The sequence below is a fragment of the Lachnellula hyalina genome (genome assembly GCF_007821495.1).
Source record: "Lachnellula hyalina strain CBS 185.66 chromosome Unknown contig00165, whole genome shotgun sequence".
Lineage (NCBI taxonomy): Eukaryota > Fungi > Ascomycota > Leotiomycetes > Helotiales > Lachnaceae > Lachnellula > Lachnellula hyalina.
The window spans coordinates 1-68,885 of record NW_022157279.1 but is presented as its reverse complement, the minus strand read 5'-3'; the positions used below and the strand labels follow the sequence as shown (position 1 = coordinate 68,885).

The following is a 68,885-nucleotide window of genomic DNA, read 5'->3' as shown; positions in this document are numbered from 1 at the left end:
GATGGAAGGGAGGGGATTGATAGTAAGAATAGGATGTTTGGTATGTTTTGTGATGATTTGGGAGGGAAGGAGAAGGAGTTAAGGAGGAGGGGATGGGAGGGGAGTGATGATTTTAGGGGTGTGGAGATATAGGAATGGATGGATATGTAGTTATGTAGTTAGTTTTATTATAGACTGACTGAATAAACAAATAAATCAACGCGCGAACCTCCATCATTGAGTCTTGGCGCATACCAGCATCATCTGGGATCTGGATATCCTGTGCAGAGGGAATAGGGAGGTGCTTTGTTTTATAGAGGGATTCTGAGAGTGAGGGTGGATGGATGGGTCTTGAGAATGGGTAGAAAGGAAGTGGGTTGATTAAGGTCTGGTAGTGCGGCTGAAGGATGTAGGTGGCCACTGTATTATACGAGTACTGAGGTGCGGATGAGGTGGTAGAGTTGGGGGTCTATGAGTTCGGGTTGTGGGTAGGTATGTATGTCTAGACCTGGATGAATGAAATACCTCTCGATCGCGTGTGTATAACGTGAGATGTTATCTTTTAACATGCCAGTGCGTACGTACACGAAACTGTATTTCTCGTCAAGCTGTAAGGTTGTTACCTAGTACTTGCAACCTTGCGAAGTGTAAGGAAGAGCTCAAGGGTCAAAATCCTGGTTCTAAGATCATATCCATGTCGAAATCGAAATCGTTGAATCCGAAAAGTGGATCCAACGCGAAAGACATATCGGGATGTGTTTCGTCGAAGCTGTAATTGACTGGGTGTGATGAGGGATTGAGAGGACTGAAGCAGTGGTTGTTGATTGCCGCTGATGGTATGTCGTCTGATTCGGTCGTTGGGTTTGGAGGTTGGATCGGGTGCTGGGCTGTTAAGTTGGAGGTGTCCATGGCGCCTACTGTCTCAGGTGCATGTGGTTTCCTCGAGAGATTATAACTCGAAGGACTCTCGAGGAAAGACGATCTTGTATTGTCGCAAGAAGCCGAAGTCTCCTCGCATTCCGCGGTTCGAGAAACGGAAGCAGTAAACGCACCCCCAACATCGACTTTAAGCCGACGGACCAAGCCAAGTAGAATACTCATAGCTCGGCGCGGCGCATGACACACAACCTGATGCTCAGAAAGTATCTCGAGACAATTCCTCAGGCGCAGATGTGCTTTCGAGCCCGGAGGTTTTTGTGCCGCGGTACGAACGTGGATCGTTGCGCTTACGTATGTGGAGTAGGATATAAAGTATGGAGGCGATTTGATGCACCATTGTGATTTGTACCATTTTAGTAGTACGTCGATGTCTGAAGCTGCGGTTTCACAGATGGAGAAGGCAGCGCTGGTGGCGGACGTAGGGGTTGATTTGAGGTGACCTTCTGAGACGAAGGGGCGGTGGAGGAGGATGAGGAGGGCGTGGAACATTGATCTGTGAGTAGCGTTAACGATGCAATTGTAATTTGCGGGGTAATGGAGGTTAGCTTGCATTAGGGATAGGGTATGAGGAAGAACTACGCATCCGCTTGAGGTATTAGGACGACCAGAAGTATCGAAATGGATTGAGAGATGTACTGGCAAAGATTCATGCCATGTTGTAAGCTCACGGTGTAAGATCTGCGATGTTCGAAAGAGTTCCTCGGCATCTATTTGTGAACTTTTCTCCGCGTATAGGCTGTATAGTATGCGATCTGCAATGACACTAAGCTTGCAGAGGTGCTCAAAGGTTGAAACGCTATGAGTAGGCAGGCCTGCATCGCCAGGGGTTGCTGAGTAGCCCAATTTGTCGAAAGGTTCAAGTTCTTCGTAGTCGTCTAGGAATACCATGGGTACACTATTGTCCATGTCTCGTAAACGAGCTGGACGCCCTTGGTAGATGGCTTGTACCTTGTCCAGAACTGTTTGGTGTTGTTAATGTATAACCATATATGAATGATTGATATAATCTTACCAAATGCAGCCCAAAATAGTCGCCGATGTGTCTCCATCTCCTCCGGCGAATGAGATTTGGCAAGCATAAGTGTGGATTTCTCGGAATGAATCCCGAGGTCGATGATCATGTTAATAGCAATGCCTAGGTAATGCCACGAGAGACTTCTTTCATCACACCAAGAAAAGAGCGCGTCTGACATAATAAGTAGAGCTTGAACAGTCGTGATGCTACTCTTGCATAGGACCTGGGTCTCGGGATAGTGGAGGATATTGTCAACCTTTCGTCGAAATAGTAGGCCCGAGTTGCAATTGTCGATGCTATTACACGATCCTTCCAGTCTTGGCTCGTCTTTCGAAGCAACGTGTTTCGAGGCAACGAAGAAGATGGTATTCAAAAGTAGCGGGGAGAAGTGGGGGCCTTTACTTGCCATGTCCCTCATAAAACATGGCCGATATACGATCGACCCAGTAGCATGCTGGCGATTCCAAAATACCGATAAAAGGACCATACCGAGTTCGGGGTCGAGTCCGTCGAAGTTGAGCTTCCCTGAACGAAGATTGATGAGCTCCAGTTGGCCTAATCATGGTATGTTAACCAGCTGCCCCCGACTATCAAGAATGGGTTTAAGGGAGTAAGCGGAAAATTCAACATACGTTGCCTTGTAGATTCGGCCAATAGTTGAGCTCTTTGTGATGTATCCACAACAGCAATAGAATCGACATTCTGTTTTTCGAGTGGACGCTTCCCATCAAACATGGCACTCGTCGGTCCGTGAAATTGGGTGCCGTGAGAACCTGGAGACGACTTTATATCTGTAGACGCGTTCGTATTGTGGCCTCGATCTGATGGTTGAGATACATTGGTGAATTGCTTTTCATTTGATAAGGTTCCTCCCAGGCTCCTAGAAGCCAATGGCCCAAACGTGCTAGATGCAACGACCTGCCGTGCTTCATCCCGGATTCGTGGCTCTTGAAAACTTGGTACGGATTGCAGTCTCTCTAGCTCCTTGCGTAGGCGGACGTTTTCTTCCTTTAGAGTAATAATGCGAGAATTGGAAGGTCTGGAGCTGGCATGAGCATATTATTTCATATCCAAAGCAATGAGGAGCAGGAAACAGACCTTTCTTTCCGGATCCGCACACTATAAGAACATTCCTTCTGGTTCTCATAGCAGTTCTCGCACTTAGGCTTCGCGTTGTTACATCCCAGCTGATTGTGTAAGCCATTTGGCACAGCTGTGGAGAGGGTCGTTGGGTACCTTTCTCTGGCGACAAAAGTCACAGGCGACATCAACCCGCTGCTTCCGCCTTTGGGCTGCGGGAGGACTGTCACTGGACATGCCGCTGAATAATGCAAATACCGGTGACTTGAGCTCGCACGTTAACTCCACTTATGCTAAGAAGGCGTAGGCTTGAAAGCTTCAGCCTAATTCACCGAACAGGACCCCAATGGGTGCAATGATGCACGACGGACGGAAGATACACCACCACTTTTCTTCACTCACTGGGAAGATCACAAGATAAAGGAAGTTTGCATTAATCAGACTGGTGGTAGAAAGATTTCTCAGAAGACACTCGCGGAAGGTTTAGATCCGCTTAATAAGCGGAGTTGACTAGCAAATCCGACCCCCACTTTCCGACTAGGTTGCTAAGCGACAAATAAAGGGGGCATAGCATAGTATGGTGTCTCCGCTCCCTTGGGTTTTGAGATTCCACACCACATCTAGTATCGATCTCAACCGTTTCAACTATATCATAAAGTGAACGCGAATGAAGTAAATATGTTATTCTCCGTCGGTAAAGGTAGACTAATCACAGCTTTCAGGACTGTCAATTTACAAACTTCTTTTATCTGAATGCTATGTAAATACTGCAATGATATGGGTCGATGCTTTACCTTAACGACACAGCCTCCAATGTGCTCTAATCACAAGATTTAACCTTCAGTTCAAGAAAGGCCGTATTGTTTCCGCCGATTGTCGTAACAATTCAGTATAATATGCATCCGAAAGCACCCCAGAACCGTGATCAATAATAAACTGAAGCTGCTCCGGAAGAACATCCAAGGCCTCTGTTTCCAATTGCTCAGCACCAAACTTCCCCACTGGTGTACGATCAATCGGAGGCATACATTCGACGGCCAAGCCACCGTCGTAGCCAACTTCAGCCAACACAGACATAATCCTACTCCAATCGAAAGATCCATGTCCAGCAGCGAGGCGGTTGTTGTCCGCAACATGGAAGTCGATAATCCGAGACCCGCATGACCGAATAGCCGCGAAAAGATCCTTCTCCTCGAGCGCTATGTGGAAGGGATCAAATGCTATTCCACAGCCGTATCCGACTTCGTCGGCAAGTGCCAGCGCCTGGTCCGTTCGATTGAGAAAATGAGTTTCGAATCGATTAAGGGGTTCAAGCCCGATTCTAGAGTTCTTCTCTTTGGCAAGGGCTGCAACCTCGCGAAGACCCTCGACAGCCCATTTCCACTCATTCTCAGGCGTTGAGGTGGGAACGATCTTCCCTACTCTGCCTGGAACGATTGTCACGATCTTGCCTCCTAGCTCGGCGCACATCAGGACAACCTCTTTCATGTATTGAATTGTCTCTCTGCGTTGCTGCGGATTTGCCGCCGTTAAGTCTCGAGTTCCATGTTGGATTGTGACAGTTCCCCAGCATTTGATGTTGTATTGTTCCAGCAGCTGTCGAGTTTCTCGGGTCGGATAGATGGTCGGTTCGCCGGCTAGTTCAATGCTGGAATATCCTAGGCGGTTGAGACGCTTCAGGGTGTGCTCTAGCGGTTCTGGTCGCATCCAAGTGTGTGAAGAAAGGTGCATTGTGCGAAGGGTTTGGAGCGTTTGGTTCGCAGTCGTTGCCTGAATCCGTATGTTGAGAATGGTTTATAATGGAAAGACCGGGAGTCAAGAGCACGAACATGTACTCTCTTATTATACTGCGCAAAAGGAAGCACTCAGGCTGTGGGGGATGTTTCGCTCGAGTATGCGGAAAGTAGGTCCTTCCGTTTATTGCTAAGCGGAAAGTGGTGATTACAAATCGGCACCTTAATGTCAATACCCAAAAGGAAGGTCAACTTCCGCCAGGAATTTATATCTATAGCTGAAGTATCCATTCAGGGATTTTGAAAGCATCAATCCTATTTTCAGACTCCCGGAAGCAAAAGCAGATTTTACTTGGCATTACGAAGTCTTGTCACTTAGGAATAACAAAATGGCGGGTATTTGGCCAGACGACTCTATATTTGCACGCTTCACTGTCTTTGAAGAAACGTGAGTCCTTTTTATAGATTTCTTGCATTCAAGCTAATAATCATGCAGTTTCAAGACTGTTGACTCCCACGAGATCAAAACTGCGGTCTTGATACCGAAGGACCTCAAACCGGGTTCGCACCCCGTCATCTTCAATATCCACGGAGGTTTCCTCGTGTACGGACACTGTCTCTTCGCCCCCTTTTTCGCACCATGGACCATCAAGCTTGCACTTGAGAACTCTGCTATTATTGTATCCCCAGATTATCGCCTCCTCCCCTCAGCAAACGGCGTGGCAGATCAGCTGGAAGACCTCGAAGACTCCTGGCAATGGACACGCTCGCATCTGCCTGAAGTGCTTGAGCGTCATGCTCCTGGCCATTCGGTCGACCTTTCTCACCTGCTTCTTACTGGTGGCTCAGCGGGTGGCTATTGTGTGATGCAGCTGGCATTGTCACATCCGAATGATATCTCTGCGGTTGCAGCCGCGTATCCCTTTTTGGACCCCAAGGACGACTTGATTGTCAAGGGTCCTACCGCTGAAGAACCTACTATCCTACGTTTTCCGCGGGAAGACATCCCTTCCAAAGAGGCTGTTGTTGCTTGGATCAAAGAGACCAGAAAAGGTGTTGCAAGCAGGGCTGAGCTGGAAAGACTGCCATTTGCCGTCGGCGCTGCTCAGTATGGGATATTCTATTCGGAAATCTTTGACAATAGGTATCTGAATCAACCTGAGTTTCTACCTATGGAGAGGATAAAGGCCGGTGCAAACTTACCTAAGAAAATGTACGTTGGAAGTGATTCGAACCAACAAAGGCCAAGGTATGCTGACATATATAGATGGATCTTGCATGGTGACGATGATACCGTTGTCCATATTCGGGCTTCGCACAAATTTGTTGACTTGGTTCGGGAGAAATTGCCGGAGACTACAATCAGATTTGACATGGCGTCTGGGGAAGATCACGCTTTTGACCTTGTGAAGGCATCATGGGAATTGCATGCAATCGGCGCCATGGAATTTGTGAAACAATCTTGGTTGGGAGACTAATCGATGGACCATTCAACGAGAGAATACACAGTGTTGTTATTTTGCATTCTCAAGACGAGGCATTGGTACTAAAGTGAATAATGTGCAATACACCTCAAAAAAGATCAAACTATGTAACTTGCAGGTCAAGTTGTCAACTCCCTATTAAGTCCTGTAGTATACGGCTTTCTCCATAAAAACTTGAGGAAGGCTTAGGGTAGATAGGGAAAAGTGGCACCACTTTATCATATGCTAGGTGGTGTGAGACATTGAAGTTTTTAGAAACAATTGCTCTTTCCATGTCCAGCGGTTTCCAAGATTCTATTTTCTGTAAAGGAGGAAGGTTAGGGGAGGTTGAAACGGTTCGACGCTAAACAGCTAGCGCCAACTAAGTTTCTCATGGTCTGTGCTGCTGCTCGACCTCGACCCTCACAAAAACAACATCTTCCTGCATCATTCCCTCATATTCCTCTTTATCTTTTCCTCCTCTTCTGGCCCGATATCGCATCATCGTCCGAAATGGTGAAGTATGTCAGTGCTGGCTATGGCAGTGCGGGTTGCATGTTGCCCCCATTGAGAAGTCTTTCGTCTTCCTTCTCCTTGCTATCATTCATTTCCCCGGCAGCCCGGCTATATCTCCCATGGCCACTTCTCCAAGCGGGCGGGTGGACATCCTCCAGTGATTGAATCGGGCAGCGGTCGGTATATTTCTCTTCAAGTTCTAGGGTAAATTTTTCCCAACAATCAGGACAGATATTTGCTCCTGCTTCGATGAGGAGCGAGACAACCTCAGTGTTGGTCGATCCAGACATGGGATGCTTGTGTAATGGTGACATTTTCGACCAATCTTCGATTTCAAGGTTGGGCTTTGCCTTGAGAACAAGCTTCGTAATCCCGGGCCCAGCTCTTGTTGCAGCATGTAAAGGCGGGTCGCACTCAAGTGATGCTATATGATTTATGTCTGCTGCATTTTCGAGCAGGAAAGCCACCATCGTCACGTCCTTACGTCTAATGGCACATACCAACGCGTATGGCCTATCATCTATCTGCTCTGAAATGCTTCCATACTCAATTAGTACCTTCACTACCTCGAGGTGCCCACACAGGACAGCTGTAGACAATTGCGGCACCGCGCCATATAAGGCCCCGTTCTCAAGCAATAGCCGAACCACTGCTGCGTGCCCTGCTTTGACAGCCATGAAGATTGCAGTATTTCCACTGTTTGACCGGCAGTGAACATCCCCACCAGTTTCTAGAAACACCCTTGCAAGCATTTCAAGTCCTTCTCGAGCAGCTAAATGTAACGCAGTGAGGCCCTGGAACTTGGTTTTGGCTTGAGGTGAGTCCGCCGCATGGGAAATTAGTACCCTAACCTTGCTTTCATCGCCGCTTTTCGCTGCTTCACGAACTTGTTCAAGAGCTTGAAGACGCCTTTCATTGTCATTCATCGCCGGCATCACTTCTTTGATAGCCTCTGAGTAGCGTTTGCGAATTGGATTCTCCACATCCAAGGGTTTGTTTTCGTGTGGGTGTTTTTTCGTCATGTGTTTCCAGAGATAATCTTTTCGATTCGTTCCCCGGAATCCACATCAGTCAAAATTACATTTGAATTTCGTTTCGAAACCTCCATGTATCAGCTTGTGACGCTCACGGTCTGCTCTGAGACCGAATGCTTTTTTGCAAAAGGAACATGGATACGGTCGATCATGAGACTTTCGATGACGGCTTTCACGTTGTCAGTTTTTGCTTGAGCAACGGTTGGAATGAACCCACTACTTACTTGTAATCCATACGTCTTGAAAATATTTTGAAGCAGTCATCACATCTAAATCGAGTGCTGGTCTCAAGTTCCATCATATAGTAGAATGTTCGAATCACGTGGGCAGTTGTCTTGCTGTCAAACATTTGTTTTAAGCGATCTGCAGCGGACAGATTGAATTGATCGTAACAGTACTGAACTGAAGTGGAGGCTTCAAACAATATATGGAGTCCGGATTGGGTGGTCCAAATGGGGCGTTGGGGCGCTGCGCTAGAGGCGTGCTGCAGATTGAGGCGAGCGCCCTCTTCGAACCACCTTGCTTGCGATATCTATTTCAGCGCCAACATATCTGTTATAGCCCAGAAGTGGATACACACTATCATTAACGCTGTAGCCTGGGAGGCTACAGTGGTTGCCTACAGGCTTATTAAGCTTGTATGCCCTATATATATAGCGAGCGTACTTCCAAATGTAGAACAGCAGTTAATTCAAGATCCATACCCCGAAAACCAACAATATCCCCAAGTCATTCAGAGCACTACGATCTTCTACGATGTCCAACGGGTCGAACGTGTTCAATCTACCCGCAATGCCTTCTCAGCACTGCAATACGATGGCCCACGACGAGCACCGACCCCACAGAAGCTTTCACGATTGTCCCCCTTCCTCTTCCTTCAAAGCTGGTCTTGCGATCGACGATAAAGAGACTGAGTGAGTTCAAAAAAAACTTAAGCCAACGATATGCCAACAGGAAATTCGACCAGCATTCCCTGCCTGGCTTCGCATGCGCAGAGCTTAGCGCCCTCAGCGCCCGATTCTCCAACCAATCCGAACCCACTCACCATAGCCTTGACGCCTTATTGGCCGAGCTAGACACCTTCAAGGTCCGGTTTACGACCTTGTCTGCCTTGGCAAAGCCTCAATATCAGCAACAGGCATTGGAGGCTTTTTCAACGAACAACAATCACGAACCCTTGCCAGCCCAGCATGACGAGGTTGACACCAGCTGTGCTTCCACTGCACATGAGAACCTTGGCCAAGGACCACTGGTCTTTGATCACTTGATTCCCGCTGAGGAGAATGCTGTCGTGAGCTCTCCTAGTAACGGATATGTGCCGACAGTTGGCAACACTTCGCAAGGCTTCCTCAGCAGTAGCGCGACTTCCTTCCAGAATTTCGGCAACGATGTAGGGATGAACGATCTGTCTTTTGGACAATCAATGGACTTCACCGCTCATGATGAAGTCTTCGATGATTTTCTTACATCGGCTCAGGACAATAACGCCAAAGCCTCAATTAATAATTTTACAGACATGGATGTTTCCTGGAACACCCCAAATGACTTAATCAACTTCGATCCAGCAACCAGCATGCAAGATATCCAAGACTTCGGAATGCCACCACTCGGTCAAGTCATGGGACTCAACTCAACCTCTACCACCTTGGCGCCAATTGCAATCCCCGCACCTGTCACTACTGCCAGTCAGAACATCACCAGGTACAACTGCACAGGCTGCATGAAGAGCTACTCTCGCAGGGCTGACCGAGACCGCCATGCCCGATCGCACAATCCAAATGCCGCCCGCTATACGTGTCCTGACCAGAACTGTGCCCGTCAGTTTCCGAGGAAGGATAAGTTGCTGGATCACCAGCGTCGTAGAGGACATTAGGCATTCATGTCTTCGTGTCTTGAATGATGGCTTTGTTGGTAAGGCGCGGGCACGGACATGAGTAATAACTGATCGATTATTATTTCTATTCTCTTTCTAAAGGTTCATCATCGGGAGAAATGTTTTCGGTGTTGGGAAGGAGGGATTTGGAAGTTTTGTGGCAGGGAGGATTTGAGCGTTGACGTGGGGTGGTTTATGGCCTTTATCTCCTTCTATATTTCACAAGTGTGCTTCTCAATTCTTCTGCTTTGGATGACTAGGAAGCCATGGATATTGAAAAAGAAAAATTGTTTTCTTTTTTCTTCTTTTCTTTTAGGATTTCTTTGAATTTCTCGTTAGCTTTCCTAGCTAGGTACCTTAAAACTCTTTTCCCATGCAAATGTGTCCTGTGAAAGACAATATTCTTCAACAAGTACCTAAAAGTTGAGCAAGATTTTCCTTTCCAAGCTCTATCCTGCTCCCACAGATTGCGTGGTCGTAAGCTATGACAGGAAGATATAAGCGACGAGACACAGTTCTATCACCTTTTCACACGCTCACGCTAGCGCAATAGCCCGGGTTATCCTTTTCCACGCAAACTAACAACTCCTGTGCTGTATACGTCAAGTCATTATGGCTACAAGTCGACTCCTGCGCTCCTGTATTATCAGTACAAGTCCCCGACTTATTATCGGTATCCAACCAAGCTGCAAAAACACCATACGTTAGCAATGACTTCCAATTCCTGCCCAAGACGAGATGAATCACTTACTCCACTGTTTATCCGTACTCTGCGTAAAGGTAAAGTTTAGCTTCGGCGTCCCGCAGAGATCCGCGGAAAAGTCATCGCCGAATACATACAGGACGTCAAAGTCCTGACTGTCTTTGAGGAGCGTGAACGGCTCGATCTCGTTGGCGTTGGACTCGGTCTGCTGCTCGGCCGGGTGCGGGAATGCGGCGCCCCACCAGGCTTCTTGGTTCGCGGCGATGGTGTCGCAGGAGTCTTGGGCCGAGGGCACGATTTCGAGGGCGTCTTGGCAACTTTTGTCGCTGCATTTCAGCGCGACGACGTGGAAGCCTGTGGGGCCGGATGGGGCGCTTGTTGTGGTTGTTGTTGGGGGCGGGGGCGAGGTTGAGGTTGTGGGTGGTGGCGCTGATGATGTGGTTCGGGGTGGGCTTGATGAGGTTGTTGGTGGGGCTTTCGATACACTGGTTGATGTGGGTACAGTCGACGAGGAAGAATTTCTAGATGTCGAGGTCGTCAATGTCGAGCCGCCAGTGCCGATACCAGTACCGCCACCGTATCCGTTAGTTCCCCAGGCTGTGGCTGTAACCGCTGCAGACTGGCTTGCATCTAGTACAGACGGAGCTTGGGCGATGAGATCGTCGAGTAAACTTTCTTGGGCAGTATACCAGGCATCCGTCAAGGGTGTATCGTCGTTTAGGGAAAGTGGAACGACTGATCCTGTGATGGTAGAGGCGGTAGATCCTGTTGTAGCAGTTCCTGAACATGTAGTGATTGTAGTGCAGACTTGCGAACAACTAGAAGTTGCAGTTTTGCCCCCACCAACTGACACGGCACATGAGTTTGTGCAATGAGCTACACCTGAAGCGCTGCAGGATGACGACGAAGTAGACGAGGCCAAAGTAGATGTTTGACTTCCAGATGCTTTACTCCCGGTACTGGTGTTGTCATCGTCGTTCTCATCTCCATCATCGCCTCCGTCTGGAGCTGGGGGGAAGTCTGCAGCCGGAGGAAAGACATCCAAAGCGACGAAAGGCGGAAGGGTGCCCCCGATCACAATAGCACCATCGACAATAACGACGGGGAAGACGAGATGGCAAGCAGAATCCAACACTCCATTGACAACATCGCTTGCGAAATTGAAGGCAAGACCTAAAAGTCCACCTCCGCTGGCTTTGGGTATAGGAGCACATTTATCTTTCGGAAGTGTGATCTTTACAAAAGGAACGACGGCAACGTGGTTTGCTGCTTCATGTTAGCGGTACGTCAAGCGCCATAGAGGATGGTAAATGTAGTCGACATGGTACTTACTATCGGTAGGTTTTGGATCCTTGACCGTGACAGTCGGATATGCTGCAATATTGGTGATACTGGGTATATAGAGGCCAGTTGCAGAATAAACACTGATAGAAGAGCTGGACTCAGTATTCCCTGAAGCCCAGACAGGAACAACCTGAGTTGTGCTTGGCGCAGCCGTAACTGTAGGGGACCAGATATAGTCATCGTCAACGCTCGAACCAGAGGCCGTCGTCTTGACAGACACGCTTGTTGAAACCAGCGTGACACTTCCGGAAATCGATTCTGTTATCACGGTAGGGGTGAGGATACCGCCGCCGCCGCTACTGGAACTGCTTGGAGTAGACGAATTGCTGGAACTGGAAGATGAGCCAGAAGAACCGGTATTCTTGGACGAAGCAGATGCCGATTTTGAAGTATTGGATCCACTTGCAGATGATGAGCCACTACTTGAACCCGTTGAAATAGCCGAACTTTTTGAAATACTGGTAGTGTTGGCTGAACCTGATGCCGATTGTAAACTCTTAGATCCACTTGATGATTGCGAAACAGTGCTTGATCTTGTTGCAATAGTCGAACTATTTCCCTTGCCAGTCCCACTAGCTGAAGTAGATACCAATTGTGAAACCTGAGTTCCGAATGACGATCGCGAAGCACTGCTGGAAGTCGTCGAGAGGGTTGAAGAGTTCCACTTTCCAGTACTACTACTTGAAGCAGATATCGAGCGTGAGACTTGCGTTCCGCTCGATGATCGCGAAACGCTGCTGCTAGCAGCTCGGGCATTGATGCGATGGTATTCTTCCTCATGTGAATGTTCTCCACGTATGCGCATCCGAGTTGGTGCCCAAGTGCCATCGACGATAACGTTGTTGTTCTGGGAAATATCAATGGTGGTCTGTATGTCTGACATGGAGCCATCTGAATTTATGCGATTTCCCTTGCCCAGTTGTTCAGCGCCCATAGCAAAGTATGCTAGGGAATCTAATGTTTTCGTTAGCTTAGGACTCCAATATCATCGAGCTAATCCAATAATCACACACCTGCATTGAAAGCTAGGTCTTGGCGCAGATTGTATATGTTATACCAGCCATAAGCTTGACTTGGACCTCCGTGATCTGTTGTGGAAACCAATCTGGTTGAAGAGTCGGCACCTTCTGAATTGGAGACAACAGCATGGGTAAGCTACAGAAACGTTAGCTAATAGTGAGGGATCCACAAAGGAAGAACAAACCTCATGAACCATGGTGACGTCCCATAGATTTATAAGATCAACAGGTCTCGGGTGCATAGATAGAAGTGCCTGACCCCAGTAGGACACTTTGCCCAAAAGTGAATACCACCAGTACCTTGGCAACGAAGAGACTGTGTGATGGGCGCGAGTCTCTTCCTAAAAGTGGTGTTATCGTCAGCTTCGTACTCCAAAGTCTCGTACGGCATGTACTTGAACAACTAATACGAGATATCTATAACTCAACTTACCTGTTTCAGAAACCAAGGGCATATCTGTATGATAGCGTAGGGAGTTTGCTCTGTGACCGTAGCGGCTAGAGTACTACCAAAGACTGCAAGCGTAACTTTCGTTGAGCTACAGCTGCTGTAATCGTCAGAGCTCCACACCTCGCGGTCATCAGTCGTCGATTGATAAACTGTTGTTCCATCGGATTCCGTAACCTTATTTAGCCTTTTCATGTCGCAATAATATAGTACATCGCCTGCCGTCAAAGTCGTATCAGAAGTTGCGGTCACTGAGATTCCGGTGGTTGCGGGTTGATAGTGGTCGGCTATGTATTGAAAGTTATCTGATTTCGAGGGTTAGCAATAATCTCTAGAAACAGGTCAAGGGGAATCTACTTTTCGTGGGGTTATATTTGAAAGTTTCCAGTTTCCCAAAAATTCGACCAGCAAGGTCCCGGGCTTCAGTATGCGGGAATGACCAGGCATTGCTACCACTAGAACTTCCGAGAGCTTGTATAGCACCGTTAACGAGTTGAATAGCTGGCGTCATGCCATTGTCGATGAGAAGTGAAGTGTGTGCTAGTAGTCTTATTAGAGTACTGTTGTAAAAGCGGGGAAGATTGAAACTTACAGGCACACGAGGCTTGATCATAGTACATTGCTGCTTGCGCTTGAAGTAAAAGGGCAGGTAAGGAGAATAATGAGAGTTTCATCTTGATAGGCATGTTTGAGTTGTATGAGAAACCCATTTTGGGGTAAATGAACGTGGGGAAGTAAATGAATGAATGAATGAATGAATGAAAGACCTCCTGTCAACTTTAGAGGGAAGACTGGATACGTGAAGAAACTACATAGGAGAGCTCAACTTAATTATATAGAAGTATATTAGGCTACGAGCACAAGCTTCGAGAAGCACAGCAATAGGTATCTCCACTTTTCGGGTTATTCTAGTATAAATCCTTTGACAGCGAGATGAAAGGCATATACCGACAGTGAGGATGAGTGAAGAAGAAATAAAGCTTAATGTAAAAGTGTTACATCCCGAATCCCGAATCCTGCAAGGAAGCATTGCGGTATTGTTTTGTTCAGGCGGGCCGCAGGTTTGGTGAGCTTAACGTGGGGATCCGCGTTCAAGCCACTTAGAATAAACGCTATTTAAAGTTGAAACAGGGAGGAAGCTTATTATGTGAGAACTAGTTCATAACTAAGCAATGAGAGTGACACAAGCTTAAAATTGCGAGCAGAAAAGACTGACCTAACAATTACATAGCCCTTGCCAGGGGTACGTACCCTTCATAAGCATATAGTAGTAAGGCCCTTGAAGCTCACACGTCACCGAAGCTCCATATGGCCTAACAAGATACAAATCTCATGATGCCTGTCCAGGTCAATTCGAGAGAAATCCTGAATAAGCCCTTATGCAGGGGATTGGAATCAAGCTGACGGCCGCGATCAATACTTGATTAAGCCAACCCCCCCGAGGGGATTTTAAGAATGGTCATTCTAATAGGAGCTGGCATCAAAGGTAGGCCCTGACATCTCGATTTGTGAATATGGTTTGTTCGGCCTGGAGCGAAGTATATAATACGCCGGAGTTCTTTCGGGAGGAGGTGGATTTAAATATCTTATCAACTAAAAGAAATCCTGACCACACAACAATTTATCATTGAAGATCTCAAGTCAAAAATATACATAGATTAACCCAATAAGGTATATTTTCATTTAAGAATAGTTCCGCCATACCCGAGTATATGGATCTCTGAGGGATGGTTTCTAAGTGTCATAAATGCATGGATATAAGTGGAATAAGCGGGGCCACACGGGAAGAACCCACGAATGTACAACCTTGTATGCTGTGCGTGTCGTGTCGTATACTTTCGCAGGATCGCAGGTGTGGATGCCTATATAGAGTCAGCCTGAAGCGAGTTTCAGCCGAACTACCTTACGGAGTATATCTGGCTTAGAGCACCCGAATGATCAGCCACCAGCCTTCTTCAGGATGATCAGGTGGAATCATCACAGCACGCGCCACACCTTATCCAGGGCCTTTACAGTACTTAGCTTGGATCGGTATAATCCTGCATATACGATTGGTTCTTGGCCCGAGCATACTGCAAGGGCCAAGCCAATCATAAACTAAAATTACTCGCTTAGAAAAGGCCCCCATATTTTACGGGGCCGCGGCTTTAATTACGGAGTAAATATTGTGGAGAGTGTCAGCCTTAAGACAAGCAAGTACTCCGTACCTATACGAAGTACCTCGTACCACTCGTCTACCCGGGTATGCTCCCATGCCGCCTACCCCACAGCCACATGTAGGTACATACCACCTTCTAAATCTAGGCACAATCCTGCGTATCAAATGTGCATTAGAGATGAGGCGAGGCTTTCAGATCCATTCATCACCAATTAGGAATCTTGGAAATCCTGACATTGTCGCGATATCTCACCTCATCCTATCCTAGATTCCAAATCCACGCTTCAAGCCGTGAATCGTTTCTTTGAAACGGTCTACTAGCATTGACATCCTGCAACCAGTACCGCACCGGTCCTGAATTGGAATAGAGATTCACCAGCCCCGCGCTCACAAGGCAGTTACATTTCCGGGTGTCAGCATCACCCCTCCATACCAGTACAGCTTTGTACCAAAAGAGCCACCGTTACCCCTCTATACGCATCTCTGTACCAGCTCTCTACGAACCACCTCTCACCCCTCACCCAGACCAACTCCATTCATCACGGTCCCCAGAATGAACCCCAAAGGCAAAAGAAACCGGAATCCCTTTGCCTGGCCCAGCAAACGAACCTTTGATGAAAACGGCATCCCCAAAACCCTCGGCGGCTTTGCCCTTGCCTGGACCATCGCCGGCCCCATAGTCGGCCCCATTTTACTTGCAAAACAAGCAAGTGAATGGTGGAACGACCCTCACGGCCCTACCAAAGAATGGGTCAAGGCCCAAGAAGAAGCAAAACAGCTGGAACAGCAATTCCAAAAAGACAGAAAAGCTAAGGAACCAAAAGCGCTTCCGCGTACAAGACCTCGGGTCCTTTCAATTTCTGAGAAACGAGATGTTCAAGAGGGATGCGGGTTGTTGTCAAGACTGCCGCGAGATGTGCGGGTGAGGATTTGGGAGCTTGTAGTCGGTGGACATACAATTGCTTTATTTGGTGGCAATCGTCGGTTGTTGCATCATGTTCTCCAAGACGAAGAGATTGATGAAAACAAGAACGTTGATTACAGCCAAGGGATGCCAGGGTTTGCTTCCAACCCCTCTCCATCACACCTTTCTGCATCAATGAAAACTTGTCGAAGAATGTGACTTCTCCCCCGTTCCCAGATATACTTCCAAAGAATCAATGCTAATATGTCTCTAGATACAACGAAGCTACTCCACTCGTCTATACCAAAAATACATTTATCCTCTACCAGAACGACACTCTCACCAACCTCCAATCCACCACCCTGCCTCATCGTTTCACCTCTATCCGACACCTCAAGTTGCATTTCCAATTACAGTCCCCGCTAACCTTCTCCCGCAATGCTGCTGGTACTCTGACGGATCCCACACCTGCACCATTCTCGCCCGACGACTGGCACAGAACGTGTGCTATTCTGTCTTCCATGACCTCTCTAAATTCGCTCTTCATCGTGATCCGGGGGCCCTTCGAATCGAACTCGCAGATCGTAGAGGTTCTGGAAGGACTGAGGGAGGTGAAAGTGGTGGAGGGGGGAAAGTTTAAGGTTAGGGTGCCATGGCCGATGACTATTGCTAGGACGGGGAATGAGGGGGTTGATAGAAGGTTTGAGGATAAGGGCTTTGCGTTTGAGGTATGCAGACCTGAGGAGGTGGTTCCTGATCAGTGGTCGGGGCTTGAGTGGGCGAGGGATTGATGGTTGGTAGGAAAGGGATGGGATAGGATAGGCATGTAAGAAACAACACTCTTGAAAATGACCCGCGCCGGTATTATTAAAGTCCCAGATATACTGAATGATTTATCTTTATGTTTTCCAAAAATGTAGAATCTGGAATTGCAAAAAACGTGATTATTTCCACTAGATCACAAAGGGCTCAATGCGTATTGACTAATGATTAATTATAAGCTACCCCGGGTACCAATACACCTTCAACCCCCAACTCTCGCTTTCTTCTCCCTCTCCTTTTCGCATACAGTACGAGTTGATAAGCGAAAGATCTTATCTTAGCGTGTGTGTGCCTGAGGCTCACATCGCGACCCTATCTTCTTCAAACTCGTCCGCCAACCGAAATTCATGATCCCCGAAATCGACATCGATGGCGGAAAAGTAAACGAAAAAAAAACAATTCTTCAACCTCCGCAACTGCATGCTCTACCTCCATATTTGGTTCTTTCTTTCAATCATACCAGCGAGATCTATCATCCGTTTCAACGATGGGGCGTACTAGCACCCAGCAAGGCCGTAGCGCCCATTCGTCCTCGAGACCATCCGTTACAAAGCCGTCCAAATACTCTGGATACTTGCCTGTTGCAAAGGTGTTCAAACCAGCCAACCCTGACAGTCTCCCTGAACGAGACCTCCATGAAGTGGAAGTGTATTCGAAGGACTTCCAGAAGTTGAAGAACCTGCTGAACGTCAATGAAGAGGGCCCGTTCCACATCTTCGGCATCGTCCACCCACAGGATGATCGTTATGAGAACTGTAGGTCTCAGAACCTTACTTTTCTGTATTGCTTTGACTAATTTGACAGTGCGCATTGGTGCTCCTAAACCCAATGGGTACGCGCTAGAGCTCAATAACGTCGTTACTTACTCTATCAATTGCGCTCCATTCCCCGAGATCTGGGCTCACACTGAATTCGGATACTTCAAGATCGCAACTACTTCTCGGGAATATGCTCCAATTTTCGTAACCATGAAGCAAGGAGTCGAGGTTTTTGATGCCTTGATGGACCTTGAGGATGACTTTCAAAGTTCTCAAAAGAAGATTATTGAGATTCAAGATATTAAGTTTAAGGTAGGTCTGGCTTTCTGGGGTCTTTGAAGAAGCATTTGCTCATATTTTGCAGTTGGCCCTTCGAGATGGAAGCGGCGTCACGGAGGACAAGATACTTGATCACGTGAGCCTAAAAGAGCATGTACCGTTCATTCTCTCCCATTTGAGCCAGAATAATCATCAAGATTGTATGGTATTCACGCGGCTCAAGAAATTTATAGTGGGTGACTACTTCTGTACCCGTCCTTCTAAAGCTTACAGCCTTGTTGGCCCATTACCAGAGACATTATCGCGCAACCCCATCTCCGTCGCCCGAACGGCTTTTAACACCACCGCGATCACCACCGCGGTTACCAGCGAAGCAATCTTTAACACCACCGGAAGAAATTTGGCCAAAAAAAGCACATGTCGGCAGACCGAAACACGACGATCTAAGCCACGCGGGTGAAAAGCAGGCTACTGCATTATTAGCCGCTGGAGTGACACAAGTTGCACCGGTTGATTTTATACTCCAAATACTTGCCGATAAAGACCCGCAGACTTCAGAGATCAAGGACTCCACCGTTTGGGGCGCAATATATCGCTTGTTCAATGTCTGGCGACCGCCACTAGGGGTAGCGGTATTCAAGCTGCACTCAGCTGAGCTCTTGCGCCGACTTCCCCCAGAGTGGGTTAAAACCCCCTTCGGCGCCCAAGTAAAGGATCATGCTATTAATAGTTGTACTGCCAAACAAGCCGCCCAACATATTGAGGCTGCGAAGAAGAGACCTGCTCGTACCTCTCGTGGCAACTTAGATAAGCACCAGATCAAAATGATCAAACCCGAGCAATGGCTCGAGGAAGCTGCTGAAATGGTTCCCGAGATAAAGCTCAGGATTAAGAAAAATATGCCGATTAGAATGGACTCTCGTGGAGGAGTATCATCTGAGCCCGATGCTGATGTCCCCATGACTGATGCCAATCCCACCAGAGGCATTGCGCGCCGTCAACGACCAGTCATCCAATCAGACGAAAGCAGCATAGGAGAGCAGATAGGAGAGCAGCCTACCGACGAACAAGGTCATTCGCGAGAATTCAGCGACTACATCGAATCCATAACGTCCCGCTCAGCCGACGACCAAGCAAAAATCGACCGTGCCAAGAAAGGCGGACGCGGCGCTGGCAAAAGATCGACACTGAAGCCTAAGACACTCAAGCGACCCAGCCAAGACGACGACGACCACCCCATGGACGGCGGTGGCCTACGCAAGCGCTCTCGCAACGCCGAGAACTCTGATTCCGATACCAGCGATGGCGATTCTCCCGGCGCTGAACAACTCCTAGCCGCCGAGCAGGGCTACACAGATGTCATTTCTCTGGTGCAGAAGGAGGGAAACCTCACCCATCGACCTTATAACCACCTCGAGCAGTACCTAAAAGACAAGGCGCCGGAATTCGACACCGCTGGGGTGCAGGTCCCGTCACGCATTCAACGTCGTGCCTGGGGTCCTTGCTGAATTTGAACATGTAATGAGTGTATATCTTGGTCAAGGGGTTCAAAAATGGATGGTACGGCGTTTGGGATGATACCCTCTATAGTAAAACCATGAAAGGCTCGTTCATACGAAGATGAACATACATACTGCAAATGAGCAAAAGTCATGATACACGCCACGTGACCTCGTATATACATTTCAGACCTTTCATTTTCTACGTTTATTTCTTTGTCTAAACCCGAAATTGCGGGAAATGGTGCCTTCAGGAAGCGCACGCATGGCATTATCGAGAAGATGACATGTAACCCACCTCCAGATCCATCCCTCGGCTTTCTTTTAGTGTCCCATTACTTCTACCTCTCTTTCTTTCCTTAAACGTGAATTAGATATCATCGCATCTATCCATCTTCCGTTCCCTGTCAAGTGATACTTTGCTGTTAATGATAGCACATACGTTCATTTAATGATATCGTGTATATTTCAACTTAATTTACTTCAGGCTCCTAGAATTCATTCTGATGAATCATTCGTCTTTAAGTATGTGAATATGCTAAACTTACCCTTGTTCGACCATAAAATCTGCATTGCGCCAGCCAAGATTCAACACGAAGTTCTTCATAGCACTACCATACGACATTTATATATCTTGCGAGAGCCAAGAACTCAAACAGAAGAAAACGCCTGTTCTACACCAACATCCCCTTCAGTCCCTTCTCCAACGCCTTAAAACATCTCTAGATCGAAGTTGGTTGATACTCACTCACGTGCCTCACAACAAGCGCTGACAACCACGGACGAAAAACCGGACGAAAACATGCTTACCAATGCCTCCCGCACGAATTGCCGTTCTTAAATTCGCATTCCCTTTATCTGCAAGCTCGCTGGCTGTCCAACTCCCCCGTGTGAGCTTGGCAGCACGATCAATTTTGGGCGGCTGAAGCAACGGATTGCAACTAGGATATGGCAGATTCGAGCGTAACGGGCGAAATGGAGCGCATTGGCACTGGCACTACCGGCACCCCTGAACAGCGTGAACCGCGCACGCGTGTGGGGAAGGCGTTAAGGAAAAGCACGCAGAGTTGTACTGAATGTAAGCTTTGCCGTATTCGCACTGCTTTTTTTTTTTTTTTTTCAAGGGCTGGGGAGGGCTTGACTGCTATGGAAATCTGGATCTTGTGGTTCATTGGGTTCATTTGTCTCTTTCGCTTGCTGGTGCGGGCTTCAGATTCCCGATTGCATTGTTTTGCTTTCATGTTGTGTAATGAAGCATCAGCGGTACCGCTATATTGAAGAGGGGTGGCTTTCGACGGGCCTCTGCATGGTTTTGACTTTGCGAAGACTTGTATTTCACTAAGGATCAATTCCCTAAGTCAGTGCGCTTTCCGGGTAGTCCCTTCTTGATCCGTGGAAAGGGGTGGATAAGGTAGCGGGTATACAGGCCAGTGCTCTGCACAGTCCAGTACCGGTACTTGAAAGGACTGACCTATTATGCCCTCCAAGTCTTGTGATATCCTCGACAAACCTCATTTTCTCCATTCCCAATCCATCCAATGTTTCCACGTAGTCGCCCTTGCGCTCTTCCCCCAGCGCCATTCATGATGCGTTAGCTCTATCTCTGCTTCTTTCGCGGAAGTGTTTTGTCTCGCCGGTGCTTTGCAACAACAAGCTTTTACTACCACTGACATTCCACAGGTCGACGTCGAAAGATCCGCTGTTCTTTCCCACCTGACAACCGTACATTATGCATTCCTTGCTCCTCGCGCGGATCCAGATGCATTGACCAGAGAACTGAACATGCAAGCGCTACTCTGGAGGACAGGAAAACCTTGAGAGATAGAGTTGCACGGCTGGAGTCACTTCTTGAAAATGCACTTCAAGGACAGCAAGGAGGCAATTCCATGAATCTTAAGGAAGATGCGCCAGGTGCTGCAGCTGAGTCCGCTGATTCCGCTGAGACGGACGACAGCGAGGATGAGCTTGATGACGAGCCTACATCGGTTCCTTATATGTCTGCCCTTAATGATTCCATGGTAACTAAGATCGTCCAATGAATGGTGAATATCGCTCATGAAAATAGGGCAGTCTGGATGTAGAGGACAACCTTATTAAAAACAACCCGCATTTTGCCAACGCCAGGACTTCCCCGGGATTGTCACAAATTCATGAGATGAAAAACCATCATCAAAAAGATACTGCCCTATCTTCCACGGAAAGCGGAATATCTAAGAAGAAAACCAGCCAGGCTCGAGTGTGCGAGGAACTGCGGTCATCACTTCCTAAATATGACGAGATGATGGAAGTATGTATACAGCGGGGCTCCTGGTGGTCATATTGGCGGGAGAAAACCTACGGTGATCTGAAGCCCGTCGAGTCACTCTCTCAATACGCATCTCGGGTTTTTGTTAACGGAACGATTTGGGAACTCGGGACATTAGTTTCTGCATTTGGCTTAAGTACCGAGACCAAAAAATCCTACTACCTTGCCATTGTAGAAAGATTACTCATCTCCGATGACCAGTACGCTGCCACATTGCCAGGGATTGAATGCATTCTACTTCAAGGGAAGTGCTACCTCGACGTTGGTCAGCCTAGAAAAGCGTGGCTCATGTACCGTCGAGGTCTTACTGTAGCCCAGCTCTTGGTCAGTGTCCCTATCTTTCAAACAGGGTCTTACTGACTTTCCATTCGAATAGAATCTACATCGGAATCATTCGAAATCTGTCTTGACGGACAATCTATTCTGGGCACTATATCAAGCGGAGCGGTTCATAAGCATGCTACTAAACTTACCCTACAGCGTTAGCAATAGTCATTGCAATATGGGGCAACATCCCAACAGCAACACCAAAGGCGCCGGAGTGCCATTGCGACCCTTGATTATAAGATGCGGTATAGTGGCAGGAAAAATCGTTGATCGCAATCAATCGAATCTGGGAAAGTCACCATCACGAACAATTGAAATTGACGATGAGATGCAGATTATGGCGGATGCGATGCCACCAGGTTGGTGGAATCATCCATCTGGGTCAGATCCTTCTGAAGACATGGCACAGATTCGCCAAAGACTCTTACTCCAAGTATGTTTCTACCTCATTAGAGTGCATCTAAACCTCCCTTTTCTCCCCGAGACACAGCCAAATCTGGATGCGCGCAGTAACCGCTGCAGGACATCCTGTATAGAGTCCGCTCGCATGTTGGTACAGCGTTACAACGTACTTCGTACAGTAGTAGATGGAAAACCGATATTGGATGACAACACCAACGACTTCATTGGCTTCACCATAGCCGTCATCCTGCTCATCGGCGCATCTCGGACAAGCAGCTCGCCGTATCTTGCCGCACAAGCAGAAGAAGATTGGTCGTTGGTAGAAAAAACAAGAGTGATTTTCAAGGACCTCTCGCGATGCACACCTTCCAGCAAACTGTACAAGCAGGCCCACCGCGCTCTCGACAAACTCATGTCCAGCCAAGCCGCAGATGGCAAAGACACGAAAGTCTTCATCCCCCACCTCGGCACGGTGCAAATCCGACCTGATCGCAGACCACAGAAGCCATCAGGCTACTCACCTAGCGGCACTCTATCCTACCAACGTGCCCGCCCTGCAGCAATTCTCAGGAGCAACGCGTCGTCTAACTCGAGCGTGTCGTATCCGAACGAAGGCACTGCGTACGAGCAGAGCAATCGACTGGACTACGAAGCGCCAGCCATGCAGCACGGCGAGTTCTCGTTTGCGGATCCGCAGCATCAGATAGGTGGCAATAGTCTGTTTTACGACGCGGCGAATTTCGGCACGTATGCTGGGGGTCCGGATCCGTTTACGTGGATGGATGAGAGTGTGCCGATGATGGATATTGATCAGGATTGGACGTGGATGGAACAGTTTTAGATGCGCTGGGTGTTTGCGTGGGGTTGAAGGGTATTTTGGATGGAGTATGGGGTATAAAAGATTTAATTATGGGTAGAGTTTAGATGATAGATCGACATAACTTTTCTTTTAATTCTTTAGGCGATATCGATCTAGCAATAGAGATTCGCCTGTCCCTGCTCTCAACATATTCCCAATATTATACTACACGAACCCTTATGCCTAAGGTACTAGCTTCTAATCTAACCTGTCTTTTAGTTTATCTTCATGGTCCCTGTATAGTATATAGTCTGTTATATGTTTATGTTTATGTATAATTAAGACGTGCTAGAATCAAAAGGGTAGTAAGAACGTGTAGGATATGCTAGCGTTTTATATTTATAGCGTGGTTTGGAAACTACATAACGTTTAATTTGCTATTTATTCAGAAGTCGATCTAATGTGTTATATAAGAGAGATATATATAATAACTAATAAAGGTGATAGAAATACTTTCCCGTTTTCTGATCTCATGTACAGTCCAGCTAGATTTGTTTTATGAAATGAAAAACTATGAATAACAATATATTAGACGGCGAATTAGCTACTGGTTGCTGCTTTCGGCAGACTTCCATTGTTCGGCCCCTACACGCACCAAGCTAATAGCTCCCCCAGCAGTGATATTCCCACTGATATACTGCACCACGCCCCCATCACTAGAAACAAGCAGTTCCCGGCCCTCCTGTCCCTTCGCCCACACCGCCGCCGTGGCCCCCGAGAGCGCCGTACTACCAGGCGCACCGACCAAAGTGACCGCGACCGTGCTATTAGCCTTCGCGCTCACAAACGCGAGACCAGAGCCCCCGGCTCCGACTGTGAAAACGTCGCCGTTAGAATCATCGACGATGAAATCGTCGACTAGAGTCTGCAATGCGACGATCTCTGGGTTTCCTAGAGGCGTGGCATGGTCATCGCGTCCTGGAACCCGCATCCGGGCTACGAGCTCTTGGTTCGTGTTGCTGAAGTAGAGGTGGCCGCGGGAGAATTTGAGGCCGTTGATGCAGGCTTGGAGACTAGTGCCGGAGGGTTTGAGGAGCGGGTCGTCGAGGTAGGTAGTTAGGGTGAGGTTCTCGGTGTCGAAGCGGTAGATGACGCCGCGGATGGATTCGGCGATCAGGAGATAGGGTGTGTCTGGGATGGTGATGATGCCGTTCGGCATGGTGAGAGAGGGGAGGGTTGCGAGTTGAGTGACGATGGGTTTGTCGGAGCATTTGTCGAAGGCGATACGGTGGATGGCGTGGGAGCCAGCGATGACGCTGAAGTTTGCAAAGGAGAAGTTGCCTGTTATGGCGAAGTAGGTGTCTGGAGTCGAGGACGAGGCGATGCTTGAGACGCCTGTGGAGTTCGAGAAGGTGTGGATGAGCTTTGGGGTGGAGTTTGCTGAGATGGGTATATCAAAGATGTTGGGGGCGGAGTATTCAATGGCTAGGACTGAACCAGAAGGCCGGACGACGAGGTTTTCAATCCAAGTTCCTTTTGGAAACTGGTGGATGACTTCCACTGGATGGTTTGGAGAAGTTTTATTTCAAGACAAGGTAGTGATTGGACTTGCGATACTGAGAATTGGAAGAATGGCTAGGAGCCATAAGGTGGTAGTAGAGGAAAACATTGTAACTTGTTTTTAAAAGAGCAAGAAGTTTTTGGTATATATAAAAACAGATCTTGAGGTAGAGAATGAAGTTTTTGAATGCTGTGATAGAGTTTGATTGAAAGGAAACTGACCTGGTTATATATGTCCATCTTGAGCTTCATAGACCCCGCGCCCACTGCCCCAACTACGAACTGCAGGCATGATTCAAAGCCTTGCTTTTGGATCCTCAATACCAAAGCTTGTCGGTATAAAGTAGGCTTCGCGAGTTGTGCGAGGCTAAAACCAAACACTTTAAACTTGTTCCTGTCGCTTGCAGGGTACAAATAGAGTTAGTTTCCTTGACATGGAGTGGACAACTCGCGTCGCTAAACCGAATAAGGAAATCTGACCAGAAATGAGATACTCCTTATTCCTACTGCGCCGTACAAATTAATTGACCTTTGGAATTATGATACGGTACTATGACAGACTATCATAAGCATGTCCATCGCGGCCCTATGCAAGCCCCGGGGCCTTGACCATATAGTTGCTAGCTAATATGTCTATACATATATGAGAGATAGAGGGCTATAGGGGAAGGTGCTAACGTTATTTAGTTACTTAGGGGGCTCCTCGTAGAGAGAAAAGCTATAATAAGTATTTCTAAAATCTTAAATCTTGACTAATTTTATGAAGAAATTAGCAGTGAGAAAAGTAATAAAAGAAAAACAGAGAGTGAAAAGTTACCATCAAAAAGGTAGTATTATCAATCACAATAATCGCAAGAGCATAACATTAGGGGGGGGGGGGAGGAATCTTGAAGATATATACAGACTTTAGAAGACGACCTCATAAATAAGGTGTTCTCGGCTGCATGCCTCGGAATTGTATTGCGACACTTGGTCAACTTGAGCGAAAGAGTTGCGAGGCTCGATATTGCATCCGACCTCTTTTGAAAGAGCTTGCGTACCATATCACCCAGGAAATATTATCTTTCCTATTTCGAGCGTTGCATTCGCAAAACTCGTCGCGGATAGGGAGATTGGGGGTTACACTGCAGGACCCCCGCACCTGTAATTGACAAATGTAACCATCTTTGAGATATATATAATGGTAGACGACATCCAGTCTCGATTATTCGAGGGGCAGATATATCTTTTGACATTTCACTCTATATCTTCATTTGTAAGGTCGGAAGAGTTCTAGAAGGTTGAGTACTACTCTTCATATCTGACCTTTAACCGAAATGGACCTAGAACATATTGATATCGTTGTCGTCGGGGCTGGTACACGCTCTCTCCTTTCGTTTCCTGGCAATGGACCTAACGAGAAACAGGGGTATTCGGTCTTACAGTGGTGAAGACATACCTTGAAGTACATCCGAACGCTTCAATCACCATCCTCGAGTCAAGCAACTCATTAGGTGGAACATGGGCGTCCGATCGCCTCTACCCTGAGCTGAGAACCAACAGCCTCTTAGGCGCATATGAGAACCCTGACTTCCCAATGACGCCAGGAGTTTTCGATATCAAGCCCAGGGACCATGTACCTGGAGCTGTAATGCACGAATATCTCGTCCAGTTCGCAAAGACATTCGGCGTACTTGAGAATATCCAGTTCGATACCAAGGTCGAAGAGGTTGAGCAGAATGCTGATGATCGATGGATCATCAGTGTGACCAGGCTCGAAAATGGCGAGCAGAAGAGCAAGCAGATAGTTGCAGACAAGCTCATTCTGGCAACTGGGTTGACAGGGAATCCAAATATGCCTCAAATATCCGGAGCATCTAATTTCGATGGCCCCATATATCACTCAAGGGAATTTGCACAGAACAAAGGCCTCTTGAAGACTGCCAAGAACGTCGTAGTATATGGGGCTTCAAAATCGGGTTGGGATGCTGTATATGCGTATGCCAGTGCAGGCGTGCAAGTTGAATGGGTGATGCGTGAATCAGGACGCGGTCCCGGATGGATGACGCCAATGTGGGTTATGGGAGGAAAGCGACTTGAGTACTTGGCCTTTACTCGTTACTTGACTTGGTTCAATCCTATGATTTGGGGATCTAACGATGGCTATGGATTCTGGAAAAGAATTCTTCATGGCAATTTCGTTGGCCGCTGGATCGTGAACAAGTTCTGGCGCTTGCTGGAAAAGAAATATTGGACTTGAATAAGTTCGATAGCCATCGTGAGATGGGAAAGCTAAAGCCTTGGTCGGGTTCCTTTTGGTCGGGTACTAATTTTAGTATTCACAACTACCCTACAGATTTCTATGAACATGTCAGAAAGGGTACGGTTCGAGTTTATCATGGGGATATTGCAAGCCTCTCTTCACATACCGTCCATTTATCGACGGGCGAAACGTTGAAAGGCGATGCTCTGCACTGCTCCACGGGCTGGAAGCACATGCCATCAATCAAGTTCTCACCACCATCTCTTGCCATAGAACTCGGTCTTCCTAGCGACGATGGTCGATCTAGCAACGACTATATCTCGAAAATCGACGCTGAGATCATGTCTCGTTTTCCTGTTTTAAAAGATCAACCCAACATGACACCAAAGAGAGACCCGGGGAAAATCCCAGTTCAAGACAAGTCAGCGCCGTACCGCCTTTACCGATGCATGATCCCCCCAGCCCGTGCAAATACTCGCAAGTTCGCAGTGGCTGGTGCAATTCTTACTTTTCAACACCCGGCCGTTGCGCAAATCCAAGCGTTGTGGATATTAGCTTACCTTGACGGTATACTTCCAGTTGAAGATTCGATAGAAGAATTAAAGTACGAAACAGAGAAATTTGCCCGTTTTGGGCACTGGAGGTCCCCGGGAGGATATGGAAGAAAGTTTCCAGATCTTGCGTTTGAAACCATACCGTATATCGATGATCTTCTGGGGGATCTGGGGTTGAAGTTCAAGAGAAAGGATGGTTGGCTGAAGGAAATAACTGAACCATATTTGCCAGGGGATTATAAAGGCATTGTGAGGGAGTGGGCTGAGATACGCAAAGAACAAGAGAGAACGGAAGGGCTGGTGGAGGGTTAAAGAGAGGCCAGGCCTTACCTGACCTGAAGGCTCCATTATTGCAGGTCCCAAGATGGTGGTACTATACTTACGCTCGAGGCATGAGGGATGTTTCATTGATTGCCCATTTCAGAAGCAGAATTCGAGTCTAGGTTTCGTCCTTATATGAATCAGTCACTGTGTCGGCTCTTCCACTGCTTCCAATATTCTTTCTAGACGTGACCTGTATATATCCTGTGGATTGAAAATAGAACAAGGTAGCAACACGGTTGAAGTGGCATGAACAGAAACCTAGCTACATGAGAAAGAACAAAGTAATTCATAGATAGATAGAAGTAGCGGTTCGGTGTGGTGGTTCGTAGTGGAATCTAATATGATTGACAACTATCCTGATTAGGACTACCCCCGCGGCCGCATCTTCCGACCGCCGATAGAAAGTTTCGCTGAAGTTATACTTGTATATTGCTCTTTAAACTACCTACATAAGACAAAGGCTGGGCTCTATGTCCGCCAAAAATTTCTGGAGAATGACCCAGGGCAAGGTAATGGAAGGCGTCTTTGGTACCTCTCCCCCACATACCCTCACCAAGCAGAAAGAGAAACTAACGAAGCCCAGCTATCAACAAGCCCAAGGGCCTCTCCTCAGCCCAAGTCCTCCGCGACCTACAAAAGCACTTCAACCCATCCACGCTCTTCGCACCCTGGATCTCTGTCGAGAAAACCAATCGCGACCGCGAGAAGCACAACCAGCGCCGGCGCCGCCGAGAAAAGGATATACAAGTGAAGATCGGGCATGGAGGCACGCTCGATCCGTTAGCGACCGGTGTGCTGATTGCAGGAGTTGGCAAGGGCACAAAGTCGCTACAGGATTTCCTATCATGCACGAAGCAGTACGAAACCATTGTGTTATTCGGCGCGAGTACAGACACGTATGACCGGGTTGGCAAAGTGCTCAGGACAGCGCCATACGAGCATGTCACGCGAGAAGTAGTCGAGGCCGCGCTGGGGCAGTTTAGGGGCAAGTTCATGCAGCTGCCGCCGCTGTTCTCGGCGCTCAAGATGAACGGGAAGCCGCTGTATGAGTATGCGAGGGAGGGCAAGCCGATACCGAGGGAGATTGAGAGGAGGCCGGTTGAGGTGCTGGAGTTGGAGTTGGTGGAATGGATGGAGCCGGGTACACATACGCATCAAGCGCCTTCGGAGACTGGAAGCGACACTGAGATCAAATTCGCGAATACGATTTGGTCGCAGGAGAAGGTCTTACCAGGAGGTAGCTCTCCAAAAGGAGTAAAGAAAGAGGATGCAGAAGTGAAAGAGGAAATCACAGGGACAGAAGACGTCCCAACCCGCAAACGCAAACTAAGCACCGAACAAGACGAGTTAATCCTCGAACGCCCGTCCTCCAAACACCAAAAATCGTCAGAAGAAGAAGCAAACAGTGCCACCATGTCCGGTGGTCTCGCAGCTCCCACAACCACAGACGCCGCACTATCCTCCACCCTGCCAGAAGAAGCACCAGAAAAATCAGTACCAGGTCCACCAGCAGCGCGCATCCGCATGAAAGTGACCTCCGGCTTCTACGTCCGCTCCCTCGCGCACGACCTAGGCGCCGCCGTCGGCTCCGCAGCCCTCATGGCAGAGCTAGAGCGCAGCAGACAAGGTGAATTTGAGGTCGGCAAGAACGTACTCGAGTACACTGATCTAGACAAGGGAGAAGAAGTCTGGGGCCCGAAAGTGGAAGCTATGCTCGATGCGTGGAACCACAAGCGGGGAGACGTGGAGGAAGGGAGATCGAGTGCGCCGAAGAAGGTGGAGACAGAGGCGAAGGTCGAGGCGGACTCTGTTATGGGCGAAGCGGTCCCAGAGGCAGTAAATGCGACTTCGTGAGATGAAGGATACAGGACGAGTATGTTGCGAATTCTCCATGAAATAAAATAAATAAAACTCCGAGAGAGGAGACAGCTGCTTATGCTGTTAAACAGCAACTTAGGATTCAAAATACGATAGTCCTCATACAGTAGCGTAGCTGCCTGCCATGCAGCTTGTACAATAGAAAATAAACTCCATAATCAAATCACATCAAATCCTCCTTTTCACATCACACCTCGCCTCGTCTCCGCTCCACTTCCACCTCCATATTTAAATCTCACTTTACAAATTCTCTCGTATCACATCATAAACTCAACTACCTCCTCCCTCTATAAAAGAGAATAAAGAAGGAAAAGAGGAGGTGATTCATACAGGGGATGGATAGTGAGACAATCAGTCACTGCTAGAAGTCTCTTGAATGATAAAAATAATCGCCATCAAAATTTGGATCATTTCGGGTTGACGACATCTATTCTGCTTCTGTGTCAAAACTACCTAAGGCTATATATGTTGTCCCTTCTTCAACTGCATATTACTTTCAGGAATATGCATAGTGCATGAGATCTTGCCAGACCTCGGACGTGCATAGATAGATATACTAAGTACTAACGGCAGCGTAGCCCAGCCTAATAGTGCCGCCCAACCCCAATCTTCCCCTATCGTCTCTCCGCAAGATACGCCTTCGCACCATCCCAAGCCTGCTTATCGGCCTCACCAATTTCGTCTCCAAGCGTTTTCACGCCCTCGTAAACTGCATCGAAGAATTTGAATGCGACATCAAGATCCTCCACAAAGTTCACACTGTTAGGGAGGTACTTCTCCTTATATTCTTGCTTGTTTTGCTCTCGCTTCTCGGCTGGAATGTCGAGCTTCACGAAATCGTCGAGGTAGGTTTTGACGGCAATGCCAAGGGCGATGTCAACATCGGCTGAGAATGGTAGACTATGAAAATTTAGTGGTAAGCTTCAGTATGAATAAGATGTCCTACCTTTGACCTAGCTCGGCCCAATCCTTACGATCCGGTGTTCGGGAAGCCTGCCCGCTGAGGAACATGGATGCGATCACCGCCTCTACTAAATCTCTGTCGGCCTCACGAATGGCTTTGATAATTGAATGGTAGGCAAGGAGGTTTAAGCTCAGAGGGCCAGTGTAGCCAATACTCTTATGTCGAAGTTTGAGAAGGCAAGAAGTTCGACCGATAAGAATACACTTCTCTTTGTCCTCATCTGTACCTCGCAATGGCCCACCAATCAAATCGGGGCGGCGGTGGCGAGAGTTAAGGTTGTCGAATTGTAGGAGCTCAAACGCAAGAAAAGCTGCTTCCTCGACGTGGTGAACATCATCGTACTTCTTGATGGTGGGACCAAGAGCCTTGAGGGTCGTTGCAAGAGCTTTTCCCCAATTAGTCAGTTCGTGCTTGTCATTAACATAGCCCCTAAGATGGAGGAGTCGCCATAAGGCGCTGGACAGAACTTCTGGTTTAGATTTGAGACTGTTCCTGCCTTTGTCTTTGAGAATAGACTTGACAGCAAACTCTTTTTGCTGCAGGGAAAGAACTGCGAATGAAAGTTGGCCAGCTTTCAATCCAAGGGCGGTTTCTTGCGGCTTCAAATCGGGGTCCTTGACTCCCCAGGTATCCGCCTTATCGGTTGTAATAGGAATCATACTGCGAGGATTAAGAGTTTGTTGGGCGCTATCGTCGAACCAATACTTTAGCGTGATAGTCTTGTGTTGGAAGACTCGATGAAGTCGAGGCACGATCAAGGCAGCTGTGATCTCTTTCAAAGGCACCAATGACCTGGTAACCAGTCTTCGATACTCATCAGATGAAACGCCATCGAGAGTTGGGAACACTAGGGTCTCGAAAAACAAGAATTGGTCCAGAAGTCTGTGTCCAATCAAAGCTTGTGAGAGGTAATAGTACAATTCGGCCGGCAGTCGCAAACCGAGGTATTCCTGATTGTCGCCGGTGAGAACATCTGAATGCTTCACTTCGAGTTTGCCATCCTCGTGTACGATGCAACAATGCTTCACAAGCATCTTTGCTTTGCGATACTTGTCGAGCCATTTGGGATCTTCTTGCTGCAGAATATCGCTGAAAGCATTACAAGTGCTTGAGACGGACTTTTCACTTGTTCTTAGAAGATTGGCCGCATCTTTGATTGATGCAGGTTGTTTAGTAATAATTGAAACGTCTTTGAGCGGTGGAAATGGGGGCAAAAATGATGTTCCGACCATCAGCAAAGCGTCTGCAAGCATCTCAGGTGTGACTTTCAAGTGTTCCAAAATGTCGGATTTCAGAACCCCATAGATGAGTTTGTCATCCCAGTCATCGCCTGAAGGTGGAAATATAACCGCATCATGGATATCATAGAGCAGCAGCTCTTGCGAGCCCATAATAGCGTCGATGTAGTGAGTCTCAAGGGAGAGTAGGTATGCAAGCTAGAGGACATTAGTCACAGATCACACTACACACATCAGAAGCGTCTCACCTGAGCGCAAGCACTGAATGGAGCGATCTTGAAGTCTAGATTCCGCTCAAGGAGTACATCCTGGAGTATCTTGTACAGCTCTTGAGCTCGTATCGCCCCTACCAGATATTAGCAACCATGATCCAAGAAGCATTGGGCAAACCTTACCAGAAGCCCCGAATGTTTGAACAGCAATCTCAGGGTGAGTGTCGCCATAATATTTCCACGCCCTTGATGTCTGGTCAAGTCCTTGCTTCGCCTTGCGCAATGCGACTTCGTTCTTTCCAACGTTTGATTGACCATCGAACACAAAAACGGGTGTCATATTATTGCTCTTCCACCGATCTAATTCCTCACCAATTTGTTGCTTCAAGGTCAAAGGATCTCCACCGAGGGCGGCAAGGAGTGGTTCGTTGGCAGACCCGATGATCATTTGTTGTAGGTAGGCGGTGGCATCGACCCCAATAACAGAGTTCTTTAAATCAGCAATCTCCATCTTCCTAGAAACACGGTTAGAAGAGCTGGCAGACGTGACAGGGTAGTGATATACTTACACCTTGCGCTCAAGAATATAGGAATCGCCATTGCGTGCTGGTTTGGTACTCTGGTCAGTATCTCTCTGGTCGTAATAAGTCTCGTCTGTAGTAGCAGAAAGGACAGTCATGTTGGGTGAGAATGTCCCAGAAGCCGCATATTCCCAATCGTTGGAATCATCACGCTCGTACTGGGAAACAAAGCCAACAGAGCCGCCGGGACTCTGAAGGACCGTTTGGGGGTATTGGCTGGGAAAAAATTGCTGGATCTGCGGGGTGAACGGGAATAGCTCAGGGGTATAATAAACACTATCGGGCGAGAATATCTCCAAAGAGTCGAAGTATGGGTCATCCATGGTGTCGCAGTAACGAGACGGCAGAGGTGGATTGGAGTGGGATGGGTGAGTGAAGTATGAATGAGGACTTACGAGGCATGGCGGGCAGAGCTATTGTGGAAGGTACCCAAGGGATCTTTGGTATGTAAATCAGAGAAGCGCTTTCCAACAGCTTCGAACTTGAGTTTGTCGCAGTTTCCAATTGCGATCGTGTCGGGCTATCGAGGGAAGGAGGGAAGGGTAGTGTAGGGTGTTGCGTCGCAAAGCGTATTCTTGCAGCGAGAGGGAAGTCGCAACTGAAGCAAGGTGGGTGGGTGGTGTGTTCGGCTTGAGCAATGTGGTGGGGTATTAGATTTGAAGCAGTATTCGAGAGTAAATGGTTATGGTTGTGGGTATGGCTATGTTTATGGCAATTGGAAGATGTCGAAGTAGAAGTATGCGCGGTGTAAATGGGAGAGAGAGAAAAAGGCGGAAGTGATAAGTTCGCGTTCGCTGGCTTGAATATCGCACGAAGATGTTTAAAGATCGATCGTCTAAACGGAAATCCAGGGGACAGCTCCGATAGGGCTTAGTGTGATCTTAGCAACGTCCCGGGGCAGGAGCACGTGAGCGGCAGCTTATCATTCTTTATCGAGCCCATTCACCCCTCCCCCTTTTTCTTTGCTTGCAAACACTGACTTTATATCTCACCTTCAATCATGACGACTAATAGTGGTACCGGCCAGATTCCAGTCATTGACATCTCAGGCACCATACCAGAAGCCGAAGTAGCCAAGCAACTTGTCGACGCTGCTGCAACATATGGATTTGTTTATATCAAGAATCAAGGGAAAGACATTCCTGTGGAGGCAATAGATAATACATTTAGTCTGGTATGAGCGTTCATAAAACCCTAAGCTCTGATTATACTAACTTTATTTCCCAGTCAAAAAAATTCTTCTCCTCTCCAATTGAGGAAAAGGAACCATGCAAGATCACAGAAAATGTACTGTCCTGCTACGTTTCATAACGCTTATCATCAGCTAATGTGATCAAGAACCGAGGATGGTCAGGGATGCATTCAGAGACGTTGGATCCTGCAAGTCAAAGGGTATTCTACTCCTTCGCATAACACATGCAAAGCTAACTTCACTTCAAGGTCGGAGATTTCAAAGAGTGAGAGAAGGAATCCTCAAGTCCTAGTATTGTTCTAACAGATATATCTAGAGCTATGAACCTTGGAGAGTTTGTCCAAGGCAAAGCACAACAACCATTGCCTCCCGCGTTTGTAGACAAGGAAGCCGACCTCGACGAATTCCAGAAATACTGTCACGCCATGATGATGAAAATCCTAACCCTCTTCGCAATCGGCCTCCAGGTACTCTCCCTATCCCTCTCACACCCCCCCCCCCCCCCCCCAAAACCACTCTCTCCATTTCTAAACATATACTAGATCGATCCCTCATCCGGCGGCTCGACCTGGTTTTCATCCCGCCACATCGGCGGCCCATCTGGATGCACTTTACGCCTTCTCCACTACCCCTCCATCCCTTCCTCCTCAGACTTCAAACCCGAAGTCGACATCCGCGCCGGCGCCCATTCAGACTACGGTTCCATCACGCTCCTCTTCCAGCGCCCGGGTCAACCGGGCCTCGAAATCATCCCCCCAGATTCTCAACCCACGAACCGCGATTTCGGCGCCACTGCAGCATGGACGCCCGTGCCCGTCTTCCCTCCTTCCACTGAATCAGATCCTAGTCCGCCTATTCTTGTTAATATCGGTGATTTGCTGAGTCATTGGACGAATGGGCTGTTTAAGAGTACAGTGCATAGAGTGGTATTTCCGAAGGAAGGAAGAGAGGGCGGTGAGGATAGGTATAGTATTGCTTATTTTGGACATCCGGTGGGGAGTACGGTGTTGGAGGCTGTGCCGAGTGAGATAGTAAAGTCGCTGCGGAAGGAAGGAGGTGGTGAGGGCGAGTTCGTGAACGCTATGACGGCAGATGAGCATTTGGTGGGGAGGTTAAAGGCTACGTATTTGGGGATGTATAGGGATGGTGAGGGGGAGGTCAGCGGGAAGGTTGCGGCTGCTTGATTCTGGTAGATTACCTTATAAATCAAATATTCTCTACTCCTTATCCCCCGGCTGCAAGTTCCTGGGGAGCCATGGTCAAGTGGCGTGGTAATATTCTGTGTTAAGTCAGTGGAATTGCTGTGCCAGCAAAACAAGTCGCAGGTAAGCTGTGAATGCTTTACTTGCAATAAACACACTGAACGATTTGGCACGCAATATACATAGGCTGGCTAATAATAGGCGAGTAATGAAATCTTAACAGTGCCCACATGAATTAGATGAGTGAATCGGAGTGTGTGGCCGGTGATATAAAGGGACCACTCCGCCGACAAGCCAGAGTCCATCATCCTGACGGCAACAAGCATCATCAACCTCAACTTGAACCCACAAGGTTTCACGCCAGAGCCAGCAGCGTCAACTACAAACCCACAACACCAAACCGAATCATGTCTTCCGTGCCCTCAAACACATTGGCAACCAATGCTCCGGCAAGAATAATGGCAGATCCTCTATTCACCCTGTTCCCGAAGCTTGTTCTGGAACTCCGAGAAATTATTGTAAGTCACTCTGCTGCGCGGCTGAGGATTTGAGATTCCAAATTCTTCTCCATCTTGCTGACCCGAGAACCTGCAGTGGAAAGAAGCACTCCCACAGCAGAGACTTGTCTTGATAGAAGACCGCACGACGTACCTAGACCGCCTGCTTCCCACCCGAATCGCGACAGATCAGATGCTAGGAAAACACTTCCACAGCAAGACGCCTATCTCTGCTCTATTGCACACCTGTGCCGAGTCCCGCCGCATTGCACAGGAATCGGGCTTTGTGCTTGCGTTTGGCCAAGACGGGGCTGGAGAAAATGGCCGTCTCTGGTTCAATTTCGACCGGGACGTTCTCTACCTTCCATCTGGACAGTTTGAATACAGATCTCCCGGATCTTGCGTTGATACTGAGCGTTTTGTATACGACTTGGACACTTTCATTGGGCCGCAGCAGAAGATCAAGAGACTTGCACTCCGATCGGGTATAGACGGAGTGAAGGATATCGTGCGGATTCTCCCATTCAAGTGCTTCTCGGAGCTTGAAGAGTTTATCGTTGTTGTGCAGCATTGCGGAAGAGATGTTTCCTATCCAGATAAAACTAAACTGAGAGAGCAACGCGATGATCCATGGACTTTGATGGACATCAATCAGGCTGATGATATTGATGGACACTGTCTTATTGACGGAGATATCTTCGAGGTTGTGCGGGATGCTAGAGGGGTGCCTGATTTTGGGGACGTGGACCGATTAATCAGATGGGTATATCAGGATAAACGTGTCACCATCCCAAGCCTGAGAATGAAGCAGGTCGTGCCGGAGAGTGATGTGCAGGCTGTAATGAGGCAGAGAGCGGAGTACAGGAGAAAATTCAACGAGTCTAAGGTTGCTGAGTATAAGGACGGTGACCCCTGGCCGCAGTTAGTGACGAGGACGTTCTTTCTGGCTAACCGGCGTTTGAAATTATACCCATCAAACGCGAGATAATCACCCTCTAAGAAAAACTACCATGGATCTCTAAATCTATCCCACATCTTCTTTCTTTCTACTTTTCTATCCCATCCAACTGCTTCCCATCGTGCTCCTCAACTATGAATAAACACCTCTTCTATCTCCCAGAAACTTTTCTAAATCCATAACGTGAAATATTGCTCAAGCTAAACACTTCGATCAGTATAATCACCCTCGTATCGCAATTATCTACTTGCGTTGTCAATACATGAGGCCGATAAAGAAGTAGACTTGGCTAGCAGGCGCACTTGAGTCAATGTGAATAAGTGAACGTCCGAATTTCATTAGAAGTTGAAAGTAAAGGTAAACTCCATATAGTACTTCCTAGACCGGATATCCTTTGGTTCAGAATGTAAGTCTTGTAGACGCGCTTATAAGTCTCTCACGCCTGACGTTTCATAGAAGGCATTTTAGTAAAGAGAGAATTACGGAGGCACAGGCTAGCCCATATAAATGCTAAGGACCTGTTTTCTAAGATAAGGCGGGCTGCTACGGTACAAGCTGGGTTAGCAATCACTATATATAATGTAAGTTTTGAGGCGGAAGAATTGAATCAGGTTGATGTAGTAGGTAGGGAGTACAAACCATACTATTATACATGAAAACACGATGAATGCATGAAAGGTTTACAAGGGGTTATATGGGCTTTCAACCGGCATATGCATCAAGCGAGAAGCCTTACAGGCCAGCAAAATGGAATGAAAACATGTGATTGCGTAGCGTATGTGGGGAAGGGATGGGAGTGCGTATTATGGGGCAGGTAGATGATTGTAGTCTCTTGTTTCATTGACAAACAGTACTGTCGCGTATATACATAGGAGTTTGATTTGGAATCACATGCTTCTTTGTATAGAAGCCCAGTGCACTTCCCGCGCCTTCAACACAACCGGAGCTCTACTATCCGGCACCAAGATCCCAATCCTGAACCTCGGAACCGAGCTTGTCTTTCCATATTGGCGAAACTTCGATTGCACGGAATCCTGGATCCGTACCTCTAGACCCTCGAACCAGGTATCAGATGCCTCCCTACTATCAATTGCAAGATCAAGGCCTACAAACCTAAAGCCCCAGTCATGATAGTCCTTATTTTCCGAAAAATCTGCTTTCAGGAACGTCCACTCCCTCGGTCTGAGACGTCCACCAGAGCTCTGGTGACCAGATGGCGCAGCGCTGCTAGAAAAACGAGTCTTGATACCGGCGATGAGTGTCCAACACTGGTGCGAGAATCCATGCTGGGGTAGATTCCGTGCAGCCTCTGGATTGACGCAGATTCCAATGTCGTGTCTCGTGATGCGCAACGAACGTTGGCCCTCGTTCCCTATAATGACGAAGTACTCCTCGATGTTGTGCAACTTGTTGAAGAATTCATCGCTATCGAAGACATTTGGTTTTAGATCTTCGGCCTGTAAAGAATCAACATGCTGGTATATACTCTTGCCGCTTCTGAAATCGATACTTTTCTTGGTAGAGTGTGGCAGCTGCCAAAACAGGTCTCTGTGGGGAACGGATGAGTAGAAAACACTACTTACCACTCTCCGAATCGAAAGGCACTGATCATCAGTCAAATAACATTCAAGCCTTACCTGCTTACGGCTATTCTTTGTGCCTGGTCGTGGAAGATACAGCACATATTTCTTAAGGTTAAACCAGATACGACCCTGCGATGACAGATAAGTTAGATATATATACGATACGTTTTTAAAAGCCGGACAAGTGGATCATAAAGGCCACCCTGGAGTATCTGAAGTTCAAGGAATAGGAATAGGAATTGAAGTGTGTTTTCCAATGTGGTCCCCATTACACGTACCTCCCCCTCATCCTTTTTCCCAAACTCCAACCTCCACCCAGCATCCATGGCAATCCTCCGAGCCTCCCTACAAGCATGAAGCATCCCCGGAATCGGTGAGTTGCTAAACAGGTAATCATCAGGCTTATCATCTAAAAATCTGTGAATCACCCCGCGCACAATAGAAGTATGCTGCACGTGGACGAAGCGCCGTTCGGGGAGTGCTTGCTTCCAGATCATCTCTTGGAGCTCTGTAGCTAGCCTTGGAAACGACTTAAATGTTGTGGCTGCGAGCATCGTGTTTGGTTCTGTGCTGAATTGTGGTAGAGAGACCATTGTTCCGTCGTGGGTCGACATTTGGAAGGACTTGTGGGTGGTTGAGGATTCGTATCGATATAGTATTCCCGCTTATTGTGACATGAAGGGATAGCAGAGAGATCCTCAGGGGTAATATAGAAGTAGGGCTGATTGTCTACCAGAGTATCGTACATGTGACAGAGGTGTAGTGTTGTAGAGTTGTAAAAGAGGCCCCCAGCTCCCCCAAAACCCAGCTGGCGCTAGTCTCGGTTGGCATGCTATTCACTTCACCACACATTGACAGCCAGACATGATCGACACTTATCCTAGAGGAAAATCAATGAATCATCATCAAATAATCCAAATACAAAGTTTTCATCAACGGTCATGGGTTCAAAAGTCGTTTTATAAAGGTTTTGTGCTTGTTGACTTACCCCTTTCTACGCGAGGCAGTCAAAAAGCCTAGGCTAACCATCCCTACTCACCTGCTAATCATTCGCTCTGGGATCAAATCACAAGAAACAAACAGATATCAAGCCCATATGGGTTCCAGCGCCGGAGAGTAGGGATCAATTATTGTTGAAGTTGGGGGGCGAATATTAGAGCAAGAACGGTGGTTACAAATCTTTAGATAGTGTTATAGCAAAAATAGATCATCACATGTAAATCATCACATAGCCATATGCCAAAAATAATTGCTTTATCATCCTTTCATTTGATATCGAGCGCTATCCACATGGCCTCTCCTCCACATGCATCTCTCCTTTCACCCCATTGGAGTAGGAGCTTTCAAGCGACCATACTCATAATAACTACTGGTCTGTAGTCTCAATATTTCATCTCCAGAGATCAGGAACTTTAAAGCTACCATGTCTCGATCCATAATATTTCGCAATAAAACGCCTGGGAATGTGCCGGGGGTGGTAGAACAAAGAAAATACATGACGGTGAATCTTTCGCTAGTCGTTGGTCACATTCGGGAAGTGGAAGGCGGTTATTTCGCAAGGGTTGTGCTTTTCGTAGGGCGTGTATGTCGTGTTGAAGGTCTTCGGGGGTGGTCGTGCATGAATTGGGGCCGCTGAATTGGTGAGGGGTTCATCAATCTGAATTAGAAAGCTGTATGTGGTGCAAATATAAATGGAACGGCCCGAAACAGGCACAGAAAATGTCGACAAATACATGCCGCTTTACATATCCATCGAGTCGCCGCCGTTAGCATTGGCGAAGTTAAAGCCACCGCCACCTGCCGCGTTGTTGGCGCCAAATCCAAAGCTGCTCTGATCGCCGGCAATGGTTTGTTGAACATCATCTGTCGCCTCCTCTTCATCCGAGAAGTACTTTTCGATCATGTTGTATGCCTTCATGTAAATTTCCTCGTTGGCATTGGTTTGGCAATCGTGGATCTTCTCCATGCCTTGGCATTCCTCAATGAAAAGGGCGTATCTATTGATGCTCTCTTGGCCTTCGCCAGCGGCATCCTTGTCCATCTCTCCGACCTTCAAGATATTCTCAAGACCATCGAGGGCAACCTGAATGATTTTGTTATCCGGGCAAGCAAGCAGGTCACACAGTGGCTTGATGCAACCCTGGTTAACAAGATATCGAATCTGCTCAGGTTTTTGAAGTCCACCTGAAGTAGCGTTCGAGATGGCCCAGCAAGCCTCTTTGCGGGTCTTCAGGTCGCCGTTGGAAAGCAGGTGAATCAAAGGTGGGATGATGTTGGCATCGATCACAGCTTGGATCTGAGTGGAGTTGCCGGCGGTAATGTTGGAGATGGTCCAGCAAGCCTCCTTGCGAATCCCGTCTTTGCCGGAGCTCAAAAGCGAGAGCAGAGCTGGAAGAGCACCATTGTTGATGATGACTTGAGTCTGGACGTCATCACCTGTCACAATGTTGCCAACTGATCGGAGTGCAGGGGTCTGGACAGAGGTAGAAGCATGCATGAGGAGCTCTACGAGACGGCGAGGGATACCGGCTTCGATAACGGCCTGGATCTTATCATTGGCCCCATCGGAAAGATATGAGATAGCCCAGCAAGCATCAATCAAAACCTCATCGTCCAAGGAGTACACAAGCTTTGCTAAAACTGGTAGGGCAGGCAAGATCTGCTGGACTTGTAAGCTTTAGATGGGAAATGGAATGGAGAAAGTACTTACGGTGTTCCAATCTGGCTGTGGGGTTTTGCCACGGCAGAAGTTGCTGAGAGTCCATGTGGCATTGCGGAGCATGCTCAGCTTGCGGCTGTCGCCCAAAAGGTTCAAAAGTGGCTTGAGAGCACCGCAGCTCAGAACGTAATCCCGGCATGATGGACTGTCACCAGCAATGTTTCCTAGAGCCCAAACAGCTTGCTCTCTAACATCAGGTTCGTGACTGCCTAACAGCTCAACGAATATTGGGACAGCACCAGCCTCAATGACAACCTGCGTTTGTTGCGCCGAACCTGAAGCAATGTTGGTAAGAGCCCAGGCAGCTTCGAACTGCACGAGTGTATGAGGTGATCGGAGGAATACGACGAAACGGCTGACAACTCCAGTCTTGATGACCTCTTCAATTGGCGGGTTGCGCTCCTTGGAAAGCAGCTTTCGGAATTTCGTTGTAGCTTGGATTTGGAGGTCAATCTGGTCCGAGAAAACACCCTGAACCATTTGAGGAAGGTCCTCGTTTAACTAAAAACGATAAGAACATAATTAGCATTTGCATCTTTAAAACATACAATAAGGGATTTATGCGGGGAAGTGCTCGTGCTGTCCAGGTGCTCCTTGACAGTGGAGCTCTCAGCGGCGGTCAACTCGCACAAGCGAAAAAGCAAATTCCACTAAGCGGTAACCCCACCAGGGAGAGTAAACAGAGGAAGAGAGCATGCGACGCCAAGGGCTGTGCAAAGGCTTGGAGAGCCGCCGAAGAGCGCAATGCCTTGTCCTGGGGTACAGTGGGTAGATAAAATGAGTCTGAAGCTTACCTGACTCTCTGTGGGTGCGGTATCATCGTCGCTATCCGGCTCTGCGCCCAGAGAGGCTCCAGGTCGTTCCCCTCCTCCGATGCCTCGTCTCTTTGCCAGGTTCTCCTCACGCTTGGCCTTGCGAATCTCCACCTGCTGCTCCTCACGACGGCGTCGCAGCTCTTCAGGCTTGAATGTGTTCTTCGCCTTGAACTGGGTACGACGATGCTCGGGGATGTAACGGTCAGCCATATTTGCGGAGGGCTGTAGGCGCTCTGAACGATATGGCTATGCGATATGGACTGATCAATGCGAGGTGATCAGATCCTGCTCGTTGCTCGTGGCGTTGAGAAATTGTGGTGTGAGAATGAATTTGAGTTTGAAATGGGTTCAATATTCAAAAGAAGCTCAAAGCAGGAGCAGGCGCAGGGCAGGACGGGCAGCCGCTTTCAAAAGGAAAATCCACGCTAGCCGTATCTGGCTAGTAGCTACACTAACCACTTTGGTTTAATCGCATCGCGTCCTTCCAAACGCGTCTCCCCAAATGGCAAAAAGAAGCATTCAGTTATTTTGAAGGATAGCTTCTCTGGATTGTTGATATCCATGGCTATTTGCATTTGCGTTTATGCTTGCCATTGGTTTGAGAGTTCTGCTCTGGCGTAGCAATACATTTGCTCATCCGCTGTTTCCAAAAGTCAATAAAACGATTCACAGCAATACCACAAACCGTTACGATGGACAGCACTCAGGAGTCAACACTAGCGTCTTCCGAGCCTCCTCTACCGCCTGGCTTTAAGACTATTGAACAAATTCAGAACTTCTCAAGTGACCAGATTAGAGCCAAAGGGCAGGTCAGTGTTATTGGGTTTCTGCAGGATTTCCGAGAACCATTTCAAACTGGTGGCACAGGTATGTCTTTCAATCCGATTCGAACATCTCAAGCAAATAACATCTATAGACCACAAATGCACGCTCAGGTTGAAGGATCTTTCAACTTGGTCCAGTACTTCTGGATTGGACATTGTCATTTTCTGGCCACTGAAGTACATGCCGAAAGTATCAAACCCCGGTGATGTGGTTCTGGTGCGAGGCGCAAAAGTAAGTCCCTTTGTAATAGCTGATTCAACGCGGTCTTATTTCTGCAGGTGCAAATGTTTGGCGGAGCCGTGCAACTGATCGCAAACAAAAATTTCACTCAGTTTCACATTCTGGCTGCCTCGAATGTTCCACGTGAATTAAAGAGCGTTGCAAGTATTCCTTGGAATACATACGGTCCACCTCAAGGGAAGTCTGTAGCTCCCAATACAATCGATTTAGCATACATCATATGGGCGAATTCTCATAAAGCGGACCTCGCCCTGCCATCGAATCAAGAATTCCAAGAAAATGTGAGCAGGTCCGCAAATGTTAAAGATAAATTCAGTCTTCTGCAGGATGTGCAGAGTGGACGATTTTATGACATTATTGGCAAGATAATCAAAGTCTACGAGGGCTCAAGAGAAGGGCTGTCCGTTTACTTATCTGACTATACGCAAAACGATAATTTCTACAATTATGAGTGGAACAAGATTCAGGATGGTGGAGATGAATATGGGTACACGAAAAGGAAGCCACAGAAGGAACCCGACAAATTATGGCCAGGTCCTTATGGGAAGATGACCATCCAACTGACTCTCTACGACGCTCAGGCCGGATATGTCCGGGAACAAGTCAAAATCGGCCAGTGGGTCTTGATGAAGAACGTTCAGATCAAGTATGGAAACATGGGTGGTTGCTTGGAAGGAGTTCTGCGGGGAGACCGTGATAAAGCTGAAGAGTTGGTCAAGGTGGAGATACTAGAACAGTCGGAAGATCAAGATCGAATTGATCCAAGGCTGAAAGAAGGAGTCCGTCGCAAACGCGAGCACGAGAAAAGGTTCAAATCCCAAATTCAAGCTATTAGGGATGAAGAAGCGTGTTTAGGAGACAAGCGGAAGCGGGGGGACGATGGAAACGGTGATGGTGAGAAGGGTAATCACAAACAACGAAGGAGGGAAAAGCGAGCCGCAGCTCACCGCAAAGTAGCAGAGGCTGAGGCAAAGGCTAGGAAGAAGTTGGATCTAAATGAAAACAGTAAGCAATACTCCCACACGACGATATAATTTCTGACCTCCAATATAGTAAGATGCGCCCATCCAGACCTGCCAATTCAATCTTTTGCTGAAATCCAAGAACCACGAAAGATCCTTTTGGATGATGGCCAGGATTACATTTCACCCTTCACCAATTGCAAATACAGAGCCAATGTTCGCGTCGTAGATTACTTTCCACACAGAATCGAAGACTTTTCTGTGGGCTATCGTGCCAGTGAATATGAAATGCTGTCAGACTACAGTGGAGATGAAGATACTGATCGCGAAGAAGATCTAAGGACGTTCAGAAGTGGACACGGATTCGCCAAGAACACATGGGAATGGAGATTCGCCTTGCAAGTTGAGGATGCTACTGCTAAAGATCCAAAGGATCGCATGTGGCTGATTGTTGACAATCCTGCTGCGCAAGGATTATTGAACCTGGAAGAGGATGCTACCAGGTAAGATGACATATTATTTTAAGAGCCCATTCTAACACAACCAGCCTTCGAGGAGATAAAGAACTGCTAGATAAACTCAAAAGACAGCTCGACATATTATGGGGCGATCTCGAAGAGCAAAAGTCAGCAAAGCAGCAACTGGAAAAGACGACGAATCTTCCATCAACCTTCGACTCAACAGCTTCATCCCCACCACCCACTCACAACGCAGGCGACCAACCCGACGCAGATGACAGTGACGACGAAAACATATCGAAGAGACGAAATATAGAAGATACAGAACTACAAGACCGTGCTCCAAATGAGATGGCAACGATAAACCCCATGAACCAAGAGGGTGATAGCAAGCTGGCACCCAGAAACAAGCCTTTCACCTGCTGCATCAAGCAGTACGGCGTCAAGGTAAAGGAGAAAAATCCATCAAAAGCCAACGCAGGGAATGGGGAGAGGTGGGAGCGGAGATTTGGAATCTTTGGCACGTCCATCTCATGAGTGTGTATCTAGGACCATAGGCGCTATGGCATGTTTTAAGTATACCCAGATTAGCTTTGGCAGAATAATTACACACAAAATCCAGAAAGAAGATCCTGCTGATATAAAGAAGTGCGCGTCGTCTCAAATGTCCACGCGAAACAAAGTTGATTCACTTTTCACACTGCAACTGCAACCCTTTCAAGGCATGAATGCTTTCTTTTGTTGCATGTCGATAGGTTCCAGGTTCAATTTCTAGACTTCATTTTGACCGCTTTTCATCTCCCTCGTCGCTGCCGAACCTTTCACGTAACGCTCAAATTTCTGCCGCGCTTTGCAAATTCGTGTTATTATACTCCACAACTCTGAGACCGGGTGCCAGGATCACTTTATTATGCAATTCAAATAATATTTAATGTCTCGCCGGCATTGCGGTTTTTGGATCTCCGTACGCTCTCTTGGTGGAATTTTTTATTGTTTATCATCGAAATTTGGCATGCAGCTTTCCATGATTTGTTTGGATCCCTGGCGGCAATGTCTTGGAATTTTTCCTATTGCACTTCTGTTTCCAGGATTTCTATAGAGACATCTACCCTAATTCCTCTGCCACCATGCTTCCAAATTGAATCAAACACCGAACATCTCCTTCACCGTCTCCTCGACCGGCTTCAATGTCACCCCTCTACTCGCAAGTAGCTCCCCCAACGTCCCATCCCGAATCTCACACTCCCCCTCCTCCAGCGCGGGGTAACTGCTACTCCACCACTCCACCGCACTTCTCTCCCTCCCTCTCCCAACATAATACTTCACATACTCTTCCCTCCCTACAACCATAACCCTCAGCTCCCTCCCCCCTCGCCCTCCCCACCAACCCCGCAATCTCCCGCAACGACCGCCCCATCTCCGGCGGCGCGCTCAAATAAAAAGTCTTCCCTGCCCACGTCTCACTCCCATCCACCAAAACCAATGCAGTCCCGAGCCCCAAATCCCGAATCGCAGTCCAGCAGACCCTGCCATCCCCCGCTAGGATAATCTCGTCTCTCTTATCCCCCCCAGCAAGTTCAAAATACCCCAAGTACAGCGGCCAGCTCTCACTATACAACCCCTCCCTAATAACCGTGACCTTCACCCTGCCCCGCTCTTCCAACCCTCTTAAATACTTCTCCGTCCGCAAGTGCGCACGCATCACGCCCGCGCTCGAATTAGCCCCAAATGCCAACGATGTATAATAAACATGCGATACACCCGCGGTGACAGCCGCGTTTATAGCGGCTATATGCGCGCTCTCTCTCCCTTTACCCTCTGGCGCATCGTTGAAATCCAAGGCGATGTTGGGAGTGGAGACTAAGAATAATTTCTCGCATCCGGCAAAGGTGGCTGGGTCTGGAGCGTTGAAGTTGAAGTGCCGGAGTTGGGCGCCTTGCGATTTGAGGGTGTTCCAGCGGGGTGAGGATGGGTCTGAGGAGGTGCAGAGGATTAGGCGGGAGGGGGGTAAGAGGTCGTGTTCTTGGATTGCGGAGAGGACTGCGTTGCCTAGTTTGCCGGTTATGGAGGTTAGGGCTAGCATTTTGGGAAATCTTCAAGGGGTTTATTGGGGGGTGGAAGAATGGGGAAGCGATATAAATAGGGGAGAGGTTGTCTGGGTGGGGTTTCGGCGTTACTGTACTGTAAATCAGCTGATGAACGCTGATACGTCATTAGATTTCAATTCAAAATAATCGTCTTTATACTTGGGGTTTTATAGATTTATATCGTGGAATTAAGAGTGGGAATCAGTGCGAGGTTTGAACGAGCTTGGTGCGAGGCTATGTGGATGTCAACTTGGCTTGGTGAATATCGGAGTTAAGAGAAAGGAAGCCTAGTGAAAGATCAATGATTGATAATCTTGAGACAAAAATAAAACTCGATCTCTTCTTCAAACATGTCAATAGGGCTTTTAGGGTGTCTTGAGCAGACGTATGTCGAAGCTACAAGTGTCCATAGATTAGTTATCATTTACCTCCTATAGTGTTTTACGGCCTTCTCCATAAAAACATCTAATGGTCCTCATGCTAGATAGCTTCAAGAGGCACACCCTATTGTTGACTTTTAATGTCCCACGCTGCCTAGCACATTATAAACTAGTGCCATTTGTCCTATCTACCGTGACTCCGTGAGGGTTCTTTAAATAGCAGCGGTTTGTTACAGCGATGGCCGTAAAACACTATAGGAGTTACACGCGTATAATTTTGAATCCACAATTTTCAGGAATATATGGTAGAAGCAGCCCATCCTCCAAAAGGCTATAGTAGATTTTTGACTTTCACTGTGCCGGAAGCTTCCTGGGTTTTGGTAGGAAGAAATGCTTACTCTCACTTGTTACAATAAACATGGTGTATATTAATTAGTCCTCCTGGCCCCTCCAGTATCCCCCTCTATTTGTCAAGTTCACTCAGTACAAGCTATATTAGCCAAATTTTCTCGAAAATGGGGAGCTCAAGTCAATAGACGGTCGATTGTCATGTGATCCGATAGGTAAGGAAAAGAAGGGGTTGCTTCTGCCATCCTGGGCCGCTGGGAAAAGATTTTCTCTTCCAACCTTTGACCTCCTTCCTTCTTCCTCGGATTCGATCTCTTTTCCCATTAATGCACTTTGCCCCTACTTCGGGCCTTCCCAAATCCTCGCTCCTACACGAATTGCTAGACTTGGTCTTCGGAAGTTTGGCTACAACCTTGCCTTTACTGCTGCACTCTCTGATTCTAGACGGGCAGTTGACTTCGAGTATTCACTCTTTGAAGCTTCGAGAGCCCGTTGCAACGACCTCTTCAAGTAAACCTTTTCAAATCTCGCAGCATACCAACGCAGAACTTTGGACAGTCCAACTTCTTTATCCGACTAGATCTACCTGCTACGACAAGAAAAAGCTTTGCCATCATCGAGACCAAATTTAGATTTCTCTTTGCTAGTCTGGATCATCAAAACATCCTCTCTCAATATTCACTTGTCAACGTCGATCTCTCATATTGTATGTTTTCCTCCTTGAAATGATGATACACCAACTTATGTCAATCACGCAAATGAGTCAAAAGCCTATAGCTAATACGAAGCAGGGCAACAATGTCTCCACAAGAGCATGGCATGGAAGTTGATGTCGTTGAGATTCAGACACAACTTGCCACAGCTATTTCCGAAAGAGATCAAGCACGACAGCGATGTGACCAACTAGCTTCAGAGCTTTTGGCTATCACAAGCCCCAGCCAAAAGAAGTCTCAGTTTCTGACCATGATCCCCTTGGAGATTCGCAACGCAATTTACACTTTACTTCTCCAAGACAACGTTCTTTCTGAACGCGCCTCTATTACCAACGTTCGGAGCTATCATTTGACACCAGAAATTCTGCGAACATGCCGCCAAATATATGAGGAAGCCTCGGGGATATTATACGGATCAAATAACTTCTTCATCGACTGTTCGCACTCCTCTATCATCTGGTCACCCCTAGCGAACCACAAGGAAGGGGTTGTTTTCGCAGGACATGTTATGAAAGATGAGATGCGAAGTATCTCTGCAATCAAACGAGCTCAACACTTAAAAGTCCTTTTGAATCCAAACAAGACTAAATGTGACGGTGGAATTCGAGAAAATCTTGTCTACTTGTGCGAGATGATTTGCGACACTCCTCGGAAGTCTATTGAGTTGTCGATTGTTCCACGAGGGGAGATTTTTCGAGCCGATTACATGGAAGATCCAACGCGTGTTTCACAACACACTACGACGAAAAATCTACTATTGCCGCTGCGCATTCTTCGAAATGTCGCGAGTTTTAAGCTGCAATACGTAGACGAAGATGAGGTCTTCCACCCCTCAGGAGATGTCTCTCAGCCAGCCCCACTCCTTTCCTGATGCATTCGAAGCTAGCTTGAAAGCACTGGTAGAAGGCAACCAACCGGTCACATATGTCTTTAAGATGTATGACAATCTTGTGGTCTACGCTCAGAGCTTTGAGCTGAGCACGAAATTCAAAAGACAAATGGAGCCAGAATTTGGACGTGGCCGGATATATTATCCCGACGTAATTCATACCTTAAAGGACAGCGAAGACAGTTTTTCATACGATGTTGGTAATGATAAAATAGTTGACATCCGTGAGTCGAAATATAGTCATGATAATTGGACTATCGATAGCCCGTTCCTGAGCCATCCATTGGAGGAAGCTCTTAGGTACGCCAGTATCGCTTGTGAACTTCAAGGTGCCAAGACATTCAAGACATATAGAGCAACCGTGCTTGAGATCTTGGAACCACAATATCAAAAGATTGCAGAGGCTAGAAAAGCTCTGGTGGACTTTGTCAAAAGTCACAAAGTTCGTTTTGGTCTCCTTGACGCAAAATCCAACAACATCAGCGTCAGGTGGCGGTGGAATACAATGAAAGAAGTATTTGAACTTGCTCTTTTGCTCCTAGAAAACTATGCCAAAAGTTTCGCACGGGATATGCCTGACGAGATTCGAAGAAAAATCCAAGGATACCAGCAAAAGTTTTACCGCAACAACTCCATTCTACCCTCCCACCGGCTAGTTGAACATTTAGACGTGCTTCTGAACGAAAACTGTAGTTACTTCGACTTCTTTAGATACCATTTGGACGACTTCAGACAGACGTTCAAGTCTGAGGTGAATGAGTTGGACAAGAACTACTTGGAGATACGCAAAGCACGTAGAGCGCTCTTTGACCACGACACGAGTGATTGGGGCTGCGATATCGACCTACAGCTTGAGAGTTGCGATGAAATGATCAATTGGGATATCAACGAGCCAAATATCGGACCAAAGACGAAGTCGGAATGGGATCGTGAGGAGAATAGGCGTCAAAGATAACTTGCAGCAAGTAACCCTTCTGTCGACAGTAGCACTTAGGAGGATGTAACTCAATACACTCCACGGATAGAAGGGAAAGGCAGAGACCCTGTTGCTGCAGAGAACAAAGGAGCGGATCTACTGGGGGGAGCTAAGGATACAATAACGCAACGACAGATAAGCAGTGCGACGTCGACGGAGCATATAAGGCTTCTCATATGATCATATCGCATGGAAGAATGGCTGTATCTTTCTTTCTTTTCCTTCATCAGCTTTCTCTCTATAGCAAACACAGTCTTCACATTCTCTCACAGCTTGGAAGAGGAGCTGCATAGCTGCCTGTATCAAAAGTACACTCTGACATAAAGGAAGGAAAGTTCGTATACTTTGGCGAGCATTAATATCCTAGTGAAATCCGATCGCAAACCTGCCGTCCTCGGTAAGTCAGCATCGCCGCTCTACTCAAGCGCGACTCACTCTCGCCCTCCCGCCAACCAATCGTGACGTGCTTCATCTTATCTTGGGCTCTGGCGCGCAAAAGTTGTCAACTCGACACGATTATACCAAATCAGCTCCCAGGGAGCCCAAAAGAGATCTCTCCCCAAAATGCATCCCTTCAATCTCTCAAGGCTGCGATGCACATTTCTCATGTGACATGGCGCGGGGCGCGGCGCTAGTCCTTGCCTCGCTCTATAGGTTTTCGTCTTTACTTCATGTTCAAATCATCCACCCTCTGCCGCAAAAGTATTTGATTGTTTTCATCTCTTCCGTTCCTTCTGTTTCTAGTACTGCGAAATTGTGTTCCCCTTCCCTTTTTGGTGTGACTAGTGTATAGCTCATATTTAATGTTGGAATACATTGGCCGGAGGAGTCGGGACTGTTGGGAGGACCTATTCATAAAACTTTTTCTAAATGACTCTCACCCATATTGCGATTTGAGGTATAAGATTTATTTAACCAAAGTTTATTTTTACAATCTAATAGATAGTTTATAGTACAGTCGCTCAGCAAAACCTTTCCTCGGCAAATATTGAAATAGGGTATTCAAGATTAATCCTAAATATGTTCATCACGAGTTATAAGCAATCAACGCCATATCCTAATAGTTTTGGAAATTGGGTTTAGCCTCTTAGCATGGCCCAGAATACCATTACAGATACATTAAGACTTGGGGGATTCTATGTTTTTATCCTTGTCGTGATTCATGAACAGGCGAAACGGTCGCCGTCCGTTCGTCGGCAGGCTCCTCGGAAGAGGAGTTATTAAAGTCGTAAGAGAGTCGACACTATCCTTGAATTTTCGCCAAGAGGGTAAGGGAGAGGTTTATTTTCGAGGAGAATCAAGTTTGGGAGGCGTTTAGGATAGCGAGACGTCGTCTTCAAATGCTAGCTAGGGGGCGGGGCGAGTGGTGGCATCAATAAATACGCCTTCAATAATAGATGTGCTGTTTGTGAAGCTAACCGAGGCCGCAGGAAGTAATTGCAGGCCATTTTCGGTCATCTCTGATTATAACAGCTACAGTACAGTTGTCTCAAGGTTTAGGTAAGCGATGTGCTAGTCCCAATTTGGATCTGCTGGGCAGGACTACACATTTTTCAAGAACAAGTCTATTGTATTTTTGCCAAATGACCGTGTAGGCAAAAGCTTATTATTTCTTCATGGAGATACCTATACAATTGTAACCCTACAATACAATAACCATACCATTTTCCAGAACCCCTTACTTGTCTTATGACTTGCAACCCGCTATCTATGCATGCACGCCCTCAAAAAACCGTATACAAAGCCGCTCGCTCTCTTAATCGCTCAAATACTTAATCATCATCCTCATCATACCCCTCACCAACCCCCGCCCACCCACACCCCCATCTCCGGCCCTCGGCCTCACCACCCATCCTCAGATCCCGCGCCTCATCTCCTCCTTCGCGCCATACGCGGACGAGGAAATCGTCTCCGACGCTTATAAGTTCGCCGTCGGAGTTCCAGGCTACGGAGCCTACTTCGCGGTCGTGACCTCGTAGGAGCGGGGTGCCGTGCGTGGAGATGGGGATAGATTCGTCATCAAGTCTGCTGCCTGTACCTGTTGCTGTTTTGGAGGCGCGCTTGCTTGTAGCTAACCAGTTGTGTTCTGGTGATGAAGGGAGAGGTTTTGGGAGGTATCGTTCATCGGTTGGAAAGAGCACTGCGGCTCCCCAGCTGCTTCCTACGGCTAACATCTCGCTTTTACCATCTTTTGCTTTGCGGATGGCGGATTTTACGTAGAAGGACGTGGCTTGTAAACGAGGGTGTCGGAACCCGTATAATGGTCCTAAGCCTTCTTGCGTCTGGCGAGCCGGGGCGCGTCGACCGTTGTTGGCGGAGGAGAGTTCTGGCGCATGACCGAGCATCAGATGAGCTGTTGAATAAGCATAGACTGTATTGTCTTTACAAAGAGTGTAGAGTCTGCTGCCATCTGTATTGAGATTCATAGATGTGATGCCGAAATGTCGCCATTGGTTATGAGTTTGGGGCTTTGCAGTTGAGGAGAGCGGTATTTGGGCCTTGCGTTTACTGTGCAGGGTTCGAATATCCCACAATTTGACAGAGGCATCGGCTTCAGAGGCTGTGAGGAGAAGATTGTCGTGGCCCGGAAGAAACTCAATGGCAGTTACTGATACATCTCCAGCTCTCCTTGGGACATCTCCACGGCTAGCGGCGTCAGACAGGATATTGGTGTGCGTCTGTCCGGGGGTTTCAAGTGGCCGATGGGCGTCATAAATACCATTGACAGGAATGCCAAACAGTATCTTTGCATTTTCTGATCGAAATGTAGTCCTGTGGGGTGGTTGAACAGGGACCGAGAGCTGTGAAGAGTCAGCATCATTCCGAGTATTAGAAGGTCTCGGGCGCTGCAAGACATTTTCAACAACTTACCTCGTTTACTGGGCCGTTACGCCCTTTGCATCTCAGGTCCCACAATTGCACACTACCGTCTCTACTTGACGTAGCTAGTACACTCTTGTTGTTCGTCCCAGGTTGAAATCGTACTTGCTTCAATGAGGCTACATGATTGCCGAAAATGCCAATTGTGGTCTGTGTAGTCATGTCTACCACCCTGGCGGTGGAATCTCCCGAGGCTGTTGCCAGAAATGTATCATCGTCGGTAAAGCACATGTCAATTATGGCATTAGTGTGTACACGGAAGGAGAGATATGGATCCTTGAACGCTGGTTTTCCATTCCGTCCGGACTCGAGGAGCCGCACTCGACCTTCTTCATCTCCAATCGCTGTCAGGGTATTTGCTAGTGGAAGTCAGTATCTAATGTCCTACAGGATGGCAGAGATTCAACCAAAATCTGCTTTCTATTGGAACTTACTATTACAACTTGCGACAGAAAAAGGAATACAAAGAGCTCCAGACTCTATACTGGTACATGTGTGGACATCTGAAGGTTTGCTGTAGAATGAGGATGTTTCGTCTTGCCAATCTAGAAAACAAATTAGCATACATTTTAAGCCAAAAATAATTTGTGCATATCAGTCCAGACTCAAAAAGATTTCTGTACTCACCATTGACAGGATATTCATGATGCTGGCGTAACGAGTTACCCAGACTTAACTGTAATAGACGTCCGGCAAGTCCACGATCGCTCAAGGGAACAATACGCTCTACAGGTTTCGGGGGAAGAAACGGTTCTTCGTCCTCGTCATCATACACTTCCGCCTCAACCCCCTCCAATTCTTCCAATTCCTCTATGTCCTCGGTATATAGCGTACTTCTGACGACACGCTCGCATGGAGAAGACGGGATATTCTGCGAGCTGCCCCTCGCTTTTCCACCATTGCCAGCTATGACTCCCTTTCTCTTGCTCAAGAAGGACCGCTCTGGAGATCCATCAGGGGTATGGACAAGCTTTCGTCTCTTCAGATCTCTTTCGAAGAGCAATGGGCTCTGGTTTTCTTGATTATCAGAGGAGTCCTTAGGCCGCAAGGGACTCGACTGGACAGTATTGTGGTTATTGGCAGGTGCAGTGATATCGTTCAGGGCCCGGCGCGAAGCCGTTGTCTGTCGATAGCCATGGGATCGAGGAGTGAAAAATCGATTGAATTTGCGGGGAGTGACTGAGGGATTGCGTCTCTCCTTCTGTCCATTTGCCTGCCTGGGAGGCGAACCCATTGACAGCGTATCTGACATGGCGGATGGTTGGGGAGATGAAGAAGCTTCTGAGCTATCTATGAGGATTGAGGTAGACATGTTGTTGGAGGAGTGTTTTCTGGAAGAAGGGTTGTCAAAGCATCTTACGATCTGGTGATGTTTTACTGTAGTGTACTGTATAAGGAAACACTTGGTAGGTACGGACAAGAAGTTTAAGTGGTGGAGGACAGGACGCGCTTTTACGCGATTGTGGCGGTGGTTGGCGGAAAGGTGGCTGGTGATAGATGCGGGGCGGACCTTATCTTAGCGGCTTGATCGAAAATTCCTCTGCACCAGGAAAATTAAATTTCGGGATATTTGCGACCACCAAGCATCGTCAAAGTTTGTTTTCTAGGTAGCCCTTGACTCCATCTGATATCATGGGAATCCAGAAGAAGCATGGTAAGGGTCGCTTGGACAAGTGGTATAAGTTGGCAAAAGAAAAAGGATACCGCGCCAGAGCTGCGTTCAAATTGATCCAATTGAACAAAAAGTATGGCTTCTTGGAGAAGAGCAAGGTGCTGCTTGATCTCTGTGCTGCTCCCGGGGTAAGTCAATTTACTTGAACTGTGGGACAGTTTTCTAACTTCTATCTAGTCATGGTGTCAGGTTGCTGCAGAGACTATGCCAGTGAGCAGTCTCATTGTCGGCGTTGATCTTTCTCCCATAAAGTCCATTCCTCGATGCATCACCTTCCAAAGCGATATTACCACCGATAAATGCCGAGCAACAATTCGGTCGCACTTCAAGACATGGAAAGCAGATACTGTTCTACACGATGGTGCCCCTAATGTTGGTACGGCTTGGGTTCAGGATTCTTTCAACCAGGCCGAATTGGCGCTCCAGGCTATGAAGCTGGCTACGGAATTCCTTGTTGAGGGAGGGACATTTGTGACCAAGGTCTTCAGATCCAAGGACTACAATAGTTTGCTTTGGGTGTTCAATCAACTTTTTGCGAAAGTCGAGGCTACAAAACCACCATCTTCCAGAAACGTTTCCGCCGAAATCTTCGTTGTCTGCCAAGGGTTCAAAGCGCCTAAAAGAATAGATCCCAAGTTCCTGGATCCAAAATTTGTTTTTGCGGAGTTGTCTGATCCTACACCAAACAACGAAGCAAAGGTATTCAACCCAGAGATCAAGAAGCGAAAGAGAGATGGGTACGAGGAGGGCAACTACACCCAGTTCAAGGAGGTGCCGGCTAGCGAGTTCATCAACACCACTGACCCTATCGCTATATTGGGAAGCCTGAACAAATTAAGCTTTGTACAACCACCAAATGGAGATGTGGCGCTTGCTGCTTTGGACAAGTTGCCGGAAACCACCCAAGAGATCCGGGACTGCTGCGGTGATCTTAGAGTGCTGGGCCGAAAAGAGTTCAGGAATCTCCTTAGATGGCGCTTGAGAGTGCGTGAGAAGTTCGGATTTGCTACAAAGAAGAAGACTGGTGTAGAGGAAGAGGTCGCTGAGGTGGAGTCGATGGACGAGGAATTGAAAATCCAGGAAGAATTGCAGCAACTGAGTGAGAAGGAGAAAGCCCGAAGGAAGCGAGAGAGACGAAAGGAAAATGAGAAGAAGACTAAGGAAATCACGCGAATGCAACTTCACATGACTGTCCCAACAGAAATTGGTATGGAGCAATCAGGTCCCAATGGAGAGAATTCTATGTTCGGTCTCAAGGCAATCGACAAGACAGGCGCGGTGGATAAGATCGCCAAGGGAAAGATGGCTGTTCTAAAGGAGGGTGACAAGAGGGACCAAGATAGCGGCTTTGGATCTGGGGAAACGGATGAGGAGAGTGATAACGAGGAAGACAGACTTGACAGAGATCTCGATTCTATGTACGAACAATACCAAGACCGCAAATCGAGTTCCGACGCCAAGTTCCGGGCAAAGAAGGCCAGAAAAGAGTACGAAGATGGGGATTGGGATGGGTTCTCTGCAGAGCATGAAAGTGAGGAGGATAGCGAGCTTGAGCAAGACAGTGACGATTCGTCGGATGAAGAGGCGCCATCGAAACGACCTCTGTTGACAGATCTTCAGCGCGAGGACAAGAAAGTTGGTGGACTTTCCAGACGGGCCGCACAATTCTTTGACCAAGACATTTTCAAGGATATTGGAGGGGTACCAGAAGAGGAAGAAGCTGAGGAGGCTTTGGAGGAAGGGGATGAGGAAGTTGAGGAGGATCTAGATACATTAATGATGGAAAGAGATGCTGTGGAAGAGGACTCCGAGTCTGATATTCCAGAAGCCCAGGAAGAGGAATCCGAAGAAAGCGAAGATGAGGGCGGATTTGAAGTCGTCAAACGCAGCAGCAAAGACAAACAATGGGAGGAAGAACCCCGCAAGGACGGAAGACTAGGTGAGCACTTCTAATTTCTCATATATGGGATAATACTGACATATCTAGACATCGATATCATCACCGCAGAAGCTATGACTCTTGCCCAGCAAATCGCATCCGGTCAAAAAACAATGCATGACCTATTGGATGATGGCTTCAACAAGTACGCGTTCAAAGACCGTGACGCCCTCCCGGAATGGTTCCTCGATGATGAGCACCGCCACGACAAGCCCCATCGACCCATCACGGCGGCAGGCGCTGCAGCTATCAAAGAGAAATTGCGAGCATTGAACGCTCGACCTATCAAAAAGGTCCGTGAAGCCAAGGACAGGAAGAAGTTCAAGGCCGCACAGAGACTCGAGAAGATGAGGAAGAAGTCTGCGTTGTTGCAGGATGATGAGGGCATGACAGAGAAGGAGAAGGCTTCGAATATTACAAAGCTGATGAGCAAGGCGACCAAGAAGAAGCCCAAGCAGCAGGTCAAGGTTGTTGTGGCTAGAGGTGGAAATAGGGGTATTGCTGGACGACCGAGAGGTGTTAAGGGCAAGTATAAGATTGTGGATGCGAGGTTGAAGAAGGATGTTAGGGGTGAGAAGAGGGCGGCGAAAAAGCGCAAGTGAGGGATTTGTCTAGGTAGATAATCGATATACCAATTTTTTTGCATTAGCCTTTGACCCTATACAAGTGTGGGTAGCCAGAAGGCGTGACCGTGAGGTTCCGTTGCTACTGCAGCCTTGTTTGGTAATCTAATTTGGTTCTACCATCCACCCTCGGAGCACTTCCTCCATTAATGGAGATGGGCTTGTCGTTCTGCATGGCCATAGAAGAGGAACACTTGCTGCTGTCGTCCTTAGCCTCAGACATGACCATGGCGGAAGAGTCCTACAGTACGAATATCATATACAACTCATCTCCAATGCTATCCATAGTGCTAGGGATATAGGCATAGCTATTGGCACTATTAGGTCAGTGGAGTTCAGCCTTCCCTCCTATTATCCATGGGAAGTCCCGGATCTAAGCACTTTGTCAGAGTCTCTGAGAAATATACTAGAGTTTGCTTATACTCGTCTTAATTTAGTCATTCGTGGACACCTTTCGGATCATCTGGATTTATATTATTTCCGACGAGCCCAAAAATATGAGAATATCGGCTGAACTGTTTGGTTCATTTTGTTTCATATTCGCTTCATTTATTGTTCGTACTCATTGTTCAGACAGAATCCGCTGAGGCTTAGTAAACCCAGCCAGTATCAGAGCCTTTCCAGCCATCAAAGGTACAATACGAGCACCTGAATTAGGCTTGGTTTCTGGTGTTCTGTACAGTATCTTGTTTTGGGCATGTTTGAGAAGTGAGTGTGCTTAGTAGAGCATCTTCAGAGTCGGGCATCCTGATACGCTGTAACACGCGCTGCATCCACCATTTCGCTTACGCATTATCAAACCTTCAAGTACCTATAGGTAGGTATTTATTGCGGCCCCTGCCCGTGTAACCTTATCTCACACGTGGTAGCTTATACGGGGTGGTATTTCAAAACATCACGGAATTCTGTTTCGTCTTAAGCTTCTCCTTTCCTCTCAATACCCGGCTACGTGTACGAAACTTCTCACAGGTAATATCAAGCGCTGGAAATTTTCGCATTTTATTCCACATAACGCAAGTCTAGCCGCTGTAACCTCATTCTTCATCTGCGTTTTATGTCTATCCGAGCCTGAATAGTCTACCAGGAGCGAAAGCGAGGACGGCTGTCACGTGCGGCGCTCAATGGATGATTTATTTAGCTGCTGTAACTTCGACACTTTAAATGTCCTGTCCCATCTAACACATATACGCAAGACGCTTGCCTTCCATCCTTATCCATTCTCGCATTCGTTCCGAAATGTAACACTTATTATAGCCGCTTCTCAAAGTGCCATTCGGTATTTGGAACAAACACCGAAACCCGGTGTCTCCTTTTCTGTCCAGAGCGAGCCATGGTGCCCCCGAAACAGCTGAGGGCCTGAAGTGGCTCTGTAGGACATGAAATCAAAGCTGACAATTACTTTGAAAATAACCTCATCTCACGTCCTAAGGATCTGATGCTCGTTGCATGTCCCGCACACAAAACACCAGAATAGTCTCACAAGATCTCACTTCCACAATGAATTCTCCTGTTCTGTGGGGTCGGCATACAATGGATTGGTCGAAGATGAGATGCTGGGTGGCAGTGAGAAACTATAAAGTGTCGAATGGAGCCCTTTCTGTCACTTCATTCTTCCATAACTTAAGACACTGCACATTCTCCATCTAGAGCTTTCCACCTTCCACCTTCAAAGAATCAAAACCATTTGTTATTCTATCTTCAGTCTCATCCCAATTTTCAAATATATCAAGGCCAACACCGCAATCATGCACGGAGCCGCCGCAATAGCACTTTTGCTGTTTGTCTCTTTCTGTCAAGCTGCACCAGTCGCAACTACCACAAACCCGGCAGGCGCCGCTGTCAGTACTTCTCAGGCCCCTGCGACCATTATCAGTACCTCCAAGGCTCCCGCGACCACACAAAAGGCAATCAGTAGCACTAGCGCTGCTGAGGCTCCTGCGACTACAACAAAGACAGCAGCTGCTGTCACAACCACCAAAGTCGGTACTTCTGAGGCTCCTGCGACTACAACAAAGACAGCAGCAGTAGCTGTCACTACCACCAAAGTCAGTGATACGAAGACTTCAAGTCTTTGAGGCTTCGATCCTCCACTCGTCGGATTCTAATGTTGCGCGGATTCCTTTTCGTTGTGAGTCTACACCACTCCTGCACTTACCGTAATACTTGCTAACCTGTCGATATTGTAGTGTCTTCAGTCGTTACCTAGCATAGCATAAACAGCCAAATGTCCAATAGTGAGAGCAAGAGCACCTGCGATGTTTTGTCTATGCTTTTGTAGTCGAGACACTCTTGGGCGTCGGGGAACTGTTCTTCGTTCTTTTTTATTTCTATGTTATAGAAATGCAAGTAAAGGAAATCAAATAGAACAGTAGAACGCTTTCACAACTCACTAATCAAGAGCAAACTTCAGGTGACCCCGGCTTATTGTTATTTTGACCTCAAGATTAAGAATCAACATTCTGGAATAATGCTTTTCATTTTGTTACTTGGTTGTTTTCCATCCAAAGATTTCCTTAAGATTTGGAAATAACGCTCATGGCGATACGTTCGACATCGCAACGTCCTAAGTTGCGAGAGATATTATTAGAAAAGGGGGCGGGGTAAACAAAAGGTCCAACATTTCTAAGATAGATGCGGCCTAGCGTCGTTTTGAACCTTCCTTGAGCTCAACCATCCAAACTTGACAAGTCGGCAAAGCATATATTGTAAGAGACTTGACTACTTGTCGGCTCCAAGTTCAGGACCTTGAGCTATCACTATTCCGAGACTTTATAAGTATATAAGCACGTGATCGGTGTAACACTTGGAGTTGAACCCGAGTGCCATCTCGTCTCGACTTACCGATAATACCTTCTTGCAAGAAACCCTATTGAAGTTGAAAGTCTTGAAAGTCTGAAAGAAATGAATACAAGAGGACAGATATCCTCGGAATAAATTTTTATTCCATAGATTATCATCTCAAAATACGAGGCGTTGAGTCACGTAGGAACCGGATCCAGTAGAACTAATCGAAAAGCCACTTCCGCCCGCTGCAACATCAAGCCAACGTGTCCGATTCACGAACCACCCAAAACCCACCCTCTGTTGCTAGTATGATACCTATCGTCTCATATTAGAGTTTGGGTTGAATGAAGCAAGATGAACAAGAAACACCATCTCGTGGTCTTTTCTGGCGGAAGTGCTGCAAATAACTTGGTCGATGTGTTTGGCAAGGTAGCCGATGATAAGGGGTGTTTGAGCTAGTGAGTTTGTCTTTCCTTTTGGATTTTTGTCAGAGCTGGACGAGTTGGATGGTGTGGAATGAATGTATGAATGGAAGCTGATGAGTTTGAGTGAAGCATTATTCCCATTTCAGATAATGGAGGGAGTTCGAGTGAGCTGATACGAGTATTTGGTGGACCGGGTATTGGCGATGTTAGAAGTATGTTTTGATACTTCCATTCGCTTTTGGTTTGACTTTTCTATTGTCTCAAATTCTTGACTATGAAAGTCCTCATATCTCAGGTCAATGGTCTCAAAAGTCCAAATGCTGGATGGCCAAATCACTCTTGAAACCCCCCTTTCGCGCACATATACATCACTCACTCACTTGAACCTCCCTAGGTCGCCTTGTCCGCCTCATCCCAGAAGACCCAAGCTCGCCCGAAACAACAGCCATAAAGACGTTCTTCAATCACCGCCTCCACGCCTCTCCTACAGAAGCCCGCAACGAATGGCTCGACATAGTCGAGTCCCGCCACTCGCTCTGGCAATCCATCACGTCGGAAAAGCGCGAGTTGATCCGCTCCTTCCTCAACACCATCAATCTCGAGATCGTCAAGCGTGCTCGCCCGTCCTCAGTCTTCAACTTCCAATCCGCGTCCGTGGGGAACCTGTTCCTCACCGGCGCGCGTCTGTTCACGGGGAGTTTCGAGTCGGCGATTTATCTACTGGGCGCTATTACGGGAGTTCCGAGTAACGTAAACGTGATACCAGCTATCAACAGTAATTTCTCGCATCATATATCTGCAGGATTACAAGACGGCACTATTATTACGGGTCAAAATGCCATTTCGCATCCCTCTGCCCCCTCTTCCTCCTCCGTCATACCATCCTCATCGTCGCCATCCTCTCACCCCAGTACCGAGTCCTCGCCCGAAACGCAACAGCAGCGCCGCAAGCTCTCCAAGGAACTAACAGACCACGACCTAGTCGATGACGCCAACCTGCCGGGCTCCCTGCCCACATTACGCAAGCAGTACATCACGTTCCAGAAGACGCACACGGAGGATCTAGCGTCGCGGATCGAGCGTATCTGGTACATCAACCCGTATGGGCAGGAGATGCGACCGAGTGCGAATCCGAAGGTGCTGGAGACGCTACGGGGGGCTGGGTGTGTGGTGTATAGTATTGGGAGTTTGTATACGAGTATTTTGCCGTGTTTGGTGCTGAAGGGGGTTGGGGAGGCGGTGGCGCTGGAGGAGGGGATTAAGTACAAGGTTTTGATACTTAATGGGAGTTTAGATCGGGAGACGAGGGCGGTGGGGCAGGATGGAGAGAGCAATGAATTTGGGGCGAAGGATTTCATTGCTGCTATTGCGAAGGCTTGTCATGGGTCTAGGGGATTGGGGGAGGTGAAGGAAGAAGAATGGAAGCAGTATGTTACTCATGTTATTCATTTGCAAGGGGAGGGTACGCCTAGAGTTGAGAAAGAGGAATTGAGTGCGTTAGGGATTGAGACTGTAAGAATCTATGGACGGAAGCATGAAGGGGGGGAGGGAGGAATGGTGTATGATGGAACAGCACTGGGACAGGCGTTGGAGGCTATCATGGGGAGAAGGGATCCGAGGAGTGATAAAACTCGGAGGAACACTTTGAATGTCAGCTAATAGTTTACATCCAAGGACTTGAAAATCAGAGAGGTGGATTCGTTAGAAATAGTTGACGCTGCAAAGCATTCATGTTCATTGTATAGTCCCTTTGTCGCAGAAGCCCGGTGCTGTTTGGAAAACGCCTTCCAAGATGATCTAGCTGGTATCATGCCCAAATTTCATGCGCCCCATTCCCAATCTTACGCCATGAGATACCTTGAAAGTTGGTCCCAGCAATGCCCACTACTTCGCAACTAGTTTTCCTTTCTTGTTCCTTGTCATAAGCTTCATCTCCAAGGGGAAGATACCATTTTTCGGCTGCTTCCCTTTTGATGAAATGGTTGTGCTAATCGGTGTCCTACACACGGGGCATGACTTCTTGTCGCCAGCATGAAGTGCTTGGTGTAAGCATTCGGAACAAAATAGATGACCTGTCAAATCAGTAATTGTCTCTCCCGAGGTGGGAGAGAATACAAACCACAATGAGTGACCGTCAGATCCGTAGGGTTGTCCATGCAGATGATACATTGAAATTCGGCGAGCTTGACAGGTCTCCGCGCCTCGTCTTCGTTTTGCTTTTTGATGAGCTCCGCTTGCTGCTTCGCTGCCAGCTCTCGATATTGTGACTCGTCCTCTACATTTGCGAGATCCACTACTTCAATATCCTCTAAGCTCTGCCGCCTGGAACCTGAACTATTCCCCGATGCTCGAGCTGTTCTCTTGGGGGCCCTTCCTTGGCCCGCATGTTCTGTCGCCTTTCGTTTTCGTGTAGAGACCATTTTGGCATCTGGTGAAGATGATGTAAGATCGACGACGCTGGAGCGTCGGGTTGTTGTTCGTGAAGGAACCATTTGTGCAGGCGGCGAGTGGGGCGGCGACAACCCGTGTACGAAGTCGGCGAGATCGGCAAAATCACCGTCGAAAGGGTCTGGAGATTCAGATCCAGCAATGGTATATTGTGAGAAAAGAGCTGGTGGTCGAGAAGGTCGTGCTTGCTGGTTCAGAGGTGGTGGCGCCGGCTCTTGTTGTTCCTGTGAGCGCGAGCCTGACGACGAGGCTTGCGCTTCCAGCAAGAACGGGTCGGACGATCGAAGGTGCGAGAAGAAGTCGCCGTTGTTTATGAATGAAGGGAGCTCGCCGAGGTCGTTGTCTGCGTCTGGGTTTATAGGCGGCAGAGTTAAAGAATCATAGCCGCTGCCTTCGCTGGTTCCAAACTGTGAACCCTGGCTCCAGGGCGACTGCGAGTTGGGCGGCGAGTTGTAGGGCGAAAGGCCTCTCAGGACGGGTGAATGTGACATGATAGTGGCACCATTGATTGATTTACAGGAATACTGAATATCGTGGAATGAATATCCAAAACTATACGATTATAAAAAGGCCTCATATGGCCACAAATAAACAAAGGAAAGGGAGTGAAGAGGAGGGGGGGGAAAGGAGGGGAAGACAGTTGACGTGAGGTTCTGGCTTGTTTAGTTGCTCTGTGGTCTGCGGTCTGCGGTCCGTGGTCCGCGTGTGTGGTGGAGTGAAACTATCGGCGTTTACTTTCTCGGTGTCCAAGGCAAGGAAGGGCTCTTATCGATTGGAGCCCTGCCTCGCCGTCTGTCAAGGGGGGGGGGGGGGGGGGGGCGAACACGAACTTTTAGTGGCTGGCTTGATCTATCGCGACTCTTACATTCATCGATCCGCTCCGCCCAATAATTCATTCAGCATCCCGCGCTGCATCGCATAGAATGCTCCAAGACTCATCATTTATGCTTTAACAACTTCTTTTCGCCCATAGCATGCTTCTTTCAACACGCGCTGGTCGTTCGAGCAGGCCTTGCGCAGCCTTCGTTCGGCTTGCAAAGCACCGGGCGCATCGTCGTCAAGATACTTCTCATATTTCACCACATTGGAGATACTACGCCACAGAGGGAGTTGGTGCGGAAGACTCGGCCTCTGATCCTGGATTACTCCTAAGTAAGCATTACTTATACGCTTCTAAATGTAAATGGGCACCTCTAACAACTTATAGAAAACTCAAAAGCGAGGTTCAATGAAATAGGGGTTCAGCAACTAAGCAGCCATGTCTACTCCCAAATCTTTCCCGATAGCTGTACACCACCCCCAAAAGAACTTGTAGACCTCTCAAAGGACCATCTTCGGCGGCATGAGCTATTAGGAAAGAACACTGACAACACTCCTCCAATTTCCTTCGACCTCCCCGAATTACAAGGACGAACGCTCGACGAACACTTTCACAAACTCGGAGTCGACGCCGCAGAGCCTTTTCTATCACAAGCAAAACAGTTTACAAGATCAAATCCCCCTCCAAAGCCACGGAAATGGGTTCGAAGGAGTGGATGGACGAAATACTATGCAGATGGTCGGACAGAGGCAGTGGATGCGCCTCAGGAGGAGATGCTGTGTTTTGATACGGAAGTAATGTGGAAGGAGAGTTCATTCGCGGTCATGGCATGTGCAGTCAGTCCTACGAATTGGTATGCTTGGTTATCGCCCTGGTTGCTGGGAGAAAGCGAGAACGATCGACACTTGATACCTCTAGGAGATCCAAACCAAGCTCGAATCATTGTGGGACACAATATTGGCTACGATAGGGCGAGGATTGCGGAGGAGTATGACTTGCAACAGACCAAAAACAATTTTCTCGATACGATGTCCTTACATGTGGCTGTCAATGGAATGTGCTCACGGCAGAGACCTACTTGGATGAAGCACAGGAAAAATCGGGAATTGAGGGACAAGATTGCCAGTGAGACGGACAATGCTGAATTGTCGGCCTTGTTAGGAAATAAGGCTTTGACTGAGGAGGAAGAGGAGTTGTGGGTGGGTCGAAGTTCTGTCAATTCGCTGCGGGACGTTGCGAAATTCCATCTAGACATTACGATCGACAAGGCGCAAAGGGACCAATTTGGAGAGCTAGATCGAGCCGGAGTACGAGCGAAGCTTGATGAGCTTCTAGATTACTGCGCCGCTGATGTTTCTGTCACACACCGGGTGTACAAGATTGTGTTTCCGAATTTCCTGGAGACATGTCCTCATCCTGTGAGTTTTGCGGCTCTACGGCATCTATCGTCCGTCATACTTCCGGTGGATAAGTCGTGGGAGGCATATATCGCAAATGCAGAGGCGACATATCACAAGTTATCAGATGCCGTCCAAGAAAGACTTATTGCACTGACTGAGAAGGCATTGGATATTAAAGGCCACGAAGAGAAATGGAGCAACGATCCTTGGCTCCGGCAGATGGATTGGTCTGGCCAGGAAGTCAGGATGGTGAAGGGAAAGAAAAAGAATGATCCTCCTCGACCAGCAGCTAGGCAGAAGATGCCGGGGATGCCACAATGGTACAAGGATCTGTTCAGCAAGAAGGATGGACCGATCGGACTGTCTGTACGGACAAGAGTTGCTCCTTTACTTCTTCGGTTACAATGGGATGGAAACCCATTAGTCTGGTCTGATCAGTATGGATGGACTTTCAAAGTGCCAGTTGCAGATGCCCATAAGTACAAAGAGAAGCAGATGCAGGAGTGCACTGCGTTTGACGAGAAAGACATCACATTGAGAGACGACAGAAGTAGCGTATACTTCAAATTGCCCCATAAAGATGGACCTACTGCACGTTGTGCGAATCCAATGGCGAAGAGTTACATGGCCTATTTCGAACAGGGCATTTTATCCTCCGAATTCACATACGCAAAGGAAGCTCTGGAGATGAATGCTTCTTGTTCGTATTGGATCAGCGCAAGAGATCGAATCATGTCTCAGATGGTCGTGTATGAGAGTGATGGTGCAAAGGGATCAGAGAAGAAATCGGATTCGGAAACAGGATATATTTTGCCTCAAGTGATTCCGATGGGGACTGTCACTCGAAGAGCAGTGGAAAATACATGGCTCACAGCAAGCAATGCCAAGGTCAACCGTGTAGGGTCAGAACTCAAATCGATGGTTAGGGCTCCTCCTGGCTATTGCTTTGTTGGCGCAGATGTGGATTCGGAGGAACTCTGGATCGCAAGTCTTATCGGTGATGCTCAATTCAGAATCCATGGAGGCAATGCAGTTGGCTTCATGACTTTGGAAGGAACCAAAGCAGCTGGGACAGATTTGCACTCGCGGACTGCGCAAATTCTGGGAATTACTAGGAATGATGCCAAGGTATTCAATTATGGTCGGATATACGGAGCTGGTCTCAAATTCGCATCCACTCTACTGCGACAGTTTAACCCGGGTCTCTCTGAAACGGAGACGACCAAGGTTGCTTCTAATCTTTACCGCGCGACGAAGGGTGTAAAGACGAACAGGAAGACACTACACAAAAAACCATTCTGGCGCGGTGGAACAGAGAGCTTCGTCTTCAACAAGCTCGAGGAATTTGCAGAACAGGAACGGCCTCGTACCCCAGTTCTAGGAGCCGGTATCACAGAAGCACTAATGAGTCGCTTCGTCAACCAAGGGGGTTTCATGACCTCCCGAATCAACTGGGCTATCCAATCTTCTGGCGTCGACTACCTTCACCTCATCATAGTCGCCATGGACTACCTGATCCGCCGCTTCAACATCAAAGCCCGGCTCGCCATCACCGTGCATGATGAAATTCGTTACCTAGTCAAAGAAGAAGATAAATATCGCGCCGCCATGGCCCTCCAAATCGGCAACGTCTGGACACGAGCCATGTTCTCGCAACAGGTCGGAATTAATGACCTTCCCCAAGCATGCGCCTACTTCTCTGCTGTCGACATCGACCACGTGCTCCGAAAAGAAGTAGACATGGACTGTATAACACCCTCCAACCACACTAAAATCCCGCATGGCGAATCACTCGACATCAACACACTCCTCACAAAACCAAACTCTCTCCTCGATCCTTCTATCGTCTCCACAGATCCTACAAACCTAGACAACATCGCCTATACCCCTCGTATCCCAGTCATGGAAACCCTCTCCTCCAACACGTCGCCCTCTTTCCTCAAAGCGCAAATCACAGCCGACGATAAGGAACTCCGTGAGATTATTAAAGATCAAAAGGCCCTCGAAACGCCTACCGTCACGGTACCAAAAACAAGACGCACGACAAAGCGAGGCGATATACAACCCTACCAGGCACAAGCAGCACTAATGGAGCAGCCAATGATTGTGTCCGAGCTACTAGGGAACAAGTTCAAGAGTAGTTTTGATAGTGGCAAGAACAAAAATTGGGGCTGGGAACGGAGTATGCCAATTCGTGGTGGGTCGAGACCTGCTCCTAGGTGGTGATTAATACCTTATTGATTGTTTTGTTATTTATGTATGATGCGACGGCTTACTTGAGATACTCCTCTTCCTTTTGTACCATTTTTGTGCGACTATGTATGGATATTGTACTGTTTCACTGTGGAAGTTGGGTATCGGTTCTTGGTTTTTGGGGGAAATGAAAGGATGCATCGCGAGGCGCTTAGCGGGTGGATTGTACTGCTTACGTGTGTATGTTATGTACAGATCTAAGTCCTTGCAAGATAGGAGGGGGAAAAGTCATCTAAAATAATAATATTTCTATGAAATCAGGGTTCTCTTTTTATACGCTCTCGTATTATGCATTGCAACGTTTCGGAAACACGGTCTGTGAATTAATTACTCTTTGCTTGAATGCTTGTCAACTCTTAAGACGTCTTCTCTCTAGCGAGATATTCTGCAATAGACATCTCACTCTGCACTCACATCACCGAATTTTCTACTACTCATAAATCAATCCCCTAAATCCCGATATTATACGGCTATACTAAAGAGATCCGCCGTCCTGGATGCTTCATCTACAGTACAACAGACCTATTTCTTAACAGGAGCCTTGGGGTTGCAGTCAATCACATCACTAAAGCCAATAAATGTTATTCTAGAGGTGTTATTTACTAGCTATTATATTGTACCCGAGTATTGTATTTGTATTATATTGGTTTTCGTCTCTATCTCTATCTCTGTCTATCTAGAAGAAACTCCACCCGCACGCACTTTCAGCCACACATCATTGCTATTACCACCCTTCTGCCAGCCGATCATGCATGCATCCCATCCCATTGGATTCAGCCCCTTTCCCTCTCACTCACAAGTCACATCTCGGTCGCAACTTGTAAGATATCATCTCATCTCATCCTCCCAAATACCTATCTATCCGTCAAACACCACTTGCCCTCTTTCTCCCCTGTACAATTCTGCATGTTCTCTTCTCGTACCTCCTGACCTCCTTCCTTCCTTCCAATCAAGCAAGCTACAAAGATACTGCTTATTCCTTATTTCTTATTCCATATTGCCTTATTCCTTAACCCAATAAGCACCCTTCCTCTCAGGCAAAGCCAGGAAATCAGGCTGCCACCCGCTCTCGTCTTTCGATAGCCCAAACATGCGCTTCATAGTCGTTACCATGTCGATCAGCGCTTGGCGGGGAAACGAATCCGCGTTCGCGGTGCCGTCATCTGAGTCTGTGATCCACTGGGAGAGGAAAGGTTAGTCAGTCAGTATGCATGCCTCATTTCACAGTTGATAGACGTCTGTTTTCGCAAAATGAAAAATAAAAATAAGGAGGAGGAGGAGGAGGAGGAATAAAGTAGGATACTAAAGAGAGAGAGGGAATAGCACAGGACAGGAAAACGAAACCATACACATACACATACCTCATCATCCAAATACCACGCACACTGCTCGACCAACAAATTTCTCAGTCCACACCCCCCACCATACTCCCGCGTATTCTCATACACCCACTCCAGCATACACGTCTCGATAACACTACTCTCCCGCCGCGCCATCTCCAGCGCAACAATGCACTCGTTCTGGCAGGCCGGGGCGCCTAGACGGCCTGCGAGCACCCAGAGCTGCACCAGCGTTTCGGTGGAAATGTGTGAGTTGGGAGGTGGGAATGGTGGCGCTGTGACCAGGTTTGTTCCAACATTACCGCTGCCCCCGCCGCCGCGGTATAGCCATTCGATGAAGGCGCTGAATGCTTCTTTACTCGTGGTGCCTGCTTGTGCTGGGAGTGGGATTGTGGGGAACTTGCCGGCGCAAACAGGGAGTCGGATTATGACATTGAGGTCCACCTCTTCCTTCTCCTTCTCCTCACTCACATCATCATCCTCCCCAAAATCCAATTCATTCCTA

General features: G+C 47.7%; 14 protein-coding genes across 14 annotated transcripts; 8 read left to right on the top strand and 6 right to left on the bottom strand.

Annotated features, from left to right (window-relative positions):
• Positions 1-645: 645 nt before the first annotated feature.
• On the bottom strand, positions 646-2,668 carry nirA_2 (Nitrogen assimilation transcription factor; the record flags this gene model as incomplete). The annotated part of the gene is made up of 3 exons (XM_031153084.1): positions 646-1,877; positions 1,931-2,488; positions 2,566-2,668. The coding sequence occupies 3 exons, from the start codon at positions 2,666-2,668 to the stop codon at positions 646-648; spliced, it is 1,893 nt and encodes a 630-aa protein (XP_031002509.1).
• A 23,607-nt stretch (positions 2,669-26,275) lies between these two features.
• On the top strand, positions 26,276-27,198 carry DEP4_1 (FAD-dependent monooxygenase; the record flags this gene model as incomplete). Its single annotated transcript, XM_031153083.1, has 2 exons — positions 26,276-26,315; positions 26,366-27,198. 2 exons carry the CDS (start codon positions 26,276-26,278, stop codon positions 27,196-27,198), a joined length of 873 nt encoding a protein of 290 aa, XP_031002506.1.
• A 23-nt stretch (positions 27,199-27,221) lies between these two features.
• DEP4_3 (FAD-dependent monooxygenase) lies at positions 27,222-28,067 on the top strand (the record flags this gene model as incomplete). The annotated part of the gene is made up of 2 exons (XM_031153082.1): positions 27,222-27,261; positions 27,295-28,067. The coding sequence occupies 2 exons, from the start codon at positions 27,222-27,224 to the stop codon at positions 28,065-28,067; spliced, it is 813 nt and encodes a 270-aa protein (XP_031002507.1).
• A 506-nt stretch (positions 28,068-28,573) lies between these two features.
• Positions 28,574-29,933, top strand: LHYA1_G008161 (putative tRNA pseudouridine synthase; the record flags this gene model as incomplete). The annotated part of the gene is made up of 2 exons (XM_031153081.1): positions 28,574-28,607; positions 28,663-29,933. The coding sequence occupies 2 exons, from the start codon at positions 28,574-28,576 to the stop codon at positions 29,931-29,933; spliced, it is 1,305 nt and encodes a 434-aa protein (XP_031002510.1).
• A 638-nt stretch (positions 29,934-30,571) lies between these two features.
• On the bottom strand, positions 30,572-33,275 carry MKT1 (the record flags this gene model as incomplete). The annotated part of the gene is made up of 5 exons (XM_031153080.1): positions 30,572-30,857; positions 30,904-32,357; positions 32,408-32,505; positions 32,555-32,907; positions 32,941-33,275. 5 exons carry the CDS (start codon positions 33,273-33,275, stop codon positions 30,572-30,574), a joined length of 2,526 nt encoding a protein of 841 aa, XP_031002508.1.
• A 677-nt stretch (positions 33,276-33,952) lies between these two features.
• Positions 33,953-35,328, top strand: LHYA1_G008159 (UPF0676 protein; the record flags this gene model as incomplete). Its single annotated transcript, XM_031153079.1, has 6 exons — positions 33,953-34,126; positions 34,180-34,239; positions 34,291-34,344; positions 34,393-34,409; positions 34,461-34,611; positions 34,687-35,328. The coding sequence occupies 6 exons, from the start codon at positions 33,953-33,955 to the stop codon at positions 35,326-35,328; spliced, it is 1,098 nt and encodes a 365-aa protein (XP_031002499.1).
• Positions 35,329-40,125: 4,797 nt separating this feature from the next.
• Positions 40,126-42,128, bottom strand: kapA (Importin subunit alpha; the record flags this gene model as incomplete). Its single annotated transcript, XM_031153078.1, has 3 exons — positions 40,126-41,046; positions 41,095-41,604; positions 41,898-42,128. 3 exons carry the CDS (start codon positions 42,126-42,128, stop codon positions 40,126-40,128), a joined length of 1,662 nt encoding a protein of 553 aa, XP_031002498.1.
• A 482-nt stretch (positions 42,129-42,610) lies between these two features.
• On the top strand, positions 42,611-44,940 carry pot1 (Protection of telomeres protein; the record flags this gene model as incomplete). Its single annotated transcript, XM_031153077.1, has 5 exons — positions 42,611-42,785; positions 42,835-42,974; positions 43,022-43,988; positions 44,055-44,448; positions 44,493-44,940. The coding sequence occupies 5 exons, from the start codon at positions 42,611-42,613 to the stop codon at positions 44,938-44,940; spliced, it is 2,124 nt and encodes a 707-aa protein (XP_031002502.1).
• A 606-nt stretch (positions 44,941-45,546) lies between these two features.
• Positions 45,547-46,486, bottom strand: qorB_0 (Quinone oxidoreductase; the record flags this gene model as incomplete). The annotated part of the gene is given in 2 exon segments (XM_031153076.1): positions 45,547-45,723; positions 45,734-46,486. 2 exon segments carry the CDS (start codon positions 46,484-46,486, stop codon positions 45,547-45,549), a joined length of 930 nt encoding a protein of 309 aa, XP_031002501.1.
• Positions 46,487-51,568: 5,082 nt separating this feature from the next.
• Positions 51,569-53,988, bottom strand: cdt2 (Cell division cycle protein; the record flags this gene model as incomplete). Its single annotated transcript, XM_031153075.1, has 4 exons — positions 51,569-52,597; positions 52,668-53,020; positions 53,111-53,221; positions 53,304-53,988. 4 exons carry the CDS (start codon positions 53,986-53,988, stop codon positions 51,569-51,571), a joined length of 2,178 nt encoding a protein of 725 aa, XP_031002511.1.
• A 320-nt stretch (positions 53,989-54,308) lies between these two features.
• On the top strand, positions 54,309-56,889 carry SPB1 (AdoMet-dependent rRNA methyltransferase; the record flags this gene model as incomplete). The annotated part of the gene is made up of 3 exons (XM_031153074.1): positions 54,309-54,476; positions 54,526-56,287; positions 56,336-56,889. The coding sequence occupies 3 exons, from the start codon at positions 54,309-54,311 to the stop codon at positions 56,887-56,889; spliced, it is 2,484 nt and encodes an 827-aa protein (XP_031002500.1).
• Positions 56,890-60,048: 3,159 nt separating this feature from the next.
• Positions 60,049-61,778, top strand: YNL011C (Uncharacterized protein; the record flags this gene model as incomplete). The annotated part of the gene is made up of 3 exons (XM_031153073.1): positions 60,049-60,152; positions 60,249-60,331; positions 60,514-61,778. The coding sequence occupies 3 exons, from the start codon at positions 60,049-60,051 to the stop codon at positions 61,776-61,778; spliced, it is 1,452 nt and encodes a 483-aa protein (XP_031002504.1).
• A 225-nt stretch (positions 61,779-62,003) lies between these two features.
• LHYA1_G008152 (uncharacterized protein) lies at positions 62,004-63,058 on the bottom strand (the record flags this gene model as incomplete). Its single annotated transcript, XM_031153072.1, has 2 exons — positions 62,004-62,158; positions 62,239-63,058. 2 exons carry the CDS (start codon positions 63,056-63,058, stop codon positions 62,004-62,006), a joined length of 975 nt encoding a protein of 324 aa, XP_031002503.1.
• Positions 63,059-63,541: 483 nt separating this feature from the next.
• On the top strand, positions 63,542-67,013 carry mip-1 (DNA polymerase gamma, mitochondrial; the record flags this gene model as incomplete). The annotated part of the gene is made up of 2 exons (XM_031153071.1): positions 63,542-63,719; positions 63,775-67,013. 2 exons carry the CDS (start codon positions 63,542-63,544, stop codon positions 67,011-67,013), a joined length of 3,417 nt encoding a protein of 1,138 aa, XP_031002505.1.
• Positions 67,014-68,885: the final 1,872 nt, after the last annotated feature.